The sequence below is a fragment of the Chelonia mydas genome, chromosome 1 (assembly GCF_015237465.2).
Source record: "Chelonia mydas isolate rCheMyd1 chromosome 1, rCheMyd1.pri.v2, whole genome shotgun sequence".
Taxonomy (NCBI): domain Eukaryota; kingdom Metazoa; phylum Chordata; order Testudines; family Cheloniidae; genus Chelonia; species Chelonia mydas.
Window position 1 is genome coordinate 142,717,282 of NC_057849.1, and position 72,089 is coordinate 142,789,370.

The following is a 72,089-nucleotide window of genomic DNA, read 5'->3' on the forward strand; positions in this document are numbered from 1 at the left end:
CAAGGCTGACTTCCCGAGGAAAAGGGCTAGGGACTTTCTCTCTTTTTTTGGTCATGAAAGCTAAGATAGTCCTTCATGAGACTGTATAGATTGGTTCTTTAACAAGGGACTCGTGATGCACTGTGAGATCCCTCCAGCTTCTCAGTGGGATCCCTGAAGCTTTAGTTGGCTATTTGGATATCTCTCATTATCTTGACAGCTGCTGATATGCAAAAGACAGAGTTAAGAGAAATGCAGTGCAATCACAGTATTTGTTTGATTCTATGTATCACTTTTTTGAATGCCCATGACACTTTCTAATCAGATTGATGAGATTTTTAGGTACACCAGAATGTCTCCCCATAAAGAGCCCTCTTTAGTTTTTGATCATTATCAGAATGAAATTATTGTAATGTGTCACATATAAATTAGTTGAGTGTTTTGGATTACGCTCTAATTTCAAAATGAAAACATCTCAATCGTATATTACCATATTACAGTGTGATATTTCAGATGGTACTAGGTATGAAACCCAGTCAAACCATATACAGTTGCTTATGGCAGCTAAAGTAGTAGTGACACTTATCTTAAGAAGAAAAGGAGTACTTGTGGCACCTTAGAGACTAACCAGTTTATTTGAGCATGAGCTTTCGTGAGCTACAGCTCACTTCATCGGATGCATAGCATATCGTATGCATCCGATGAAGTGAGCTGTAGCTCACGAAAGCTCATGCTCAAATAAACTGGTTAGTCTCTAAGGTGCCACAAGTACTCCTTTTCTTTTTACGAATACAGACTAACACGGCTGTTACTCTGAAACTTATCTTAAGTACATTCTCATATATATTTAGGTAAATATGTTCTGTTACATCCTCAGCTGAGATCCCTGATGGATGCTCACCAGGTTGCTGTGTTTGATAATTTTGGCCTTTATCTCTGTCTGTCTCAGTACTCCTCAGCTGTAAAATGGGGACAATGATACCACTTAATTTCACATAGGTTTTGTGAAGATAAATTCATTAGTGTCTGTGAAGCCATGAGACACTAAGGTAAGAGCACCAGAAACAGACAATGGAAGAAATTAATCATTTTAATTCAGTGTAAGGTTTGAATGATGTGTGATAAATAAGGCCTAGAGCCACAAACTGAATGAGGAGGGTAAACAGAAATATTGGAATCGCTAATCATTCACTGCATGAGGCAGGGGTCCTATGGAAAACATGCAACATGATCATATTATTAAAAACTGTATTTTAATGCATATGCACAAAAAGGCCACATTACAGATGCATGTGCAACCTTAATTCTGGTATTTCCTAACTTTTGAGTGCTTCACTTCACAACCTTGATTTTTTTTTTAACATAGATTTTTGGATGTAATATACATTTAACATCCATTGTAATAGTTTTGCAGCACATTTCTGAAGTGCCATTTTCCAGGTGAAATAATGTACATCTATTCTATCATCAGGTAAGAAACAATATGGTATTTTAGGAGCTATTTCTTAGTTGAACAAACTAGGTGGTCAGCAGTAATGTGGGCAAAATCTGCTCTTTATGGGTTTATTTTACCATCCCCACACAAAGTTACACAATTTCCTGGAGGGATTTGCACCATGGGCATGAAAGGGTGTTGCTAGTGGAATTCATGCCCCCACACATGGGCAGAAAAGCCACTTACTATCTGTTATTCCAACCTATGGACTGTATTTGTAGCTGCTGCTGCTCCATAACCACTACCTGGGCACCAGTTCTCAGAAAAGCAAATCCTGTGATCCCATCTCCAAACCCAGCCCTTACACTATTTGGGGTCTGTGCCAAGGGTGCAAGAACAGGCTATGCCCTTCCATTTTTTACCGGCTGTAAGGACAAGCAATGGGAGGAGGGGGTAGATATGAGCGAGCCGGGGGCAGGGTCTTGGGGAGAGGGATGGTGTGAGGGTGGAGGCTCGGGGAGAAGAGGCAGCATGGGGGCAGAGGCCTGGGAGGGAACGGGTGATGTGAGGGCGGGGTCTCAGGGAGAAGGGGTGGTGTCAGGGCAATGCCTTGGGGGGGGGGGGTGCGGAGCAGAGGGGAGGGGGCCATGGTTTGGGCACTTGTGCCTCCCACACACACTTTTAGAGTGCTTCCTCCAGTCCTGGTCAGTGCACTGTCCACATAGCTACATTCAGGATATGCAGATGTTCTTCTGCAAAGGACCAAATCCACAACTTGTATAAACTGTCACAGCTCAAATGAAGCCAATGGAGCTAGGACAACATACACTAGCTGAAGATCTAGCACCAAATTTCCTGTGTAGCTGCTCCATCTGCATTCAGCTGTCAACACTTCTGATGGGGAATGGTATTGTAACAGAATGGATATTTTCCTGACAAAAAGATCTCTTTTCATTGAGAATTTCAGGATTTTCATCCAAACGGAAAAATGAAATGGTTCAGGTTTTTGTTTTTCCAGTGAGCCCCCCTCCCAAAATTGACCTTTAAAAAAAAACAAAAAGGTTTTGTGGGAAAACAATTTCCCAACCAGCTCTACATCTCTGGCTTATTATGCTGTTTGTCCTTCACACCAGGAGTTTATTTCACCCTATTTGTATGGTTACTATCAATGAACTATAGTTTTCTGTGCTATGATATACATCTTTTTCCACATAAAAATCAAAGATCTTTGCTGCTGCAAATCTCATTCTCCTAGCCCATCACTTCGGTAATGTCACCACTCTCTTTGAATCCCTAAACTGGCTCCCCCTTCTCTATTGCATCCAATATAAACTGTATTCAATTTCAAGGCCCTTCATGGCATATCTCCACCCTTTCTATAATCTCTCATTTGCTAGTGAGCCGTCAATGCTCTCCTCCATACCAGCCTCTGTTTCCCACTTGTTAAATTTTCAAATAAGCACCTTCATGCTTTTCACCATGCTACCCGATGGCAGGAAACTTCACTACAGTTAGGCTCTTGGTGTGATGAGATCACTGCCTATCAAAATGAGACATATTGTCTTATTATTTCTTTGTACTCCCTGTCTATCTGCCTTTATCTATTTGTCATCTCTTGTCTTATACTTAAATTGTAGGCTTCTGGGGCAGGAACTGTCTTTTTATTCTGTGTTTGTACAATGCCTAGCACAATGGGGTCCTGGTTCATGACTAAAGTCCTAGGTGCGGGGATGATGATGATAATAATTAAGAAAGAGTTCAATATAACAAGGAAACATATTTTATTAATAGTACAAGCATTTTAAAGCTTTGCCAGAGTCTTTGAATTGAAGAAAGAGGATTGCATTTCACAAGAAATTAAGTGAATCATGGATTTTATTGAACATTTGTTTAAGAAATTGATTTAACCACTTCTGGTCAAGTTATAGGACACAGAATCAAATGTATTCAGTAAAGTGATCCTTCATTTGTGTAAACATTGTGCCAGTGTGAATGACTGTCCCATATAAGCACTTGTTGTTTTATTGGAGACTCCATAATTCTGATGTCAGAAAATAGCTGATAGTTAAATATAAAATGAATAAAAGCACTAATATTACACAGCAACTATCTATTTATTGTATTGTTAATGTAGGACTAGATACTGCTATTACATAGTCTTACCCAATGATTTTCTTAGCATACAAGCAGTATAAAGTCTTTGAAGAAATCATCTATTATTAATTTTGTGATGTGAGCCCTTTTTGGAGAAGGTGTTGCAAACAACAAGAGTTTGCTTTCTGCCTTGATCTCTCTATCAATAATCATTTTTGGGGGGCAGAGTTGCTTCCTTGGAAATGAACACTAGTGCTAGGGTTGAGATTTCTGAAAGTGAGGATTGCCTTCAGGCTGTTTATGACCACTGCTGTTCAAGGAGAGTAAATAAAGCAAGTTACACTTAGAAAATACCCACATTCCATGTAACTAAGTTCTCGTCCAACCATCAGCCAACCTGCAAGGACTTAACATTTGCTACTGCTCAACAGAAAGCAACATTATCTATCTTATTTAGGGTTTTATATAGCAACTCTCACCTAGGTAATTAAATGTTTATGGAAACATGTAGACTTGGGTAGAATTAAAAAAAATTAGAAATATAAAAACTGTTTTAGCCTGAGGAACTGATTAAATTAGAGATTATACTATAATTCACAACTGGAATATATTAGAGATGCAGGTGAGTGAAATGGTTAGGCTAAATCACATAGGGCCAGATGTGTGGGTTGTGGTGATGGTTGGGATGGAAAAATGTGTGTCTTTGACAGGAGGTCACAAGCATCATTCCCATCCTTGTTCACCTCTCCAGGAACCAGACATGGTCCTGATCCTTGTGCTCCCAGGATGTAAGAACTGGGGGGAATTTATGACCCATCCCAATGCTAGACTTCTCAGGGGAAGGCTCTGGCTCAACTTCTACACCATCTAGCTAACAGAAGCCAGTATGGAGGAGAGTACACACTGTACATCACTGAAGGGTGCCACAATGACTTCTTAAATCTGTATTCCTCAGCATTTCCTGAGACTTTCTGCTTGCTTCAGGCACCATAGCTCTCTGGGTACTAACACCAATTTGAAACTCATTCTTATCCTTTTACTATGAGCTCCATGATAAGAATCACTAGAACGTAAATTCTTCAGGGACAGATTCTTCCTGGGGGGAGATTTACAAGGCAGATGTGGGAGTTACACACCAAATTCCCATTGTCTTTCAATGGGAATCAGGCACCTAACTGAACTGAACCATTCAAAATGTCCCTCCTTACTGTCTCATGTTTTAAAGTGCCTTGCACATTCACAACAGCGTAAAAAGAGTAAAGAGGAAGAAGAAGAAAGAGAGAAAAGAAGAAATGTGGGAAAGACAAGAACCTGATATGCACAAAAATTGCACCAGTTTAACTAATGTGTAATGTTCAATTGATTTAATTAAAGCTGTGAAGTGCTGTCTGTAAACACATGTTGGTTTAAACCTTACTTACATTGACGGAGCAACCTAAACCAATATATGCCACATTAAAACCAAAGTATAGTGTCCACATACAATGGTCCTGGATTTAGTTACCTTGTCTTAAAATCACACCTTTAATTAAACTGGCGAATCTTCTGTATGTAGACAAGCCCTAAGGGAAGGAAAAGACAGTAGCTTTTCTGAAGTATCTTTCCCTTTATTTAACCTCAACTGAAATCTTCAGAGCCTAACTTCAAAGAGCTCAGTTAACATTTCTAAAAATTGTTTGCATTTTTGTCCACTGCTAAACCATCAGAAAACCTCCATTGACTTCAAATATACTGGCTCAGCCCCAGAACTACACCATTTCAGCTGTGATGAGGACCCCATCGGCACAGGAGTTGAGGTTGGGCAGGATCTGCCAATTAGTGAGCACAGATCTTAAAAAAATAATATTCTAGATTTGCATTAAGTTATGCTCTGTTCAGCGTGTATCACAACCCATCTAACTGCAGATTTTACAGTACTTTATATTATTAATTATTAATTTTAAAGCCACTTTGGGAAACTAAATCTCCTTGTAGAGAATGCATATTGGAATTTATAACAGGAATCTATGTCCGACATGTGGCTTTTGAACCAAGTGTTATGTTGTTGATGTGCATATGCACTAGTAAAAGATACTGTGCATTTTTGTCCACATGCAGGCAAATATCCCACTTAATAGTGAACATGAATATGTTAGAAAGCTTAAGTGGTATGAGTGAAGTCCAACTTTTAAAATACTGCTTTGAGCAAAATACAAAGGGATAGAATTTGACTGACCCCCTGGCATTTTACTAGGGTCAAGGGTGGCCAAAAGATCGTTCCCCTCTTTTGCATTGTACCATAGAGCAGGTGGCCGACCTTAGGGCCTGAATCCCTACTCCTTGAGTCTAATTATGCTGAGCATCTCCTGTGAAGAGATAAGTGACCTCATCACCCATTAACTTGGAGATGAAAGCACTCTGAACTTTGATGGATTCAACCCAATAAGTTTACAGGCTAGGAGATTCTAGAATGGCTGTCTCCATTCATCTCTTCAGAAGGAATACCAAGGTGTGAGGTTAAGCTGGCCCATGGTCACATCTTCTTCCTGCACTGATCCATAAAGTCCTTTGGGGACTTTGCTATTGCTTGTCTGTTTTATGAGGAAGGTTTTCAGCTAGTATGATTATGGGTGACAGTATAAAACCCTAAGATATAGATAGGCAGATAGTTCTCCCATTTCCCCCAGCTGAGACAGTTAGAATTCTTCCAATGACTCCTACTATTGAGGTCCTTCTTCTCACACACATCTGCTGTGGCTTAAGGGTGGTAAGATAGCCTAAAGTATGATCTGTTACCATGTAACTGAAGTCCTGCTCTTCACTATGAATTTTATATCTATTAGGTCAGTAATAACTGAAATAATACCTGACAAATATATTTTATAGTTATCAGGATAGGAAATAGAAAGTTTTGATATGCTGTTTTTCTAACAAGAGGTCTTTTCCCCCCCTGCAGGTTGTTGATTTCATACATTCCTAAAAACCTCATCTTATTTTGTGAAACATTTTTTGCTTACATTTGCATTTCATCGCCTGTGTCACTGCACATGATTTTCTGCTTATACTGCTTGGATAACATTATGTATCATCAAACTGAGTTAAATTGTTTTGCTACCCAGATGTCTGTGTATCCCTTACTACAGTATTTGTAAGATCAATGCAATTTACATTTTAATTTGATGTTTTTAAAGAAACTGATCTGAATGACTGAAACATTCTCTTACGGAAGAGACACTTCAATCACTTTTATGGTTTCAAAGAAATCAAAGGGTATTTAGAATAGGGTAAACTGAAAAGACCTTGTTTACCAGAAGGTCCATTGGTTTATCCAAAAGAGAGATAGACATTTATTTATTTCTGAAAACTGCAGATTCAGTGACACTGACACATTTTACAAATTCATTTTGATGTCACCAAATTGGAAACAAAACCACCATCTTTTATTCAAAATGATTCATATTGGAATTTCCTTTCATTTTATTTAAAATATTTAAAACATTAAAACATCCTGAAAATCAAAACAATGTCTTATTTTGAGTCAAACAAATCAGTTGTTTTACCCCAAAGGAATTTGTTTTTCCTTTACTATTTACCAAATATTTCATTTCCTGTTCAGCCCCCAACTTTTCTTCTCTATCAGTTTTTCATAATTGGCCAGACATCCAAAACATCCATTGATGACCCAAATTTAATCCCAAGCACTCTAAAACGATGGGAGTTACCATGTTTTCACATTATCCTTGATGTATTCAGGAATTATGTCTCAAAATGAAAGCGTGAGCCGCTGATGTAAAAAAATCAGTCTGTTCAGACATGACACCCGTAATATCACCAACAGCTTCTGCGCACCAACCAAACACCCTACCTGCCAGTAGGGGTAGGTAAAGCGGGTGCTAAGTTTGCCAAATGTAAGAGATATCTTCAATACTTCGTGGGCTAAATAATACAGATTGTCAGACAACTGTTATTCAACTTTCAGATATTCAGGAATGCACATGAGAAATAATGGTTAGAGAGACCATTCCAAATTTCATGAGAGCATTCTGAGCAATCACTGGCTGGAGTTAGACGCTCCAGTCCCATGTACTCAATAAAAATAACCCAGTTTAAACAAAGTTGTGAAATATGTTTTTGGCCAAAACATGGTATAATGTGTTTGTTCTTGCCAAGTGGACAAAAAAAAATGTGGTAGAGAACCTTTTTCAACCATGGTAGATACCATAGGTCTCTAACATAATTACTTTTTTTGGTCTACGTGGGCAAGAAGAAAACTGTTATATAATGCACTTGTGCTACACCATGTTTCATGACGTGATTTAAATATAACTGTTTATATCCATTGTAGATAGGGACTCAGTTATGTCACCCACTTTTCTTTAGTGATTTATTTGAAAGCCAACCTCAGTCCAGGCAGATATAGCCAATTATCATTATCCCACTACTATGAGGACAGTCTACCAAATAATGACACACTTGTTAAACACAGTACCTTTCTGTGTTTATCTGGTCCTATTCACAACTTGCATCTGACAGATTCAGGACTCTGAATCCAGGCTCTCTTGTTGTCCCTGGGAGCAGCATTTGCTGAGAGTCAGCTCAGCTGCTAAATTTGTTGGCTGCATTTCTTTTCCAATTATATATTTTAAAAAATCTTGCGATTCTGAGGGGTTGGGTTTTTTTTTTAAATAGTTCGAGTGTCAAAACAATTAGGAGCTGAAAGTTGAAGTTTGGCCTCATTGAGAAGAAGTGCCTTTGAGTATTCTAATGACAATTGGTTTTGATTTGATAGAGTTATGAGGGTTTGAAAATTGCACTTCTCAATGAGCACAGGGCTTTGAGTACATTTTTAGTTCTTTCACCCATCATTCTAAATCTCTGCTGTGCATAATGTGCGGCTAATATAGCTGCATAGTAAATAGTTGTATCTCCTTGTGTTCTTTGAGTGAGAAAGTATGCACCCTGGTCTATCATGGAAGTCTAATTTGCAACATCATTCATATTCATAGATTCCAAGGAAAGAAAGGACCATTTAGTCTGATCCCCCCATATAACACAGACCATACAACTTCCCCAAAATAATTCCTAGAGTATATCTTTTAGAAAAACATCCAATCTTGATTCCTGATTATGCATCACAGGATCACATGAGCCTCCAGTGTTAAGCTGTGGCCAAAGGAGCTAATGTTCAGCTGATTATCCACCACAATCACCAGATCTTTAATAGAGTCACTACTTCACAGGATAGTTTCCCCATCATATAAGTATAGCCTATATTCTTTGTTCCTAGATGTATACATTTACATTTAGCTGTATTAAAATTCATATTGTTTGATTGCACCTAGTTTACCACACCACCCAAATTGCTCTGAATCACTTACCTGTTCTCTTCATTATTTAGCCCTGCACCAATTTCTGTGTCACCTGCAAAGTTTATCACTGATGATTTTGTGTTTTCACCCAGGTCACTGATAAAAATGTTAAATAGCATAGAGCCAAGGGACAAATCCCTATGGGACCCCACTGGAAACAGATCCACTTGATGCTGATTCCCCATTTACAATTACATTCGGAGACCTTTCAGTTCGCCAGATTTTAATCCATTCAGTGTGCTATGTTAATGTTATAGTCTAATTTTTAATCAGAATGTTGTGCAGTGCCCAGACAAACACCTTAGAAAAGTCTAACTATATTACATCAACACTATTATCTTTATCAACCAAACTTGTAACCTCATCGAAAAAAGGTATCAAGTTAGACAGGATCTATTTTTCATAAACCCATATTAATTTTCATTTATTATATTACCTTTCTTTACTTCTTTATTAATCAAGTTCCATTATCAGCCACTCCGTTATCTTGCTCAGGATCAATGTCAGGCTGACAGGTGTACAACTACCAGGTCTTCCTGTTTACTCTTTTAAAACATTGGCATAACATTAGTCATTGACTTGTTTCTTCTTACCTTTCTACAATCTAGTAGACGTTTGTGCTGTTTACTTATGGCTGAGAGGCAGCAGGAGGGCAAACTTCTCCTGTCACATCTGTGGTATTCAGTGCATGTAGAGAGAGCAACATTTTAGAAGTGAGAGCCATCAAGCAAAGCTGCAAAGAGCATTTTGCCCTTACACAGGTACTGAACCATTCACATTTAATTATCATATTTATAGTAGTTCAACAACATTATGTACAGATGTTGGTATCATACTAAACATTTTAAGAATAAAAAGTGTTTTTCAGTGTTGCTCCAACCCTGCCTGTGTTAAGTATTGTTTTAATGAGTATCTCTGTGATTATGGAAAAGGCACATTCTGGTTTATAGTCTCAGTTTGACTCACATAAGCACAACTCCCCTTACTGCTAGGATTTTAATAAGTTGAAGAGAGAATACAGCCCTCCAGCTCTAAACATGAGATAAATACTTATTTTCCCATACTAAATGTAATAGTGAACGTTGCTACACAGAGGACATTTATGGAAAATTAATCCTATGTTTACAGGTACAGCATGTGCAGCAAAAATGTAAGCTTCCCCACATTGCACTATCAACCCTGATCCTCTCTAGGGGAAAGGAGCATAATTATTAAAGCTGGTTGAATTAAAAAAAAAAAACACACTGATTGACCAAAAATATTACCTGAAGAAAAAAAGAGGCAACATTTAGTTGAATAAACTATTAAGTAAGCCCCACTAATTAGTTTAGTTTGCTCATCGAATAATTGGCCTTTCTGGGGGTACAAGTGATTCCTGAATTTGATGTTGATTGTATTGGGCTATGAACATTGGTCCACCAACTCAGGAGCAGAGGGAAACAGAGGGTTTTTCCAATGGTGGTGACTTTGTGGTGGTGATCTAAAAGTGAAAGCATCAATATTGACTTTCCATTTTCCTGAATGACCCCGTCAAAGGTGTTTATGGGCAGAAAGGGATATTTCTCCTTTATGGGTAGTATATGTATGTGTCTGTTTTTATGTTAAGTTTATTTGCATATATTTGTAATATTAAATTGTTCTCTAGTATCTTATTTGAAAGTAGACATTGGTCTAAACAAATAATATCCCGTTTTACTAAGTACTGGAATAAAACTACAAAAACACACAAAAAAGTAGTCAATTCATTCTTTGAGTTCTGAAATGTAAAATAAAATGGAATTGTGTTTGTGTGTGATTAATGAATGTCAAATAGATTTTACAAGCTTCTGTAACGTTAAAATATATTGAATAATAGCTACAGAAAAATCAGTATTGAAAGTTCAATCAACTAATAATAAAACAATTGAATTCCATGCATCTGATTAATACTTTGGGACATATTTTCTCATGTATGCATGTATGTAACTTTCATTTGTGTTACTGATGGGGAAATGAGGCATAGAAAGGTTAAGTGACTTGCTCAACATCACACAGTAAAAAAGTGATGGGAACAGAACCCAGATATCCTGGGTCCCCTTCTTGTGTTCTAACCATCACAAAAAATTGTGTCCCTCTACAACCCAATCCTCAATGTCAAGAGTGTTGAACATTTACATTCAGATTATGAAATGTACAATAATATTGCATATCACCAGTAAGCATACATGGGTGTAATAGGTGACTTGTCCAGGTGCTGGAGTGTCTGGGGCTAGGCCAGCCCTCGCTAGGCCAGCATGAGCTCCACCAGGGTTGAATCAGGTGATCCCAGGGTAAAAGGAAGTAGGACGCTGCAGGGAGGAGGCTCCTATAGTGAGGGAACTGCAGAGTGAAGCTGCAGGGAAAGGGGGTCTTCTGCAGTGATCCTGAGGAAGAGACAGTTCCTTAGGAAGGAATGGACATGCTCAGCTTCAGTCTGGGTGGAAGATTGCTTGTTTGATTGATAACACTGTTAATTTACTTTAAGAAAAACAACCAGCAAGACACTAAGAAGGGCTATTCCTGAAAGAGACTGTGGAGTTTGTTGGAGGAGCCCTGCTGAAGGTCAGAGCACAGAAGAGGCACCCCTAGCCATGAGAGGGTGATTGGGTGGCAGCTGACCCTGTTATATTGGGCCATTAATCTTTTCCTGTACAAAATGTGAAATCCGTGGACATAGTACAAAATATAAGTTCAAAAAAGGTGAGGAGCCTGCCAGCCCTGAATGAAGATTCAGGTTTATAGAGCTCTTAAAATCTCAAAAAAAAATTGACAGTTATGGTTCAATTTTTTTAAAAAAAAATTAGAATTGTGATAACAAATTGACATCACGATGCTCTGGTAAGACTGAATAAAATATATATGTAAATGAATTAATTAACCACAAAACCTATGGATCAAAAAGGAAATTTGATGCCATAATGCAGTGACAGAGATGGTAATTACATTAAAGAAAGTTATTGCAAAACAACATTACTTTCACTGAAGCACATCCAAGCTCTTCGGGATCCAGGCTTTATCCAAAGACCTGTGTGACACTGCTGGCAGGAACCAAAAGCTCAGATAAACAGAGGACAGAGTGTACACTGATAAAGCCCTGAGAAAAATAAATTGGTGGATCATGATGCTAGTGACATTATAGTTTTAATTAAAAATGAGATAAATTGTAGACAGAAGGAACACTGGATAGATAAAAGAAATAAAATAGTTTTCTCCCCTCCCCCCCAACTCCCTTATTTAAGTTACAATTAAAGAACTGTATGTACTAGATGACCTCCTGACGTCCCTTCCAACCCTGATATTCTATGAACTGATACTAATTAGAGGATCTAGTACATAGGGTGAGCATTAAAGGACAAATCATGGTCTATTCGATCCTGTGAAAGTGGGATGGATGCTGTACAGTGCACCCACTGGTCCTAGGCGTCGTCCCTCAAGGCTCCAGCAGGAGAGAGAGGCCTTGAAAATGAAACTGCTACAATTACTGGAAAATGAATGGAAAGGAGGACACATCATAACAAACTTTTTACATCAATATTTAGGGTGGTTTTTTTGTATTATTTCACTATGGAACCCATCCTTAAAATAAATAAAATGATGGTTGTGACACTCAAAGCGTTAACCACAGAAAAATTAAAGTTTCCTTCTGGCCAGATATAATTTGAAAGGGTTCATGGAGTCATTGTACTTAATTCTAAAATTACCTCCCATCTGACACATTTTTCATTTTTAAAAAGTCTAATTGATTAGTAGTTCTAAATGGGTGCTACTGAATAAACCAAATCTGGAGACCAAAATATTTGGGATAAAATTACAATTTCCAAAAAAATGTGTTTTTCCCCCCAAAAAAACAAAAATCTTTCCCATACTCAAGACACCATGGCCTGTTATCTTCAAACTTTGAAATAATATTTCTTCAGGTTAGAGAACATACCTAAAGAGCAACATTGATGAGGAAGTCAGAGAAGGCTCAAACTGAAGATTAGATTTAAGAACTAGATAGAAGTTAATCTATGGATTTTACTGGCATGGCTATATAAACTTGTACATGTGCAACACTTCAGGGGCTGCAAAGCCAGTATTGGAATCTTAAATGAAAGATTTTAAGACAGGTAACTATAGCCTTCTTTAAATGTTATATGGATGTTTTAAAACTACTTCTACTGGTGTTTCAACGCTTCTGTTTAGGACACAATTGCCAAACACAGGTATAGTTCATAGAAGATTTTATTACATGTCAACTCTCCAGATTGCTGGAATCCATCAATTGAGCCCCGTTATTGGTATCTCCCATTGCAATCCATTGTGTATAGAGATACTGCTACAGTTTTATTAGAACTATCAGAGGAAAACTACGATTGCAAACTAACTCTTTGTTATATGGGAAAGAACAGGACACTCTTGATATCCTGTAAGTTTGTTCACACTCTGTACGTAAGCTGGACCATGTAATAAAAGCTGCATCCACTTCAAAGCAATAACTCTGGAGTATCAACAATACAAAATACCTTTGGGTAGTTCAGACTCAGTCCACATAAAACTCTGTGAAGGGCTGTCATAGCAAATCATTATGATAAGGTTAGCAGACCTAGCATTTTGCAATTTGCAATAAATTATTGTTCCAATGCACTCTATTTGGCATGGCGGGCTCTCTCTATAGGGCAGGTATTTAAAGATATATTTTCTCATCTTGCCATCTTCCCTGTACTGTTCAACTTGGAAGATGGTCTCAATTTAGAAACACTGGGGTATATCAAGACTGCCATAGACACCTCCTCAGCAGCAAAATCAATCCATATCAAGGATTTCCATAAAATGTTATTGTTTCTGGACTCGAATAAGATGATGCAGAATCCTAGAAACCAAGCTAATGCTGGGCACTTATGCCCCACTTCCTCCCTGTTGCCCCTTTCTCATCTCTTCCATACTTCCCTTATGTCTGTGTGTCACAAGGAAACGTGACATGTTACATCAATTTAACTTCAGTATCTGAAAAGATAATGGAGCAAATAATTAAGCAATCCATTTGCAAATGCCTTGAAGATAAGGTGATAAGTAAGAGTCTGCATGGATTTGTCAAGAACAAATCATGTCAAACCAACCTAATAGCTTTCTTTGGTAGAGTAACAAGCCTTGTGGATGCGGAGAAGAAGCAGATGTGGTATATCTTGACTTGAGTTAGACTTTTGATACTGTCTTACAAGACCGTCTCCTAAATAAACTAGGGAAATGCAACCTAGATGGAGCTACTATAAGGTGGGTGCATAACTAGTTGGAAAACCATGCCCAGAGAGTAGTTATCAGTGGTTCACAGTCAAGGTGGAAGGACATATTAGGTGGGGTCCCACAGGGATCAGTTCTGGGTCCGGTTCTGTTCAATGTCTTCATCAATTATTTAGATAATTGCATAGAGAGTACACTTATAAAGTTTGTGGATGATACCAAGCTGAGAGGAGTTGCAAGTGCTTTGGAAGATACTATTCACATTCAAAATGATCTGGACAAACTAGACAAATGGTCTGAACTAAACAGGATTAAGTTCAATAGGGACAAATGCAAAGTACTGCACGTAGGAAGGAACAATCAGTTGCACACATGTAAAATGGGAAATGACTTCCTAGGAAGTACTGTGCAAAAGGGATCTGGGGATCATAGGGGATCACAAACTAAATATGGTGTCAACAATGTAACCCTGTTGCAGAAAAAAGCAATCATCATTCTGGGATGTATTAGCAGGAGTGTCATAAGCAAGACACTTGAAGTAATTCTTCCGCTCTACTCTAGGCTGATTTGGCTTCAACTGGAGTAGGGTTTCCAGTTCTGGGTTCCACATTTCAGGAAAGAAGTGGACAAATAGAAGAAAGTCCAGAGAAGAGCAAGTAAACGTCCAGAAAACATGACCAATGAGGGAAGATTTTAAAAAATGGGTTTGTTTAGTCTGGAGAAGAGAGGACTGAGAGGGGACATGATAACAGTTTTCAAGTACATAAAAGGTTGTTACAAGGAGGTTGTTACAAGAATACAAAATTATTCTTCTTAATTTCTGAGGCTAGGACAAGAAGCAATGGGCTTAAATTGCAGCAAGCGTGGTTAAGGTTGGACATTAGGAAAATAAATTTCCTGTCAAGGTGGTTCGTTAACCACTGGAATAAACTGTGTAGGCGGGTTGTGGAATCTCCATCACTGGAGATTTTTAAGAGCAGGTTAGTCAAACACCTGTCAGGGTTGGTCGAGATAATACTTAGTCCTGCCAAGAGTGCAGGGGACTGCACTAGATGACCTCTCAAGGTCCCTTCCAGTCCTACAATTTTATGATTCATCAAGTGATTGCCCTTCTCAGAGACATCTCCTGTTGGTCTTTATTTGTCTCTCTGGGATGTACATTAGCTGCTATATGGTGCTTTTAGCCATGGTGCTCTGAGTCTGACTGATAGCTTTACTCCAAGTTTATATCAGTAGAATTTGTCCCTTGATCTCAGAAAAGGTCTCAATCTTTCCAAGAAGTACTTTTTGAATTTCAGATCTCTAAACACAACCCCATTATGTCCCTTTTTCTTACAGCTTCTCTCATCTGAATTTTTCCTTCAACTGACAGTAAATTTAAATCCCAGAAGAATTCTATGCTTACATCCTCGTGGTTTACTCTGGCATTTCATCAGCAGCCTCTTGTAGACAGATACAAGAATGTCCCCAGGTCAGGAAGACATACTGACTACTTTACCTGCCTCGAAACAAGTCCTTGCCATCATTATCTCAGATACCTACGCTTAGTACAAATTTCCTGGAAATCACTACTGCTAGGAATTGAACCCTAGTATCAGAATGCAGGCAGTGTTTCTGATCTGGTTTTAAAATGTTAAAAGCACAGTGTATCTGTATATTGACCTCATCTGAGTCATTTGGTCAATCCTGAATTATTTCTCTGTGCCTTTCCCCGTGATTTCTAATGACTGCTCCAGTATGTACCCCAGTAGACTACTAGTTGAAAAATGACAGCATTGAAGAATACTGCAATAGCCACAGCAGCAGCCACAGAAGCAGCAGCCACTGTCTTTCCATTGAGTGCTAGTCCCATGAATGAAGAATAGTGCGATTGGAAGCTAAATCTCATTGGTATGGATGGGATTTTTTTTTAGTAGAGTTTGAACAGCTTGCTAGAATTATTTCTTTTCTTCTTGGAAGAAATTGACGGAAGCAGAAAGGGAAACCAGGGTCTCAGTTCTAATATATATATATATAATTTGGTACAAGACCACTACAGTTTATATCATATAGTTCTGTACATGTCTGACAAACAAGTGCATTCAAACTATGGATATGGTTCTAAGTCTAGTTTTCTTGCACATTTTTACCCTGTCTATATATGTATTTGATTTACACAATTTTTGCCTACAATGTGTCTCGTTTTGGCTGTCTTAGATCCATGGTAGGCTTTCTTGTTTATTTACTGGACACAGATCTTCATAGTTACTGATGCTAAATCATATATATATGCATTTCAAATTCTGTTTCCCAAAAATCCTGTATATACAGGCTAAGAACAAAAAATACAATGTACCTGTGTACAGTGTTTATTCACATTGCTTATGTTCTATTTGTAACAGCTGAAATCTTAAATTCTATATAACTACACCATAACATGTACTGCGTTACAATAATGTTAGTAAATTACAGCATTTTGTGACAGATGATGTGCCTCTCACTTAAGAGAAAAGTGGATCTCAGGATGTCTTTTTGACTGACATCCCACAGCTTTGGTTGCATGTCTCAGCTGAAAAAAAACCACAGAGTGTGACATGCCTTTCATTTCAGTGACTGGCATGCCACACATCACACAATGCTGCTGCCCCCGCTCATATTTTGTATAGGTTATGTCCATTTAGTTGCATTCTGTTATTCATGATATTGTGAATTATTTATGTAAATTGAAGAATATTTCTAACATATTTGAGAAACCTGTATTGAATTACACTTGGACTACTTATTAAACAAAGAATACTACAAATAACTACCACTGATTTAAAAAAAAATGTATATACACATGTACAATATATGACTAATTCATTAGCTGGTTTATGGACCAAAAGTCCCAAAGAGTATCACACATTCATATGATCCTCCAGCATGCTGACATTTGCATTTGAATCTCTGAGCAAGCTGCAAATTGTGTAAAATCAGATATATCCCTATTAATTATATATCTGAAGAAACAAGTGTGTAATTTATTCCAGAAAGCGCATTAAATTCTTTTGTACTGCTGGTATGCAGAAGGGAGTATGTGTACCATTATTTATTGTTTATTTGGTTTCGCATCCATTAACCCATTAATGTACTATCTGGGTGCCATAAATTACTATGCCACAAAAGACACTATGTTGAGAACATTATGATTGTTTTAAGCACTATCATAGGGCTGGCAGGAAAACTTTGACCAAAAAAATACTGTGTTTGAAAAATGTTTGGTTTTTCACTCAGTTCTTATTGTCATTAATATTTTCTGACCAATGCTATATTTGATCGAAACATAGCAACAAAAGACACCCAACAAGTTTTGTTCCCCAATCTGCCACATTTTCCCCCAATTTTCGAATCAGCCTTACTCAAATGCAGAGACTTGACTCTACTCTCTTTTTGCATAGGCATTATAATAGACTCTACCCACAATTCCCTACACACACACACATCTCTTTATTCTACAATCTTAACTACACATGTGTATCTTCTAGTACAGTGGTTCCCAAACTGGGGTTCGTGAACCCCTGGGGGTTAGCAAAATGTTACAGGGGGGTCTTGGGAAAAAATTCCCTAATGGTGGACAGAGCTGTCCCTAGGGACCCAGGGGCCAGCAGCTTGGAACCCCTGGACTTCCAAGACCTAAGCAGATCAAAACAAGCATATCTATCACACTGAGGAGATTTAAACTTCAAGACTCCTTATAAGAAATGGAAAGGGAGGTGGATATTTTTTGCTGTTTTTAAAATTAAATAGGCAGCTAGTATTGTTTTTAAACTTATTGTGAAGAACAAGTTTAAGCTTTGTTGTAACGTGCGTTGTTTGCCTGGACTGCTCAAGACCTGAATGCTTGTGTAGGAGGAACTCTTTGAGTTGGCTTCTTAAATACCTTTATGCTGTTTCACATCTGATACTCCCTGATGAAACTTAGCAGCCTTGTCTTATAACAGGCTTATTCAAAGTGATACAAGCTATGACAGTGAGCTCTTGGAAGAGCATTGCCGTTTTCATAATGTAATAAAAATACTGTAATGATAAATAATAATAATAATAAATAGTGTGTAATAAGCATGTCATAAAAACATACTTTATATTTCCAAGATCACCTCTTTTATAATTTATACTCAAGTGAAGGAGAAAATGCCTGGAAATATTCATTTTTAGAGGGGGTTCGCAAGACTTGACATTTTAGTGAAAGGGATCAAAGGTTGTTTAAGTTTGGGAATCACTGTTCCAGTAGAGTGGACTACTACGTCTATACCAAATAAACAGATTCCAGAAAAGTCATGTATACACAAGCTGCTCAAGGAATGAGATAAGAGCTCTTTCAGATCTTGCTGCACAACACCTTACAAATGGACTTTTCAATGTTGTATAAGAAGATTATATCATATGATATCATGGCATATCGGAGCAATAGTTTAGTGTGGAGACTCTCTCTAGCCCTTTTTGCAGAATTCTAATTTTGGTTCGAAACATGTGAAGAGCTAAAATCAGAATCAATCCCTGTGAATGAAAAAAATTCGAAGTCTCTGGTCACTGAACTGGAGAATCGGAAAGCTCTCTCGCGCGCAGATAATTCAGTAAAAAAAGGCTATACTTCGTCGGAGATGAGAAAACGTGGCAAATAAAGGTCTGAGCTGCTTCAGGAAGTAAGGAGTCTTCTCGGCTGCAATGGGAGCTACGGCTGATCTGCTCGCTGCTCAAGCACATGCTCAGAACATTGCAAGTTAATTACTTGTAACAAGTAGTGGAACTAGCTGTAGGTTTGGACTACAGGATCCATACAGTCACACATCCTGTGATCCTTTCCTTGCCCCACCCCCATCCCTCTTAAATGCCCCCTGAATTCACCCTGCACAGTCCCACCTCAGAACTCCACAGCTGGAGAGGATCGCGGCTTAGCCACCACACTGCAGACAACTTTTTTTACAATAGGCTGTTGAGCATTGTCAGACTTTAACCTTCATTTTCCTTTCATGCCTACTCCTCAGCTTTTTAGAGTAGGTCATAAACAAATGCCACTGAAATACTGCTTTAAGCTGCTTAATTGTGAATTTTTTATGGGTCATGGTGTTTTTAAATCTGCCATAAGCAAAGACTTAAGAAAAATTCTCTTTAAAATGAATCATCTCTTTCTGCTCTTTCTATCTCAGTAATCAGTGAAAGAGCTAACCAGAGAGAAGGGAGGCGAAGGCAACTAAGGAGAAATAACAGACACAGAAATACTTTGCATGGCACAAAACCCCCACCTACAACTGAGAACACAAGGGACTTGCTCTTGGATCTTTTCCAAAATACAGAGGAGAGGTTACTGTAGTTCTGACAAAGAGAGGACTTTGAGACAGTCCTGTCAAGAAGCTAGAAAGAATTCTGAGGGTGCTGTTATGCACCTTCAATAATTTATTCTCCAAGGCAGAGACTTCATAAGAAAAAAAGTCCCTTGATACTACTAGGCACCTCCAGGATTTTTTGTTCCGTGGAAAGCCTGTGAGTGGCTTGAATGAAATCTCATCTTTTCAGCTGATTAAAACTTAACACTGAAGACATTTTACACCAGAATGACTCATTCAAAATTACCACTCAAAGTGGTGTTACAATATGAAAGATAGGTTTATTACCTTTATGTAATTAGTTCTTCAAGATTTTCTGCATTCAGCCTATGGAACAATTTTTCATTTACATATATCTAGTAAACCCATGCATTTATCCAGGATATCCAGTGTTTTTTTTTTTTTAAACCACAGCTCTTAATTATTAAATGTATTTATTTAAATATATTGGTATGCATATTAACCCTTCTTAATATTCTCCTCTCCACCCCTGTTGTATTATGCTTCTAAAGGTTGTGCAACAAGGAAATGATAGCAAAAGGGGAAAAAAAAGGGGTGGAGATTTCTTTTCATTTTATCAATTTATCATCAGTTCCAAAAAGCAGGTGTTTGGCAAGCATCTGTGATTTGTGAAGAGCATCACTGATTTCCACATTTCGCAGTATACAAAGCAAAATGTCATTATTTCACAATGTGAAAAAAGTCCTGTTCATAGGGAAGAGGTGGGTGTCCTGTTGTCCATGCCCAATACAGGTATGTTCTGTACTCGGTTTTTGCCTATTTATGTTGAGTAATATGATTTTACATAGACTGCAGTAAACTACTTTGCTTTATGCTAAGTATATGGTAGTATTCCAAATAAGAGTTTGCATTATAATCAGGGAATGTCAGGATTTGCCATTTTGTGATTTACAGCCCACTGGACCTTGCAAAGCTTTGAACAGTTGAATGAGTTCAAGGGTATCCTAGCTTATCTCATACCCATGCACCATTTTAACAATATTCAATAACTCACCAGTCATATAGGTTTAGTTACAGAGAAGATTTGCCTTAGGTTGGTTAAAATTTATGATTCCATATTCATTTTCCATGTATGAAATAAAGAAAACTATATTACATTAGTGTTCAATGTCTGTCTCTGATTTATACCTACAAAAAGGTTGGTGCTAATAGCGGGAAAGCTTTGTGAAAGGTGTCGGGGGCCTTATGGTCTCAAATGGTGGGATTACTGTTCCATGGGAATGGCACTGGACCTCCAGTGACCTTTGATCACCCCACTTTAATCATTCTCCCAGCAGGGATGAGAGAACTGGCCATATCAGCCTCTCTCTGAAACCTCTATGACACTGGATTCTGGTGGCACTTGACACCTAATGGATATATTTAGCCATGACAAATTCTTTAAAGTGCAAGGAAAGTCACATATGTATCCTAAAATCAAGCACATGTATGTGCTGCATGGTAAACTGTACCCATATTTTGGCTGTCAGCAACCCCATGCCCAAGTACCTGCAAAATCAATTGCCGAGACTAGAAATAATTAGTGGGGGAAGGGCTCTACAAGTGTAGTGTGTCATACAGGGTGAGCGAGTGTGCAGACCCTTTCCTGATGTCTTAGACACATCATGTTACATTCTTTGGAGTCCTTTTAAATGAGGGCCAGTAGAGCAGAATCTTCATGATGTTTCAAAGGGACCAAAGCAGGGAGGGGAAAATTCCACCCCATGCCTCCACTGTTGGCTGCAGCTTTATTAGAATTTGGCTCCGTATGTGTTACAAAATATAGGCATAGTAGAGTCTGTTAATAAGGAAAGAGTGACAGCCTCTAAACTCAGGATTTTATTGCCTTTGCCACTTTGTCATTCCTTAATATTGCATGTGGGTTTTTATATTTCATTACTCTTTTATTAATAATAGCGTAAGAAGCTTCAAGACAGAAAGACAAATAAAAGGAGAAAAGCAAGGAAATTGCTTGTGATACACAGTAATCCATAGTGTGTGTAGTAAAAATTCCACCTGTTATTGATGAAATACCCCGGGAAACCAGTCAATATCAAAATAGGTATATTTTAACTGGTATATAATATGACACCTACCTAAAGACAAATTATGGCTATACCATGTTTATCAATTATATATATTCTAAAAGTTTAAATGACTTGGAAACAAGTTTTGTACTAAGTTGGAGATAGGCAAAATTTTTCAGTCAAATAATAAATTAACCAAAAAATGCAGTTGGGGGGAATTAAACTATTTGCAAATTTGGGTCTGTTCAGTGAATAGTTTTGCCTGATTAAACTTTTTCAAATTTTTTGGCTAATTTTTTTGAAAAACCATTTGTTCTGACATGTTCAGAATGAACCTTTTCTACATCTCATTTGAAAATATCATTTTCAATCAATGTTTCATTTAAAGAATGTAATTTCAAAACAATGTTTGAAATGTTTCATCCAAAACTGATGACTTTTTTGTGCGGGAGGGCATTTTGGCAAGAAAAAAAAATCAGATCAAACAAACCAATTTTTTTTCAGATTTTTCTCTTTGTCAGCAGAAATTAGCAATCTATTATTCACTCAGCTCCAAGTATAGGCTAGGTAAATACATCTTTCTTATTACTGCTATCCTTATTCCTCCCCTCCACATTCTCCTGAAGCCCTCCCATTACCTTTGGTTGGCTCTGTCTGGACATTTGAAGCTGTGCGACCTAATTTAACCACAACTCAGCAGGCTTGTTACTTACACTGTCCAGCTTTATAACTTGGCTGAGTTACCTATGGGTATATTAACCCGAGAAATTAATAAACGTCTTTTATGCCAACGCCAGGTTTAAACTTTCACCCTTCATACATTTTCCTGCAAATTACGTTTTTTCACAGCTGGAAAAACACACGTTTAAGATCTCTCTTCACTTAGCAATGACTAAATAGTGTTTGCTTTTACTTTCGAGAAAAAAAAAATCTTTTAGCAGAATGCAAGCACTGGAATATCAGAAAGTTTGGAGTGTTTGGAAGAAAAAAAGCTGTGATAGTACGAGCTGTTTTGCCATCTTAGCTGTAATGAGCTTCCTTAAAAATGTGTCCAAGCTTGAAAGATTTTGCCATTTCTAGTAGAATTACTTATTAGTTAGCAAGACAATTTTGCTGTAAGTGGTAGATCTTTTCAAACTAGTAACATTTGTGAAGTTCACTCATTTCACTTATAGCTGACTAGACCAGCACCTACTATAATGTTACCTGTATGTTCACAGAGGAGGTGTTATTTAATACATGCTTATTTTTAAACATATCAAGAGACCCATTGAATTTAATGTTAAAATTATGCATGTGCCGGAGTACCTTCCTGAATCAGGTCCAAAATATCATGTACATCTGCAAGATGATGCAAGTTCTTTCTTTCCTAACAGCTGTTACCTCCATCGGCCTCTAAAATCTCTTTACTGGGAAAACAGAATTTTTATAAAGCAAGTCAGTCTTTGAAAAAGAGGCAAGTCTGATGGAATATTAACATCAAACTTAAAAGAGAAAGCCCAGTGTGAAAGTAAGCTTTTCAAGGACTGCACAATCCTATAAGCAAGGAGAGAAGTACTGCTCAGTGAGAATGGTGTTTACCTAAACCTCACTAACTCTTTTGTTCACATCTCTAGCATCTTCTAGCCATGGTGGAATTGATCTGCTTATTCAAAGAAATTTCATAAAACTATATTTAAGTTAAAAGTAAAGAATATGATGTTTCTCCTGCATTTATAGCATGAGGAAAATGTAGGGAAAATAAATCTTTCCCATGATAGACTCCTAGATAAAGATATATTGATTCATGATTTGAGACAAGTTATAAGCATTTAATGTATTTTTATTTTAGAATATTTTATGAAAAACAGTGGCCATTGTTCATTGCCTCAGTTATTATATTCCGGTGAAAGTCATTGGGAAATTGTCAATTCATAACCATTCCAAATTATGACATTGTTTAATTTTCTGCTAGGAAGAATAGGAAAAGGGCTTGTTTGCTCCAATAGTAATCACAGTATAAATTCAATAGGGAATTTGTCTACTGACGCTGCAAGCATACTACAAACTCATCAGCCAACAGAAAGGGAGCTAATAAAAATGCATTTCATTAGTTCAACACCCCTACAGCACAAAACAAGTAAACATTTTCTGTCTTTCAGACAGCAGCATCTAATGGATCCTTAAAATACACATGTTAACACTCTTGAATCCTCAAAGTTGCTAAGCACTTGGCAGCATGTTATTAGCTATATACCACCTGGAAGTGTTGCTCATCTGATTTCCTCCACCCACCCAACCAGTACAAACAGCCTTAGCAAGTGATAAGAATATTTTTTTTCCTATTGCCCTTTTGTAGCATCAATGCAGCAAGGAGATATGCATGTGAGTTATGAAAGGATAATGGGAAAAAATGATATAGTAATAAATGTCATGCTTTTAGTATTTCTTTTTCCATGACTTATTGTTATAGCTATGACTAAATGTTTATATTCTACAAGTGTATATTTATTTTTATTTCCTTTCTAAGCAGTTTATTTCCTCAGCATCTGGCAACTCCATCTCTTTGTCAATTTCTGCTAACAGATCAATATGTATTGTTTTTTTCTGTCGTTTAAACATTGTGAAGTTACCGCAATGGACACCAAAAACCTGCCAATGAAATAATGCCCCATATCAATGGGCCTAGCTTCTGGTATAGGGTAAGAATAGTAGGAGAGTAGATAGTTTTAGATTTCTATGCTTGCTATTTTGCTGTAAATTCTGAGATTATCACCATAAAAGATCTATAGAGACACAAAACTTCTGCATTTTTTTTTCCTCTTGCAAGGTACTTTAAAGGTAGCTTCATATGTTCTTCAAGCATTCAAGGTTGAGACTCAAAATGAAATTTGAGAATGTGTTATCCATAAGCATCAGTTGAAAATTGTTTGGCTATACAATAGGGATGTCGATTAATCGCAGTTAACTCACTCGATTAACTCAAAAAAATTAATCGCGATTAATCACAATTTTAATCGCACTGTTAAACAATAGAATACCAATATAAATTTATTAAATATTGTGGATGTTTTTCTACATTTTCATATATATTGTATTCTGTGTTGTAATTGAAATCAAAGTGTATATTATTTTTATTACAAATATTTGCACTGTAAAATAACAAAATAATAGTATTTTTTAATTCACTTTATACAAGTACTGCAGTGCAATCTCTTTGTCGTGAAAGTGAAACTTACAAATGTAGATTTTTTTGTTACATAACTGCACTCAAAAACAAAACAACATAAAACTTCAGAGCCTACAAGGCCACTCAGTCCTACTTCTTGTTCAGCCAATCACTAAGACAAACAAATTTGCTTATATTTACAGGAGATAATGCTGCTCTCTTCTTATTTACAATGTCTCCAGAATGAGAGAACAGGCATTTGCATGGCACTTTTGTAGCTGTCATTGCAAGGTATTTATGTGCCAGATATGCTAAACATGCTTTGGCCACCATTCCAGAGGCTATGCTTCCATGCTGATGACGCTTGTTAAAAAAATAATGCATTAATGAAATTTGTGACTGACCTTCCTGGGGTTCCCTGTTCTGTTTTACCTGCATTCTGCCATATATTTATTGTTATAGCAATCTTGGATGATGAGCCAGGACATGTTGTTCATTTTAAGAACACTTTCACTAGAGATTTAACAAAACACAAAGGTACCACTGTGAGATTTCTAAAGATAGCTACAGCACTTGATCCAAGGTTTAAGAAACTGAAGTGCCTTCCAAAATCTGAGAGGGACGAGGTGTGGAGCATGCTTTCAAAAATCTTAAAAGACCAACACTCCAATGCGGAAACTACAGAACACGAACCACCAAAAAAGAAAATCAACTTCTGCTGGTGGCATCTGACTCAGATAATGAAAACGAACATGCGTCGGTCCGCACTGCTTTGGATGGTTATCAAGCAGAACCCGTCATCAGCATGGACGCATGTCCTCTGGAATGGTGGTTGAAGTATGAAGGGACATGAATCTTTAGCACATCTGGCACGTAAATATCTTGCAACGCCAGCTACAACAGTGCCATTGGAATGCCCGCTCTCACTTTTAGGTGACATTGTAAACAAGAAACAGGCATCATTATCTCCTGCAAATGTGAACAGACTTGTTTGTCTGAGCAATTGGCTGAACAAGAAGTAGGACTGAGTGGACTTGCAAGCTCTAAAAATTTTACATTGTTTTATTTTTGAATGCAGTTTATTTTGTACATAATTCTACATTTGTAAATTGAACTTTCATGATAAAGAGATTGCACTACAGTATTTGTATTAGGTGAATTGAAAAAATACTGTTTCTTTTGTTTTTTTACAGCACAAATACTTGTAATCAAAAATATAAAAGGAGCACTGTACACTTTGTATAGCCTGTTGTAATTGAAATCAATATATTTGAAAATGTAGGAAACATCCAAAATATTTAAATAAATTATATTCTACTATTATTAAACAGTGTGATTAATCTTGATTAATTTTTTTTAATCACTTGACAACCCTCCTATACAACAATATGATGCTGCTGCAAAAAAGACTAATATCATTCTGGAGTGCATTAGATGAGGCTTTAGCTGGAGTACTGTGTCCAGTTCTGGGTGCCATATTTTAGGAAAGATGTAGACAAATTGGAAAGAGTGCAGAGGAGAGCAATAAGAAGAATAAAATAGTTAGAAAACTTGATTTATAAAAATAGGACATGTTTAGACCTATGATTCTATAAGCAAATAATTTTATTTCAGTTATAGATTTATTTGGCATCGTTACAAATAATAATCAGGCTTTAGTAATATGGGTGCTGGCAGCTTGGCACAATAACTTTTTTGTGTGTCTTTTTTTCCTTTAATTTTATTTCAGCTTAAATTCTTGTAAAGTGGTAGCTGAAACATACATTAATAATTAGCTGTAAAATCAAAGCTTTAGAAAATGCATTTTAAATGGGAAAGTCAAAAAGGCATTTGAAGTTGTTGCTTCAGTGCTCAGAATTTTCAAGGTAAAATGTGACCAGTAAAGTTATTTATATAATCAAGATATATCTAGTTAGGAAAATATAGTGACATATCCTTTATAGTCCAAAAATGCCAGTTTATTGGGCAATCACAAATTTGGTGCAAGATCCATTGCAGTCTTTTGAGCTACTTCAGTGGTGTAAGTATGGGGGAATCTCCAGATAGCATGAGGGAGCTTAGCTGGCTCTCTGCTTCCCCTCTCAAAACCTTTGACATAGGGGATATGTTGGGGAACACTGCTGCATGCTGTAAATCCCTGATCAATATGATCACCTCTTCAGGGCTGTTACCAGCCAGCAGAAGACAGAGAATCTTGAAGGCTGCTCTAACTTTCAGAAGGTACCGAACCAATCCCCATCAGTCCTGGGGATGGGCAGCACAGAGGTGGTGTGAAGCCACTTTGCTTCCTGCCTCCTCCTCAGGCCCTTCAATTAGAACATATTTTTGGACTCTAAGATCAAGGCAAGTCATCCATATGGAAGTCCCATTGAATTCTCAGGGCTTTTCTAAATGAACAGTTAGTATGCAGAAAGCTGGGGTGTAAGTCTACAGAGCACTAATATAGCATGAATTAATTGTCCATGTAGATACTGATAACTTGCACTAAAAATTCATAGACTCATAGCCTTTAAGGCCAGAATGGACTATCATGATCATCCAAGTCTGACCTCTTACATATTGATGGCCACAGAACCTCATCCACCCACTCTTGGAACAGGCTTATGACCTCTGGCTGTGTTACTGATATCCTCTAATCTTGATTTAAATACTACAAGTTACAGAGAATGTCACCATTTACTCTAGTTCAAACCAGCATGTGATTCATGCCCCAAGGTGCAGAAGATGGTGAAAACCTCCAGCATCTCTGCCAATCTGACCTGGGGAAAAATTCCCTCCTGGTCTCAAATATTCCTCTGATCATCCTAATAGCCTTTCCTGCACCTGTTCCAATATGAATTTATCATTCTTAAACATGGGACTCCATAATTGCACACCATGTTCGAGATGAGATGCACAATGGTAATAATACTTCCCTATCTCTACTGGAAATTCCTCATCTAATGCATCCTAGGATTTCATTAGCCTTTTCATGGCTGCATCACACTGGCAGCTCATCGTCATCCTCTGATTGATCAATACGCCCAAGCCATTCTCCTCCTCTGTTGCTTCCAACTGAAAGCCCCCGGCTTAAACAAAAACTGTAATTGTTAGTCCCTGAGTTCATGACCTTGCACTTTGCACTATTACATTTCTAATACTCCAGTTTTCAAGATTGTCCCAATTATCTCATATGATATTCCATTCCTCCTCCATATTGGCAAAACCTCCCAAGTTGTGTCATCAAGAAATTTTATTAGCACACTCTCACTTTTTGTGCTAAGTTCATTAATGAAAATGTTAAATAAGATTGATCCCAAGACTAATCCTTGAGGAACTCCACTAGAAAGCTCCCTCCGGCCTAACAATGCACCTTTCAGTATGGCACATTGTCATCTCCCATTTAACCAGTTCCTCACTCACCTTTCAATTCTTGTACTAATCCCCATCTCCAATTTAACTAATAATTTTCCATGTGGAACTGTATCAAATGCTTTACTGAAAACCAAGTACAGTAGGTCTACTGTATTTCCTTTGTCTAGACCCGTGGTTCCCAAACTTGTTCCGCCGCTTGTGCAGGGAAAGCCCCTGGCGGGCCGGGCCGGCTTGTTTACCTGCCGCGTCTGCAGGTTCAGCCGATCGCGGCTCCCAGTGGCCGCGGTTTGCTGCTCCAGGCCAATGGGAGCTGCTGGAAGCAGCGCGGGCCGAGGGACGTACTGGCTGCCACTTCCAGCAGCTCCCTTTGGCCTGGAGCAGCGAACCGCGGCCACTGGGAGCCGCGATCGGCTGAACCTGCAGACGTGGCAGGTAAACAAGCCGGCCTGGCCCTCCAGGGGCTTTCCCTGCACAAGCGGCGGAATAAGTTTGGGAACCACTGGTCTAGAAAATGGGTTCTCTTTTCCAAGAAAGATCACATTGGTCTGGCATGATCTACCTTTTTCAAACCATGTTGTATTTTATCCCAGTTGCCATTTACCTCTATATCCTGAACTACTTTCTCTTTCAAAATTTGCTCTAAGACCTTGCGTATAATTGAGGTCAAACTAAAGGTTCTGTAGTTTCTCAGATCTCTTTTTTCTTTTTTAAATGTAGATACTAATTTGCAATTCTCCAGTCACAGGGTTCAACTCTCAAGTTTACATATTCATTAAAAATCCTTACTATCGGGCTTGCAATTTCATGTGGCAGTATTCTTGGATGGAGATTATGGAGATTATCCAGGCCCTCCAGTTAGGTCCTATTAAACTGTCTGTGTTTGCCTTTCACCTCTGATGTGATATTTTCTACTTCCATATCCTTGTTCCCATTATCCACCCAGCTACTGCCCCAAAGCTGCTCATTACCCTTTTTAAAAACTGAGGCATTGATGTACTCCTGTTTGGGACATTTTAGTGACTGGTAGCAGGGTGCACAGGGACAGTTATTGCACCACAGTCTAGTGCACTATGGATTTACACCCTGCCTCACTTTAGACTAGCTGTTTGTTTAGATAAGCCCTCAGTGTCATGCATGCAGAGATTTCAGAATCAGTCCGTGAATTTCTGAATATGTCACCACTGTTTATCTTTGCAATTAAAAAAAAGACTAAATTCAAAAGACTCGGGGCCAGATTTTGATCTCAGTTAAATTAGTGTAAAATGTGGAGTAACTCCACTGTAGTTACTCTGGAATTACACCTGTCTAAGCGAGATCAGAATTGTTCCTAACGTTTATACATGTTTACTTTTCCCACCCTTTCAGTTGATTTTATATGAAAGTAATCATTTGGGGAATGACACACAAAAGAAAATCTGGGGGACCTTTTTCTCACTGCCTTGTACCTTCTTTGTGACAGCCACTTTGTTTAATGCGCTCCTGGAAGGTGCTCAGACACTATGGTGAGGAGTATGTTATAAGAGCCTACATGGAATAGAATAGTGATTTGTGCCTGTTTTTGATTTAGGAGCTATCTATGCCTACTTGGCACTCACTCAGAACAAATGTAAGCCTCAAAACAAAGTAGAAAGTGATAGGGAATCAAACTCTTGACATCCGATCATGAGTGGATTACAGGATATTGTATAAACACTGCATAAAAGATGCTGGATGATTCCAAACCATACTTTAGTAACATATTTCATATTTTCTTTAATGTAGTCATTACTGTTTGATGAGGCAAGCTCTTTGGTTGATATTGAAACAAACTTTTGGGGGGGAAAGTGATTCAGTAAGCTTAAGACTATTACCGCTTTAATAGCCACATTCCAGTCTCAGGAAAATGTTTTGCTTTCTCTGCAGTTTCAGCAGAGAGTTGGCACGCTTTCTTTTGCTTTGTAACGATAAAGGCAATGTTGACTTGCAGTATGATTGGCCTGATAAAAGCAACTCTTATTTATTATCTTTGGAATGCTTAAAGTGTTTTACACTGCAAAGCATCATGCTGTGAGATGCCAGTAGAATGATAACATACTTAGGCCACCTATCCTCCTACGATAACTACTAGTGGATAGTATAAATCTGTAGAGACCAGCTTTCAATACTGGGCCAGATCTTGCCCGCATTGAGGTCAAGGAACGACAAAACTCAGTGATTTCAATAGGAGCAGGATCAAACCCAAAATGTGCACCTGGTCAGTGCTTAATTTGTGCCAGTGCTGAGCACTAGCATCTCTAGGCTTGGCAGTTCATAGCCCTGGCACCTCTTGGGCTTGCTTCATGAGTTTTGAATGTAAAAAAATTGCTTGAATCCAGCATCTCTTTCATTACAAATTAAGCAGTGCACCTGGAAAATATTAACACTAGACTGTACATTTCACTTTTACTTGTAGTGGCTGTATGTTGACAGTTCAACCCAGAACAGCATGACTCAAAGTTCTGGAACGAACAATCCCAGGAAGGCTGCAGATACAGATTCAGCAGCTGTCATTTTGATTTATAAATAAATTTAGCCCTATGCAACAGGGTGGCCTGCCCATTTAAAGGCCAGAAGCAACTTGTCCCTTCCTGCCTGCACAGTGTTGAAAGGAAGCTAACACCTCCAGGATGCTGCTGGCCACCGACATAACCCAGCCGTCTCCTGTCCCCCGGCTATAGTTCAGGCATGAAGGGGTTAATCCCTAAGACTACATTGTGCACCACGGTCTAGGAAACCTGACTGCAGGGGCTTCAGCAAACCCGGCCAGAGAGGTGGCTCAGCAGTGGAGGGTGCTTTGGGGATAGAGCAGCCCCATGTTCCCCGCATGTAGAGGGTGATAAGCCCCTGCCTCTCTGCAGGGCTCAGGTGCGAACAGGCTGGAAGTCTCTTCCTCCCAACCCCCATGTCACTCCAGAGCTTAGCTGAGGGGCAGAGAGGCTTCTCAGTGCCAATGCTATGTGCAGCTTTGGGACATGCAGGGCTTGGTTCCTCTGGACAGCGCCCCGGGCCGGAGGGTCTTGGCACCAGCCCAGCCAGAGGGGGAAGGAAGGATCCTGCCAGCCAGGCTGTAGGTGAGTGGAACGCTCCGACCAGGGGCTCGTTCTCCGCACAGCACTGGGAGTGGGACATGCAGAGATTTCAGAATCAGGCCCTGAATTTCTGAATATGTCACCACTGTTTATCTTTGCAATTAAAAAAAGACTAAATTCAAAAGACTCGCGGCCAGATTTTGCACTGGGAGTGGGACATGCTCCGTGGCGGGGGGGTGGAGGAGGGGAATCTGGAGAAGCAGCAGGGCTGCGGTGGAGAGGGGACAAAGCAGGGAGAGGACAGTGACAGCGGGATCATGTAAAGGGCTGATGGATGGGCAGCAGAGGTGAAGCATAACTGGCCACCGCATGGCATCTGCCTACACTCACCAGCCACCACAGCTTGCAACATGCAGACAGCACCGGCCAGAAACAGGATGGGGGTTCGTGCCCTCTGGCCAAGAGCCAGCATGCAGTGGGGGCTGCACTGATAGACCAGCAGGGGAAGCAGCTGGCCCTGCATGCGTCATCGCCCCGCCACCAGCCTTGCACACCCACCCCCATAGTCGGCCACTGGACACCCTCCCACGCCGCTGGTGGGCAGGCAGCTGGCAAACAGGAATCCAGCCAGCAGTAGGACCCACCAGTTTGGGGGAAAACAGAAAATACAGGACAATTTGCCTGTTTCTAAGAAAAAGTTGGGACACCTGCAGGAGGGCTTAAATATGGGACTGTCCCTTTAAAAATGGGACATCTGATCACCTTCACCTTTGTCATCATCACAGGATGCTTTGGTATATAGAAGTGTCACAGGGTTCACTCACTGATAGTGGCACCTCCTGCTGGCTGTCCTAGGAATTAATTCTGCCAGGCATTGCACTTTCCCTCTGGTGGTGTCTTCCCCCCATGTTGTCTTGTCTTTGTCCCCTCTCACTCCAGGGACTGCAGTCTCTTCTTCATGGCTTGGCTCCCCTGGTATCTCCCTTCCAATCTCACTCCCTGTAGCCTCTGCTAATTTTGACACACTGGAGCTTAACGAGAATCTGCTGCTGTTTGGCCAGGTACCAATGTGCCTCCCACTGTCTCTGCTGGCTCTCCAGCACCTGCCGCAGCCTGACCTGAATCTGTGCCTGCTATTTTTCACCCTCCCTTCTGCAGGGATTCAAGAGTTCAGCCTGGCTGGGTATAAGTGCCCTCTGCAAACAAAGCTTCCATATACTGTGGCTCCATCATTTCTTTGCTTCAAGTGTCATTACTATAGTCTCTTTACTCCCTTTGTATCAGGGTAACCACCTTATGCATTTTTTTCCCCACACTCTCCCAACCTTCCATTGTACCAGGGACAGAGCTGTAGCTCACGAAAGCTTATGCTCAAATAAATTGGTTAGTCTCTAAGATGCCACAAGTACTCCTTTTCTTTTTGCGAATACAGACTAACACGGCTGTTACTCTGAAACCAGTTATGTACCTGTTTTCTCCACCATGTTCTCACAAGATGCACCACACATCTGACATCTGCTCCTGGTCACTCTGGGGATTAGCTCTTAAGGTCACTGCCCCCTTCTGTGGTTTGCTTGCCATTGCTTTTTCTCTCCCTGTGGTCTGTGGCCCCTCTCTCACTTGAGCCACAGCATTCTCTTTATAACTTAGCCTTTCAGCCAAGTCACTCAGTGTTCCCCCATTCCAGCGTAACAAAGCCCTTCTCCCTAGCACTTCTAGGCAGCCTTCCTTTCCATTGCCTCAGTGCCACTCCCTCAGTGGCTGGTAGGGGAACCCAGGCCTATCCTTTACTCAGAGTTCCAGTCTAAGGACCCTCAGCTCAACAGTTCTGAGCTTTCCTCTCTTAGCCCTCACTGCTCCTTCCCTTGTCTGCTTCCTACTACATATGGTTCCCCTTAACTCTCTGGGTGTACCAGCTCCAAAACCCTCCTCCCTCTTCCTAGGGAGTGACTGCTGCCTACAACCCTGTCTGTTGCTAGCTACCTGGCTTTATACAGGCCCTGCCTGTTCCTGCACAGCTGAACCTGCTTCCTAGCTCCTTTGCTTCCTGGGTCCTACTCCAGGTGCAGCCTGTGGAGTTAATTGGCCTGCCTGGCCATCTTAACCTCTTCCAATCCTGTGAGGGGTGGCCACCTCATCACAAGAAGGCATACAGCAAATGTGGTATGAATGAAGGAACATACAGTGCTAGTTTCAGAAGATTTATTTTGAGTTTGATCAATTATGGCATAATGATTCCTTGACAAAGTTATGTTGTGGATGTGCTGCAGATGAAAAAGAGTGTATCCATCCTTCAGCACCTGCAAAATCCAATGTGATGAATTATGTTTGGTCGTAAACAGCCTGGCAAATCTCGTGATTGTTTTCACACAGAGTCAAGTGTTTCTCACTGTGAGGAATTTTCTATCTGCTTCACAAATTAAATTTTTGGAATTAGGGCAATTTGTTGGCTTCCATGGTGGTAGAACTATTGTGGGGGGAGGAGGGGAATTGTTTCTGTTTGGGTTTGGCCAGTTCATCACAGAAATTCTGGGGGTACTTGAGGAACTTTGGGATATCATTTATAATTTGGATACACATCCTTCTTGCCCCTTAAAGTCATGTAGGGAGATATTGGATCCATTATTAGCAGAGATCAGCAATGCATCCCTGCAAAAGGGCAAGGTATTTAATCTCTTAAGAAAGAAATTGTTAGTGCCTCAGTGTCCTTAGATACCTGCTTGTGAAGACACATCAAGACCTCTTCAGAAATTTCAGGTGGAGCAGAATGTGGCAATTCATTTACTTAGTGGTGTTTATTGTTGGAAGCGCATTACACCATTGCTCCAGGGACACTGTAGTCTTATGCTTCATTTCTGGATGCAATTCAGAATATTGTTTTTGACCAACAAAAACTTTAATGGTTAGTATATCTTATATCCCTAGCCCAACTTTGGAAGTGAGTCTGAGTAAGCGAAGCAAACAAACAAAAACTTTAATGAATCAAGTTTGGTGTAACCTACTCTTTCTTCCGATCCACTCATTGGGCTGGGATCTCTTGATTTATATTAAGGCAATTTTACACGACTCTGGCAGTGTAATAGTGCTATATAGTAGGTATAAATTAAGATCAGTTGTAACTTCATTCTGAGAAACTTTAGACTTCAGTGCTGGGGGACACAGAATTCTCAGTATAGGACCATCATCTATGTAGCTTTCTTCTCCACTCTCCTCACAGAGTTTGAATTTCCTCATCTTCAGAGCATATTGTAAGGCCTATCTGCTTAGCCAGACATTTTCTGAAGGTCCTGTCAAGGTTCCTTCCCCACTTTGAACTCTAGGGTACAGATGTGGGGACCTGCATGAAAGACCCCCTAAACTTATTCTTACCCGCTTAGGTTAAAAACTTCCCCAAGGTACAAACTTTGCCTTGTCCTTGAACCCTATGCTGCCACCACCAAGCTTGTTAAACAAAGAACAGGGAAAGAGCCCACTTGGACACGTCTTCCCCAACAATATCCCCCCAAGCCCTACACCCCCTTTCCTGGGGAAGGCTTGATAAAAATCCTCACCAATTTGTACAGGTGAACACAGACCCAAACCCTTGGATCTTAAGAACAATGAAAAAGCAATCAGGTTCTTCAAAGAAGAATTTTAATTGAAGAAAAAGTAAAAGAATCACCTCTGTAAAATCAGGATGGTAAATACCTTACAGGGTAATCAGATTCAAAACTGATTCAAAACAGATTCAAAATCCCTCTAGGCAAAACCTTAAGTTACAAAAAGACATAAAAACAGGAATATACATTCCATTCAGCACAGCTTATTTTATCAGCAATTTAAACAAAACAGAATCTAATGCATACCTAGCTAGAATACTTACTAAGTTCTAAGACTCCATTCCTTTTCTGTTCCTGGAAAAAACAACACGCAGACAGAGAGAACTTTTGTTTCTCTTGCTCCTCCCCCCCACCCCCCAGCTTTGAAAGTATCTTGTCTCCTCATTGGTCATTTTGGTCAGCTGCCAGCAAGGTTATCCTAGCTTCTTAACCCTTTACAGGTGAAAGGGTTTTGCCTCTGGCCAGGAGGGATTTTAAAGATGTTTACCCTTCCCTTTATATTTATTACAGGTCCATTGAAGGTGCTCAGGAAATTCTTGAGTTAGGCAGGGGAGATCTTGTTTGTCTATGCTAATATTAGACTTGGACACATTTTTGTCATTCTAATGTCTTTTGTAAATGCGTATAGAGTTTGTTTATAAATAGCTCATTCCTGAATATCAGAAATGGTTTGACAGGTTGATGAAAGTTTGGGACAAGTCTTACTTATTTTGACCAAACTGGTTAACCAAACACAGAAATGTGGGATATACTGTAATATGGGACAGAGGGTCAAAGTGAGATAGAAAACGAAATAGTACTAAAGTAGGCTTACATTGATGGAGAATTATTTTTTAACCTGAACGGTGTCACAATTATGCAATATGAAACTCAATTTATTTTCAATAATTAAAGTATGATCAACCTGGGGTAGAAGCACACTTAAAATGAGAAATAAGGGACATTTCTTATAAGGAGGGACAAGTCAGAGATTTGTCACAAGGTCACTACAAGAAAAGACAATAGTTTGATAATTTTCTGTCTTTATTTCAATAATTATAATAGAGATAAACATAGCAAAGATTTGTTATGTAGGGAATACAACTTAAAATGAGCACTTGAAAGAACTCCTTACCATCCCAGCTGAATGGTTGGATCCTAATCATCTTAGTGAGAGCTCTGAGGTGTGAAGCTCATCCCACCATACAGCATGGAAGTGGCTTAATGAGGTGCCCAGGCCTCAGAACAAAATAGTTTCAGTTCTTGTGGAGTAGGTATTACATGTACTTTTTTTTTTTTTTTTTTTGCATTCTGTTTTCTAGACAGGTGTTACCTACTGACTCTAAAGAAATAAGATCCTGGGTTGTTGTTGTTGTTTTTAGAATAAATAGAAGAAAAACAAATAGAATAATGATTACCAAGTTGCTGTTTACTCTCCCTTCAGATGCCTGTATCTCCAACTTTAAAGCCATTCCAACACCCTTGAGGCAGAACAACAATTGACACTTCTGTGTCAGATTGGAAATTAAATTTATAAATGGAATGGTACTGTGCAGAAAAAATACTGAAAAAGCTAAGATGGCCAGATGGAAAAATGAGCCTGAACAAAAGACAGGAGGACTAAATCCCTTTAGAGCTGCATATACTTTTCTACTGTCTGATGATGGTGCATTCATGGAAAAATAAAGCCAGATTGTTTTGTTATCTTTTGACGTAATCATGGGTCTAGTAACTGCCCAAATCAAGTCCCTTTACATAATGTTGTTTTGTTTTCAGACTTAGGTGTAGATATAGATAAACTTGACACTGGAAAAGTAGCTAAAGAATATGGACAAGACTTTAGTTCAATAAGGTTAAGAGACTATCAAGCAAATGATTTTTTATTTTTGTAAAAAGAACAAACTCAGTTGCAACATGTTATTCAACAACTGTCTCATTTTCTGTTCACAAACTATTCATGAGTAAAACATAATTTTCTTAAGTGTTCATTTTTACACAATTATTTGCCTTATAATTTCTGGGAATAACTCATGGTTGTTGACAAGCAGTTTGTTCCAAATTTGACATTTTTAATTAAAAATCTGAGTAGTTTTCATTGGATACATAAATAAATTTCCATTTCACAACTGGAAAAGAATAAGCCATAGGTCCAGCCTTTCTATACACTCCAGTTAAGATTTATCACTATCTACTGAAAGGCATAGAAACGTAGAAGTGGAAGGGACCTCAAATTCATTATGCCCAACCCCTTGTGCAGAGGCAGGATCAAGTAAACCAAGACCATCCCTGACAGGTGATTGTCCAACCTGTTCTTAAAAACCTCTGATGACAGGTATTCCACCATCTCCCTTGGAAGCGTATTCCAGTGCTTAACTTCCCTTGTACTTAGAAAGTTTTTCCTTATGTCTAACCTAAATCTCCCTTGCTGCAGAGGAAGCCCATTACTTCTTGTCTCACCTTTGGTGGATCTGGAGAACAATTGACCAGTGTCCTCTTTGTAACAGCCCTTAACATATTTGAACACTATTCTCAGGTCCCCCCTCAGCCTTTTTTTCCCCCTCAAGACTAAACATGACCAGTTTTTTAAATCTTTCCTCAGAGGTCAGGTTTTCTAAACCTTTTATCATTTTTGTTGCTCTCCTCCGCACTCTCTCCAATTTGTCCACATTTTTCCTCAAGTGTGGTGCCCAGAATTGGTCACAGTATACCAGCTGAGGCCCTATCAGTGCCAAGTAGAGCAGGACAGTTGCTTCCCATGTCTTACATATGACACTCCTGTTAACACACATTAGAATATGAGTTTTTTTTCCAACTGTATCACATTGTTGACTAATATTCAATTTGTGATACTGTGTAATTCCCAGATCCTTTTCAGCAGTATTACCACCTGTCAAGGTTCCTTCCCCACTCTGAACTCTAGGGTACAGATGTGGGGACCTGCATGAAAGACCCCCTAAACTTATTCTTACCCGCTTAGGTTAAAAACTTCCCCAAGGTACAAACTTTGCCTTGTCCTTGAACCCTATGCTGCCACCACCAAGCTTGTTAAACAAAGAACAGGGAAAGAGCCCACTTGGACACGCCTTCCCCAACAATATCCCCCCAAGCCCTACACCCCCGTTCCTGGGGAAGGCTTGATAAAAATCCTCACCAATTTGTACAGGTGAACACAGACCCAAACCCTTGGATCTTAAGAACAATGAAAAAGCAATCAGGTTCTTCAAAGAAGAATTGTAATTAAAGAAAAAGTAAAAGAATCACCTCTGTAAAATCAGGATGGTAAATACCTTACAGGGTATTCAGATTCAAAACATAGAGAATCCCTCTAGGCAAAACCGTAAGTTACAAAAAGACATAAAAACAGGAATATACATTCCATTCAGCACAGCGTATTTTACCAGCCATTAAACAAAAGGAAATCTAACGCATTTCTAGCTAGATTACTTACTAACTTAACAGAGTTTCTGAGACGGCACCACACAGACAGACAGAGCCTTTGTCCCCCCGCCCCCTCCAGCTTCGAAAGTATCCTGTCTCCTCATTGGTCGTTTTGGTCAGGTGACAGCAAGGTTATCTTAGCTTCTTAACCCTTTTCAGGTGAAAGGGTTTTGCCTCTGGCCAGGAGGGATTTTATAGCACTGTATACAGAAAGATGGTTACCCTTCCCTTTATTTTTATGATACCACCTATCCAGTTATTCCCCATTTTGTGACTGTTTGATTTTTCCTTCTTAAGTGAAGTACTTTACACTTGTCTTTACTAAATTTCATCTTGTTGAATACAGATTAGTTCTCATTTTGTCAAGATCCTTTTGAATCCTCCAAAGTGCTTGCAAACCCTCCTAGCTTGGTGTCATCTGCAAATTTTATAAGTGTACTCTCCATTCCATTAGCCAAGTCATTAATAAAAATATTGAATAGTGGGGGGAGCCAGGACAGACCCCTGCAGGACCCTACTGGATATACCCTCCCAGTTAGACAGAAAAACATTGATAAATATTCTTTGAGTATGGTCTTTCAACCATTGTGCACCCATATTATAGTAATTCCAACCAAACAATATTTCCCTAGTTTGCTTATGAGAATGCCATGTGGGACCGTGTCAAAGGCCTTACTAAAATCAAGATATAACATGTCTACTGCTTCCCCCCCATTCACTCGGCCAGTAACCCTGTCAAAGAAGGAAATTAGCATGGTTTGTCATGATTTGTTCTTGACATCCATGCTGGCTATTCCTTATAGCCCTATTACCCTCTAGATGCTTACAAACTGATTGTTTAATAACTTGTGACAGTATCTTTCAAGGTATCTAAATTAGACTGACTGGTGTATACTTCCCCAGGTCTTCCCCCCCCGACCCCCCGCTTTAAGGATAGGTACTACATTTGCCCTTTTTCTGTCTTCTGGGTTTTCATTCATCCTTCAGCAATTCTCAAAGATAATTGGTAATGGTTCCAAGATTGCTTCAGCTAGTTTCTTAAGTACCCTAGGATGAATTTTGTCAGGCCCTGCTAACTTACTTTCCTAAATATTCTTTAACTTTTTTTTCCCCTGCTTTGGCTTGCATTTCTTCCTCCTTGCTTTTAATATTAATTGTGTTGAGCATGTGGTTGTCATTAACCTTTTTAGTGACAACTGAAGCAAAAGAGGCATTAAACACCTCCGATTTCTGTAGGTCATTAGCTCTCCTTCCCCACTTATTAGAGGACCTATATTTTTCCATACTCTTTCTTTTGCTTCTAAAGTATTTAAAGAACCTCCTCTTTTTGTGTTTTATGTCCATTGCTAGGTGTAATTCACTTTGTGCCTTAGACTTTCTGATTGTGTCATTTTGATCTGGCCTGTCCTCAGATCAGTTTGGGCAGCAGATAAGACTTTTGACTGTAGTACTTCAGATAAAGATGGTAGACTTCCAGTCAACTGCACCCTTCACTATTATGAAATATCACATTTGCTCTGTTTGATGCAAGACTTTTTCAAAAAAAGTTTTCTTTCCCAATTATTTTCAACAGATTTTTTTAAAGTATAATCTATACATGATTACACATTCGAGCACTGAGAACAAATGTTTTGAAGATAAAAAGAACAGCCTTCACTTGATCACAATATTTCTTAACTCACCTGGGTTCCTTTTAGGAGTTCTCTGAAACTGGTGTTGATTAAGATAAAACTGTTGATGAATTTGCCTCACAAAAGTTTTGAGATTGTTCTTTATTATTACTAATGCACATATCACGTATTGCAGAATCAGAATTTCAGAAGAGAGACCACGGAACTATACGCTGGAAACTGCAGAAGTAGACCCCAAAAGGTTCTCTTTCTCAGTCTTCAAGCCTGACTTTCAATCTTGTACTCAACTACACACTCTCATAGCAGGACAAAGACTTCACTTTTTGTGTGGGAGAGGGAGCTGTTTCATTTATCCTTTGATGCAACTTTATATACTTTAAATGATCAGTTAGTACTGAGGAGCCATTCATTTATGCATGATCTGTTCTGACAATTTCCTCACAGTTGACCTCTGATTTCCTCTTCCTGATTAAAATTTTAATAGATTCATTGTCTTGCTCATCACTGTAGTTTTCCTTAGAGCTATTACCCACTCAGCTGTTAGCTCCAATGATTCTTTGACTGGCCTTAAAATTCTGGAAATACTCAGAAATGTGAGTGGGTGCAAATAGTCTCCTCTATGACCCAAATATGACTAAAGATATATTTGCCCACTCATGGATTTTCAGTACAGGGACTGAGTTCAGGAAACTTGGTTGTGACACTATCTGGAAGAGGGGTAGCTGTGGACTAGCAAAATAGGATCCTGTTTCGTCAGTGGGGATCTTAAGTGCTATGATACCCATAACGAAGTGCTGTCTATTCAGCTGGTATTTTCAAGTGTCAGATGCTCCACCTGCAGACCGAAGTAGCTGGTCTAGCGGTACCATGGCATAATTAAATCAGAAGTTTCAAGTTAAGCCAATCACCTTCCAGCCACTCTTTTTACAACTAAAGCTCAATGAAATTTCAGATAAATATTATATTCACCCCAAATGAAGGTTTCACATCAACTGAAACTATTTATGAATTCATGCTGAATTCGGCAAATTGTTTCAGCATGAAAAAAGAAATTTTCAAAAAATTGACATTTTGACTTTTTTGAATGCAAATGTTTGGCTTTGTTTTTACTTTTTGAAATTACATTTTGCTTTGAAATTTTCCTAAACTTATTTATATTAAAAAAACAACAACCCACATTAAAACATGAAACTGAAATGAAACGTTTTGTTTTTAGTTGACTTAGATGGTTTCAGTTTATATGAAACAAACTTTTTTTCCCGATCAGTCAGTCGGGACTATTTGGGTGCTGCAGCAACTCCCGGCACCTGATCATGCTACATTTGTATCCCCTGAGGCTAGTGAGGGAAAGGAAAAGGAGGGCAACATTTGCCCATAGCTCAGAAAAAAGAGGAGACCTTCATACCCTGCTCACACTGTTTATGAGCAGACCTTCCTTTAACTCACAGACATGGGTTATCTGACAATATAGATTCACCCCACAAGCCATCGTACATTTGTTTGATCAGCTTAGGGACAACCTGGATCAAGTGATAAACAGCAGTCACGACTTTTTCAAGGTTTAGGCCCTTCCCAGTACCGTACTTATGTCTATGAACACAGCATAGCAGTGGGAAACCACTTTGTATGGGCCAGCACATGTTAGTCTGTTACATATGTGCTGTGTGAATCAGACAGGCACAGACAATACTCAAGAGGTTTATTCACAGCACCAGGAAGACTGACAAAACCGGGTCAAAAGTATGGTGCTACAGTGACCAATTATATACCTTTTTCTTATCACTTCATTTGCATTTATCTTGTACTTACAGAGACAAACATTGTTTCAGAAAGAGAGAACATTTAACATGATAATGACAGAAGCAGAACATATGCATACAACTATTTTGATTACATCAATTATCTATAACTACCTTAAGGCGAAGCGTTGGGGTGGGGGTGAGCGTTCACAGATATACGGAGAGCTGGGAGGGGGGGGGGGTAGGTTGTACTGTTCTTTCATACCGAGAGGCGGAGTTACTGGGCGGACATTTGACCATGTAAGTCTATCAAGTGTTTACAGCTGCCACTGTCCTTGGGCCTCTGATATTTCTGCTTGTTAGTTATGTGGGTTTCTGTCTCAGCTGCTAACTGAATTTTTAACTCTTGCCCAACAGCTGTATATAACTATAAAAGATACTGGCTAATTTCATACCATCCTTTAGGAATGCTGGCATTGAAGGAAGCTCTCCATGTACTGCTAGCATGTGCATATTACCCTTATGGGCCTCACCAGCACTGCACAAGTCAATTCAATAAATTCTCAAAGAGCTTTTCATTTCTTTCTGTCCGGTCTATGGTGTCCTAAACAAATTTTATAAACATAAATGGAGAATTATAAAGGAGGAAAACATTTAATCTTTCATTAACCCAGCCTGAGAAAAATATCTTTTGCCAGCTACCACTGATGTCAAAAGAGTGGGCCACCTACCAGATACAACAAGGGTTCCCTAATCTTTTCAGTATGTAGTATATTCTAGCTTCTGTTTTCCCTCAAATTGTTCGTTGCTCTCTGGCATCTGTGGTTGAAGTTCAGAAGTAATTATCATTAGCTCTTATCTCTCCCTCTTCATTGCATAACCTTCTGCTGTGTCCCCTGTTTTCCTGTTGATCCCCAGTCTCGTTATACTGTCACTTAAATGATTTCCCTTAATCAAACAACTTAAGTCTGTTGTTTTACTGACTGTGGAATAATACATTAAAGTCTGTTTGTTCATTTTGTTTTTAAGTCCTCTACCAGCACTGAATGCAGAGCTCTTAATATACACCATGATGCCAAGTAATTACTTGAAAATTACTGCCTGGGTTTGGACCAAATATTATATCTGCAATTTTCAGCAGTATTATTAAACAGGAAAGGGAAGCCCCTTCTCCCTACACTGCCTGAGACATTGGGGAAAGAGAAAATATTTTTGAAAACAGAGGTAAAAATAAAAAATGTTTCTTGTTTCTTACTGTGTGTGAATTTCTTCCCTAATAAATCCTCCTTTCTAAACTGCTCATAAAGCAACTGATTGATGTGTTGCATAGTGCAGAAAGGGCAGCAGTAGCACACCTGGTGGCTGTAAGTAGTGTTCTTATGTTCGATAGCTTCCAGGAGTATCATTCAGAAAGAAGCCTTCTGGAACTAATTGACTTCCTTTACAACAGAAACAGCACCGATGTTCCAGTCAGGTTATTTAGTCTTCTCTTACTTTTGTGACTGAAACTTAACACAGAGTCTACCACTAAAATGGGTACAATATTACCCTTCTACTAATTACATGTAATGTGGTGTTTGTGATGTTCCATATGCTTAGGGATCATGTGGTCTCTGAATACCACTGCAATATGATTGTCAAACAGAGGGCCACATTCTGTCACTCTTGTGCTGAATCATGCCTCTCTCCATTAGTAGTCCCATTTATTCCAATGGGATCACTCCTGGAGTATGGTCCCAATCAGTATGAGTGCAGGTGGATGAACCTAGCTTGGAAATTGTAAAGATTTTAATGGTGACCATTGCGAACACAAACATTAATCTTGTCACATAGAATTCCTGCTCTATAATATCTAGTGACTGTCATTCATAAATCAACCTCTTGTATTTGAAACAACTGGTTAAGTGGAGGAGGAGAAGGCAGGAAGAAAAAGAGTTCCTGGTGTTGAACAAAGCAATCACTACGGGCTAGATTCTGCCACCTTCCCCATAGTGAGTAATATCTTACTCCTCCAGTAGACCCACTGATCTCCAAGAACTACTCATAGAATAAGGCACTACTTACTGTGTGGAATGGTGGACAAACATGGCGCTGTCACTCTTCAACTAGCCACCAGTAGCATTTTGCATAGCATCTAACTGTAAACGTGCCAAGGTAGGCTGGAAGCTTGCCATAATTTACTCTTATTGCAAATGCAGGAAATAGCTTCAGACATATCCACTGTATGAAGGTGTAGCAAGTTAAACTATCAGATTAGTCAGTAATATCCTAATGCTTTTGCCACCAGCTGCAAGTGGTTTGTCAGATCAAATGCAAACTTCCTTTCCCTTCTCCCCCTTGTTATAAAAAGATGGTTTTCAAAGCTTTTTTCCTTCTAACATGGGATGCACAGCATCATATGCCTCTTCCAGCAACTCCTCCTCCACATTTTTAGTGTCACATACAAATTGTTCAAATCTGGCCTGACATCTGCTCTTAGTGTCCTGCACAGGCACCTGCAGAGGATGTTTTCTGTTATTTATGAAGCAAATCTGTCATTTAACAATGTGTTCATTGGAGAAGGAGGAAAAGACAATGGCTCTTTAGTGCTATTTTAGTAATATCCTTGGCTTTCTAAAATTGGAAGCCAGCAGGATATTGCAGAGGATGTACTAGTAGCAAATGGTGCCTAAAAGTATATGGGCAGATGACTAGACAATGGAGTCTTAATAAATTTGACTAATATGTTATTGCAAAAGTTATCCCAGGATTGGTCCACCTCTTTGAAGGTAGAAAAAATTGACATACCAAACATAGATGACTCTTTAATGTGATTTCTGAGTAAGTAACTGCATGTTTCCCTTTTGTTTTGTTTCCCCCATAGTATTTACCACACTAGATCCAGACCAATGGTCCATCTAGTCTGGTAACCCATCCCTGACAGTGGTCAGTACATGCTGCTTCAGAGGAAGATACAGAAACTTCTGTAATGGAAAATTATGGGGTAATTTATCCATGGGAAAAGTTTATGTTAAATCTAAGGTAGTCAGTGGGGTTAATCATGATGATTAATATCCCTGGGATACTTTCATACTGTTTTATGTTTCTGTGGATGTCCTTGTTATCCATGTAACTAATTCTCTTCTAGATCCTGCTAAAATCTTGGCCTCAGTGGTACATGGTAGCACGAGCAGCAATTTCTACAGGTTGATTAAGCATCATATAAGAAAGCATTTCCTTTTAAGAGTTTCAAACTTGTTGCCTTTCAGTTTCACTGAATATCTATTTCCTTTTGCAGTGTAGTATATGAAAATACCTTGTATATTTCATTCATTAATTTAAATGCCTCTGTCACACTTCATTTATGTGTCTTCTGTCACCTGTTTCTGGACCCTGTCTGTTTGTATTATGTCATATTTGAGATTGGGTGAACAGAATTAAGCACAATAATCCTTTTAAACATAAATGAATATAAGGGCATACTATTTTAATGTTATCTCTTATTTTATATCATATTATTTAGTTTGCTCTTTTGACCACTGCTGATCTTTGAGCAGAAGTTTTAATTAAGCTTTCCACAATGATGCCCTTGTATTTTTCTTAAAATGTTTCAGTTAATTTAAGACCCATCAATGTGCATTGCATTGCCTTTGTCTATAGCATTTCACCTGCCATCAGACTGCACACCTGCCTATTTAAGTCCCTCTGAAGTAGTCACAGCCTAGTGACTAGTCTTCTCTAGTATAGAGAATCTAAATAATCTAAATAATGTTTGTATCCTCTGCAAATTTTGCCACCTATCTGATCACCCTCTTCCCTAGATCAACAACACCAGTCCTTTTACAGTTCCTTGGAGAATCCTCTTCTCATGTGGAAAATTAGTCATGGATTCCCATCTTTCATCTTCTGTCTCTTACTTACTTTTTAATCCATGATAGAATTTTGGATGAAAGTATCCATTTAAGTCAATTGCAAAACTCAACCTCTTTATTGTTCACATAATGACTATGAGGGACTCTTGCTAATTTCCTTAACAGCCTCAATTGTTGTAACAGTGTTAAGTTTTCTATAATCCACACAAAACCTTATAGTCCCATTTCTTTTAGGAACCATAATGACTGGTGAGGCCCAGGGACTGTCAGACTTTTTAATTATCTCCGTTTCCAGCATACTATGTATTTTGGTAAGCTCTGTTAGCAGCAAGCTGTGGTTCTACAGTGCTAATTTTATGGACCATCTTATGCGTTAACTCTACTTGCTCAGCTCCTGTTCCTGGCAGCTGGGGCAGCAGTGGGACAGGAGTGGATGAGGTAGAGCCCCCCAGCTTCAAGGCATGCTTGGCCTCTGTCGCCAGCAGCAGAGCCAACCCAGCTGGCAGGGAGAGTTGCCAAATATGCAGGGAGGAGGCACAGGGAGAGAAGGACAAAGCCCCTCCCCGGCACATAAGGCATGAGTCGTCTGTGACTTTAACCTTCCTCCCACATAGGAAATCAAATGGGGCAAATCCTATGGACACTTGGGGTACCTTCTGATTAGCAAATAAAAGTATAGCATTTCATCCATCACTTGCCCTCTTGTTTGCATAGATTTTACTGTCCCATTGAATCTTGCAACTAAATCGTTTGTCTCTGGGAGATATGGGGCAGATAGCTGTTTTGTCCACAGTTTACTAAATAACTGGGTCACAAAAATTGACCCCAAATCTGATAAGATCTCTTTTGGAAAACCTGCCCAGCTGAATACAGTATAGTGAATACAGTACAGAGTGCTACAGCTCCTGTTTCAGCCTCTATATTAGACACAGCAACTGCCTCTGGTTATCTGGGGGTGAAGTCCACTTCTATCAATATATTTCTTTCCTCTCTAGGTTGGATGTGGCATTAGAACAACAACAGTGGCTACCCTGACAATTACTCCCTGATTATTGCTAAGGGATGCAGGGGAGCCTTGTGGTGCCCTCATTCTGAGGATTTGGGGAAAAAATCACCTTTAACCTCTTGCATGTCCATTTTGATCCCAAATGACCATCATGGGCTAACAACATTAACTCCCCATGATGCTTAGCAGACACAAAGTTTCCCCAGGACTTCTGTTTTTTCCTACTGGGGCCACTCTATACATTCTTCCCTCTTCTAGAAAAACCTTCCCTTTTCCCAGAGACTACCCATGCCTGCCGATAATGGGTCGGGAGGGGAGAGCGAAGGCAGCTGGCTTCAACAGATGTTACTGAGCATGCCCAGTCCACGTGAGCATGCTCAATACAAGCCAAGCAAAAAATCTGGGTGAGGGGGCATGTGACCCCCCACATAACCCCTCCCCATGTGTTGCCTCTGCCTTTCCCCTTATTTGGGGTTTACTGAGGATGATTTCCCCTATGCTTTCTAGGGAGGGATCTGTTTCCTGCTCTTCTGTACATTCTTGGCTGCTGCCAGCACTAAGCATGATCTCAGTTAACAGGATTGACTTCTCCCCTCCAGGCCCCAAGAGACACATTGGAATCCTGTGCTGAATAGGGGCATGGAGACATCACTTCTGTCTTCTACCCCTCCTCCCCTCAGCTGCCTCTCCATCCTCAAAGTTCATTTTTCAGCTACATATTGTTTGTTGCTGCAGTATACAATACTGGCAGCTTTGGACACAGAAAATGTATCATTATCAATTAACACATCTGCTGGAATGCTCTATCCAGTACACCAACATTTAAAGCACCTTTTAAACTTTCACATTCCAAATGTATTTGAGCTATGGGCATTTTTCTAGTACAAGGAGTTTTACATTTTCCCCAGGGAATATATCATTTCCCGAACATGACTTTTCTGACCAGACAAATCCGGGTGTCGGTATCTCTCCAACCTTGGAAACTTTAATCAACTTGTTAACAACCTCCAATGGCTAAGACCTTACAAAATTCACCATGGCACCTTCAGACATCCTCATAGGTTCCAAGTCTAAAGTGGTTGCATTATCCTGGGCTGACTTGGGTTTGTATTTGGATTCCCCTTGCTTAGGGTAATTTATTTTCATGGGTTCACTGGAGCATTTTTGTGGATCATTCTCCTGTGACAGAGGTCTGTAACTATGATTTTCAGATGGGGATAGGTTCTGGGGTGGTGGGTACCTGGATTCCGCACTGTCCTCCCTTTTCCAAAGGATAAAACGGGCCCCCTCCTTTACATCAAGCTTCTATTCTTTTCTCAACAAAATATTTATTCAGTACAGACACACAAATCCTTAAATATCATCTGTACATACATCACTCAACAATTATGCGGTTTAGGATGACATAAGAAACGATTAGACACCTCACTTGACCCTCTTTGGATAAATACTATGAAAACAGTGTGTTGGGTGTAGTGAGTCTGTCAGGCCTTTCAGGAATTACTGTTACAGAACAATGATCCTTTTACCAGTTGACATTCAATGGTCACACATGTACTAACACAAAGCTCATTGGTCTGCAATTCCTGGGATCATCCCCTAATGCATTCTTTAAAGATATGCGAACATTTGCAGACGTGCAACGTAGTTGCTGCTTGATAGATTACAGTTTTTAGAAGCTCAGACTTCATGAAACTTCATAACTCTTATCTTAGTATTTTATACTGCTGCCCATCACCATATTATCTCCAAGTCTCGCATGCAAAGTCATTAGCAAAAGAGAATTCCCTAGAAGACATCACAAAGACTCGTCTCCCTTTTAAGTATAAAACCTCTGCTTGGGACTTGGGGTGTTCATTGTTGTTCATCAGTTTGTTTGTTTGGTTGATTATTTATTTTTGTTTGGTTGGTTTGGGGAGTGTTGGGGGTGCACGGGTAGCAGGGATGTCAATGCTGCTGTGCTACACTCTGAATGGAGCATAGCGCTCTTGCTAAGGTGGAGCGGCATTTAGATAAACTCGTAAATAAATCCCATTCATTCCTAGTGACTTGTTGCTCTTAAGTGTGTCAGTTTGATACAGCACCCCCTCTTGATTTCTCAAGTTCCTTGTTATTACCTGAATAGAAAGGGTCTGGGATAGGTTTCTTCCCCAGCATCCTCTCTAGTAGTGAATACTGATGCAAAAAAGTCATTTAACTTCAGTGTAAAATCCAATGCTTATTTCATCCTCTTGCAGTCTAGCGGACCCAGTAATTCTCTTGCAGGCTTCCTACTTCTGATATAATTAAACAGTTTCTTATTATTTGTTTTAATGTCTCTAGCCAGCTATTTGCTATTCAAATTGCTTCTTCTGCTTCCCAGTTTTCATCTTACATTTTTTTCCTGCCCCAGTTCATGTTCCTTCCTAGTGGTTTCACTTGGGCTATATTTTCCATTTATTTGAAGGATATCTATTTGTCTCAATTACCTCATTTAACAAACCTTTTGTTTAGGGGAATACATGCCTTCTGTGACTTCATTTTATATCTGCACATCTTAAAGAGCCTCTATTTTAATCCTAACAATTTAAATTGCCTTATGTTTCACTGCAGGTTCTTTTTTGACTGACTTTCTCATTTAGTTTTAAATTCCCCTTTCTAAAGTTTTGTGTCACTGTTAGTTTTTGGTGTGTTTCTTCTCCATAGGAAATAGAACGTAATTATACAGTGGTCACTATTTCTCGATGACTCAAATATAGTCTTAACCTAACTCCTAAGTGGTATTTAGAACTAAGTCAAGAATCATAGAATATCAGGGTTGGAAGGGACCTCAGGGGGGCATCTAGTCCAACCCCCTGCTCAAAGCAGGACCAATCCCCAGTTTTTGCCCCAGATCCCTAAATGACCCCCTCAAGGATTGAACTCACAGGCCTGGGTTTAGCAGGCCAGTGCTCAAACACGAACAGCATGCCTTACTCTTCCAAGAATTAGTCACTTAAGATGTTGAGAAACTGCTTCTCTAAATATGACACTGGACCGTCTAGCACAGTATCCCATACAAGGCAAAGTGCAAGCCTCACATCTGGATGAAGCAAGGCAAGTAGGGACTAATTATGCAGGGTTCAATGCAAAGGACAGGAAAGGTAAACCTGAATAAAAAATGGTGACCTTTAAAAGAACATGACAATTTGAAAAACAAAACAAAAACAACCCCAACACCTACCTTATGCCCACTTAAAGAAAATTTTGCAATTCCGTGCATTATCCTTATGTTTCTAGCCAGGAGTCCTGGCTGTGATAATGACCAGTCATGGGTGCATTAGAGAGAGCTGCAAAATCTTCTTGTAATCAACAATTTTAGAACAAAATTGTTATTGTGGAAGTTTTTGCCTAACCCCAGGCAGCTACTGTTTGGTTTATGCCCTGAATCATGAAGAATGATATCATTTAGATATTTTTATTTTAGATATTTTAACTGCAAACCATATTCTTATTATTCACATACATATCTTGCTCTTTTTGGAATCCTAGTAAGGATTTTGCCTCAGAAATATCTTCTGGTGATGGCTTCCATAGGTCAATTACACAAGGAGTGACCTTTTATCAGATGCAAATGTGTTGCCTTTTCATTTCATTCATGTTCTTCTATTTCTAGTTGTTGTTTCCGCCCCCCCAGTTTTCCAATTTTATTGGCACTTAGATATTTCTTGGAAGACAAAGTCCATCAATAAGTCCTTTACCATTTCCCTCCTTCAGAATGATACCTAGGCAGTGTACTATTGCTACAGCTGAACTAGAGTCCATGGCAACAGCTTTCTGTTCAGCCCAGACAATAAAGTAATGCTTAAACTCAGATTTTTTTTCAATCTTATCTTTAACACGTATGTTCAATAGTACCACACTTCCTGCAGAATTTTGTCAGGACCTGATCCTGCAGTACTTACCAGGGGGCTGAAGGTGCTCAGCCCCTCATAGGAGTTTTCAGCATTTCATAGGTTCAGAGCCTTAATTTCATATTCCAAGTATCCTGGTGGACTGAATTTCAATGGTGTTGAAACACCCACACTTTCTCTGTAATTTTAGGGCAGGAAGTGGTCAGCCCCTCTGAAAATCAGGCCATAGATGGGTAACCCCAAAGGGGTTTCTAATCCAAATGAATGAGTCCTTAAATTCTATGGAGTGGTGTTTGATAATTTGAGCACTCCTTTATTAATTTGTGAAATCAAAACTTTGCACAGGGATTTCACAAGCATATGCAGTTTTGACCAAAGCTTCCTCTTACCACTTTTATGACCTGTGTTATGACTGTGATTCACCTGTAACTTTCATAACATGGATTGTGCAAGGGTCCCAACTGGAAAAAACAACAATTCAACAAAGATGCTATGTACCATCTAAGCCTATCTATGTCCCTTAAGTTTTTGTCTTGGACCCTTTAAAAATATTACCAGACTACATCAGTAGATGATACCTTCATCATCAAAGGTCAGAAATGTTAACTATAACCTATAATTTGTTCTGACACTGGCTATAGAACCATTTTTCTTGCCTAAATTTCTTTATGTCTACATGTCTCTCTAATTCAGTGAAACACGGCAATAATGCTAACAATCAGATCTTAGTCCCACAATGTCCGAAGGGTTGCATTAACTTAATGATGGATTGGAATGGCTCATACATGATTCAGCTTTCCATTCATTCTCTGTTGTTTCAAACTGTAGGATTGCTGGGGGGAGTGGGGGTGGGAAGGGGGAAAGGGCAGTGTCAGAAGGTTAGTAATTTACTTAGCCAGCCTTTCTTAGACTTTAGCATGGCCCTGTGCTACTGGAAGAACTGGAAACCAAGCCCCACAGTGTGACTTACTCAAGGCAAAAGGAAAAACAAAATAAGCAGTAAATCCTGGGCTTTGAGTCCTGCTCCCCTTGTTCCCTCAAGGTTAAGGTAGAGAGCAAGAGTAAAAGGAAAACAACAGTTTTAAAATAAAACTATGACCTTGTCCTAAATATCTTACCACACTATCTTATTCTAGATTCTGAATGTATTTATATACAAAATTGTGTACTGAATCCATGAAATAGGGAGAATAATTCTTACCTTTCCATACATGCTATAACTATACAAGGTGCCTTCTTCAGTTTGGAGTTGCCCACAGACCAGGGCAGTACAACTCGCACAAACCTCGGTCTCTCTATCTTATATACAGCCCACCACAGAATCTAGTGGGAATAATGAAAGAGTCTCACAGGACATAAATTGAGAAGGAATGTATATGATTGGAAACATAATAACATAAGAATAGCCATACTGGATCAGACCAATTGTCCATCTAACCCAGTATCCTGTCTTCCAACAGCGGTCAATGCCAGGAATGAACAGAACAGGTAATCATCAAGTGATCCATCCCCTGTCATCCACTCCCAGATTCTAGGAAACAGGGGCTAGGGACTCTCAAAGCATGGTGTTGCATCCCTGCCCTTCCTGGTTAATAGCCATTGACCTATCCTCCAGGAACTTATCTAGCTCTTTTTTCTAACCCAGTTATAGTTTGGCCTTCACAACCCCTGGCAAGGCGTTCCACAGATTGACTGATTATTGTGTGAAGAAGGACTTCCTTTTGTTTGTTTTAAACCTGTTGCCTATTAGTTTCATTGGGTGACCCCCTGATTCTTGTATTATGTGAAGGAATAAATAAACTTCCTTATTCATACCAGTCAAGATTTTATAGACCTCTATCATATCCCCTCTTAAGTCATCTCTTTTCCAAGCTGAAAAGTCCCAGTCTTTTTAATCTCTCCTCATACAGAAGCTGTTTCAGAACCCTCATCATTTGTGCTGCCATTCTTTGTTCCATTTTCAATTCCAGTATATCTTTTTTGAGATTAGGCAACCAGATCTGCATGAAATATTCAAGGGCATACCATGGATTTATGTAGCGGCATTCTGATATTTTCTGTCTTCTTATCTATCCCTTTCCTAATGGTTTCTAACATTCTGTTTGCTTTTTTGACTGCCACTGCACATTGAGCAGATGTTTTCAGATAACGATCCACAATGACGCCAAGATCTCTTTCTTGAGTGGTTACAGCTAATTAAACCCCTTCATTTTGTATGAATAGTTAGGATTGCTTTCCAATGTGCATTACTTTGCATTTATCAACATTGTATTTCATCTGCCATTTTGTTGCCCAGTATTTTGAGATCCTTTAGTAACTCTTTGCAGTGTGCTTTGTATTCAACTATCTTGAGTAATTTTGTATTGTCTGAAAATTTTGTCACCTCACTAAAGGGATGAGTTGACAAGAAAGGAGATTAGCAAGAGAGAGAGAGAGAGAGAGATTTAAAAAGAAGATGAGAGAGATGGTAAACAGAATAACTGCTAGAGAGGATGGTTTTGTGGTCTAAGAACTTAATTCTTCAAGGACCCCATTTGAGTAGCACCTAAACATATACTTAGCTTGAAGTGATTGAGTAGCCACATTGACTTCACCAGTACTGCATATATGCTTAAAGTTATGCATTTGTATAAACCCTTCACAAGATGAGAACCAGAGTTCTTCATATCCTGGAGGCTTGACCACTAAATAATGTTGGAAATATGTATTCTTCCTACATTCATGGGGACAAATCTACGGAGGACTGGCTTCTTTTAATAAAGTTGTAATTTTTGCACAAATTTCATGGAATTTTCTCCTGTACTCCTTTAGCAATATTCATATTCCCAGTGAACAAGCAGTTTACATAAATAGTTACCGAACCTATGTGCGCACCTCCAGAGAAGAATATCCCATTTTCAAAGACTTATAAGGGTGAAGAAAGAACAAGAAGAAGGTGTTCAATTTGAAAGTGATTCAGTATTTTATAGACATGTGACAGATTTTTTGAAAGAACAAATATTTTAAGTAAATTACCAACATTTTGCTACTTTCATACAAGCCTTACCATAGTTATCAGAGCTGAATTGGTGACAGTAATGTGCTTTTAGATGTATTTTATTGATATTAAAAAATCTAAACTAGAGCTAACGTGTGACATGCTCTGAAAACATCGCTATATATTCTGCAAAAATATTCTAGTTATTTTACAAAGTGATTAAGCTGCTATCATTTGTTATAGTTGCTTTTGGATCTTAAAGATCTTACTGACTCAAATGGAAAAGAATATTTTAAATTATATTGTATATCACTACTTTTTGTGCATAATTTTTTTCATCTTTTGCCTCTCATAATATTCTGTTTATAAATGGACCAGAGTACCCAGGAATGCTGCTGAGATGGGCTTACTGCCCTCAGCAACCATTAAGCTTCACATATACAGAAAGGCAAGGTTTACAAGAATCATTCATCTATCCCTTACACACACAAATCTCTAACAATAACTCTTCACAAAATTCTTTTATTACTAAGAACGGCTTTTATTTGATTATGTTGAGGCAGAATCCCTAGAAAACTTATATAACGGCTATATATATATATATATATATATATATATACACTCACACTGAATATATTATTCTGAAAATCCTTGTCTTCTCTTTTGCATTTTGCACATTTATTTATACTTGCCAAGAAGCTTATCAAAGTACCCACTACAGAAGAAACCAAATGTACTTGGGTCTACCCCATGCTAATTAAGGAATTAATAGTGCTGTATGGTATTAATTGTGCTCACACTTGCATTAAGGATCATGTAGAGCCACACAGGCTCATCTTAAGGAACATGGGCAGGCAGAGCTCCCCAGCATGCAGGGACAGCGTGCCACCTGCTACTTCTCTCTATGGGATGCAGCATGCTCTCCCTGAGAGCTGGTCCCATTCTGCCTACTCCTTTCCAGTTTTCCCATCCTTGGAAGCACTGAGCATCACCACAGACAGAGCAGTCCCTGTGTTCCCCTGAGCACCAAGACTGCAGTTTTGCCTGGCCCTTTTATGGATCATGCAATAGGGGCAACTACTTTGCTCTCCAAATTTAATTTAATTTAATTTAATGTAAATAAAAATAAACAAAGAAACATACTTTCAACCTTGGATTTTTCCTTGGTTTTTTTTTCCCCCAGTAGGACACCTCTGTTCCTGCCTCCAGTTCCCCCTACCTTGAAGAAAAACTCTATCACTTCTTTTACAGCTGGATTCAAACAAAGGGGCTAGATCATCACCTAATATATAAATCCCATAGCTCCACTAAAGTCAATGGAGTTTTGCCCACTTGCACTACCCGCACTTATGTCTCCCCTGAACTGGAAAGACTGAATTGGCAAAAAATCTGGGCATTATGGCCAGGGTGGCTTTGTGCATCTGAATTAATCAGTCTCTGAAGTGGCAGCTCCAGGAATTGTTGTTATTCTTGCTATTTGGCTGCTACTTGAGCTTTCTGCTCTTTCATAAATTTCAGCTAGGCCAGTTGTTGCTGGGCTGCTGGGCTTTAGCTTGAGATTGTTGCAGTTGTTTCAGCTGTTCCATTGTCCATGCCAGGACCTCTTTCCCATCTCTCTACGCAGAGGATATTTGATACCATGTCTAACATCACATGTAAAGCAAGTACAGCTTGTAGATTGAAGATTTTTAAGGCCAGAAGGGATTATTATGATCAACAAGTGTGACTTGCATTGGAACAGGCCCAGAATTTCATACAGTATTTGCGGCATCCAGCAATAACTTGTTGAATTATAGGACAGCCAATCTTGCTTTCAAATGATGGAGAGTCCACCACTCCCCTTCTCACCCACACAAACTAGGTATGGTCCAACTGTTAACATAAAAAACAACAAAAAACATAAACATCAACTGTTTTCTGAGCTTAGATGTGCCTAGACACTCAGATACTGCAACCCTTCCTCACTCTTGTATTGGAGCTAATAGGACCTACCTGACCTGACATCAGAATTGGTCAGCAAAAATAACTCGCTCTCTATTCAGGGTCTAGCACCATACAACAGAATGAGTCATCAAAAAAGGACTCCTTCATTCATTTGCTGGACCCTAGATTCCACCTTTCTGTTGCAGTACTTTCCCTTCAGAATAGGGTAGTAGAATCTGGATATCAATAGTGCTGTGAGGTGGAACTCTCAAACACATCACATCTGAAAGGCAAAACTGAAGCTGATAACCTTATCATGCTTTTATATATCTGTGAAACTTGCTAGGAAAAACCAGTGTGAAATTATTTCCATTTCATCTATCAATGTGCCAAGTCAACACAGATGTTCTGTTCCGGCGGCTGTGGTTGAATGTACATCCAAATGAAAAATAATAATGCTATTTTCATCTTACACAGTGGAAAAGAAACTTCTGTCATATCAAGTGTTTGTATTAAAGTATATGTGTCTGTGTACTCCCTAAGCAATTTAGAATGAGAGCCAAGGTTTAATAGAACTTACACATGTAATAAAGTTAGCAGGTATTAGGAAAAATAGCCATTTCTTAGAGGCAATCCTTCCTACTTAATTCCTTCTCAGGTTTTAGATGCATTATTGCAAGTCCATACTTTCTCTGCTGGTTCTGCATGCTTAATTGTAAGTTTCTTCATGTCTTGCTACTTTACATTGCTTCTTGTTACCTTACATCAGATAATGAAGGAACTACATCAGATGATGTCATGGTATTATATGCATAAAGCTCCATGTAACGTAGTCTTGATGTTCTAGGCTGTGTTCTCTAGGTCTTGTTATCTTACATTGTACTGTTTCTCTCAGTGGTTTTATCCTTGTATTCAGGCTAATTTCTGTGCTGCATTATTCAGTTTCAGGGAATTGATAAAGGCATGGAAAATTATAACTAGTCCACTTTACAAGGGACAAATGTACAGGTCTCGTAGTAGAGGTTTCATTCTCTCATGCCATGGATTAAACCATATCACTAGGTGACCAGCTAGTTTCTGATCGACTGATTTCTAGTTTGCCTCCAGATGATAAACTGCCTCTAATTGCTAAAGTTTGTTTGGAGCTTTCTTCTATATCATATTAATGTCTGGGAGAACAAATGCTAATTCTTCTCCGCTATAGTTTTGGCCATAGTCCCTCAGTATGGAACTGATCACTGGATCCATGCCCTTCCTGGGTCCATTACTGTTGGAGATTGTTAATGATGCTCTTAGAGAGGGAAGACGGTTGCTTTGAAGGATACACTGGTGCAGCCTTTGGATAAGAAACAATCATTTGACATTGCCCGGTATCCTGTCATGTTTTCCACCTGTGAGTAAGACAGTTGAGAAGGCTGTGAAGAGACAACTCTCATAATATCTAGAAACTTATGAGCTCCTGGCTTTTGTCAATTTGGGTAGAGTTTGGCACATAATTATACCGTTTGATACTCTTCTTGCAGATGAAAATTGAATATCCACAGATATATTATCCAGTCTATCAGTTGCCTTTGGTACCATTTAATATCAGGAGTCATCGATGGTCGCTGAACTCCAGTGGAAGTAGATAGTTTCCTTAATGTGGCTTCCTTCTGTTCCTTTGGCAGGACTGCAGAGGGAAATTGTAGACAACAGTTCCACTTCTCCAAAGGCTCTCGTGAGTGGGATGCTTCAGGGTACCATATCATCAACCTTTCTTTCAACATGTTTATGGTGTGTTAGGAGTGCCAGTGAAAAAGCATGGGTGTGCATGGCTGTCAGTATGTGGATGGCACTCAGCTTTATGTCTCTATTTCATCTGATCTGAATGATGTGGTCAAACACTTCACACAATGTCTGGCTGGGATTGAGGCACAGGGGAAGGCACAATGCCTCAAGTTCAATCCAGCCAAAACATACGGCAGAGATACTCATGGTGTCTTTGGTTAAGGATGTTTGTTCACCACTGACCACCAAAATTCATGGTGTTTGATCTCAGGTTGCAGTGAGGTTATACCACAGAAATAACTAGGAATGTGCTAGACCAGGAGTTTTCAACTTTTTCTGTCAGATGTAGAGCTTGTTTCTGCTTTCCATGTCTTTTTGTTTTCAATTCTACAGAATTTCTAAAGAAACTAAAGCTCGTGTTAGGTCTCACATTGTGAGAGCACATGACAGCAGAGCTAGTTGGTTTCCACATGGAGTTTAAGGTGTTTTTGACCTATAAAGTGCTAAATGTCTTGGGCTCTGACTACCTGAGACACCACATCTCTGCAAGTGTGACCTTGCCACGGCTGCAGTCAGTGAAAGGGCTCTACCTGCACCTGTTCAGTAGACAAGAAAGGAGTTGCCAGCAGTGCACTTTCTATGAGGGCCCCTTGGATCTGGAACTGACCTTCCTCTGCTTGGTCTGACATAGCCTGAATCTGTTGAACTCTGCTTTATAATTTGAAGGCCATATGTATGGCTGGGCTTTAGGAGAGGCCTGGAGCTATGGGTGTGAATGGCAGGAGCTAGAGGTACAAATTGCTGATTTGAATTACTAGGTGGTTAGTTTAATTGTATTGAGTGTTGCCTTTATTTCACTGATGGGTGATTATTCCTGTAAGGATTTTTTTGTTGTTCTTATAGCACCCACAGCAGATAGGCATCATTAAATTATTTAAATCAATATTAATACATTGTGTTATCTACCCAGGCAGATGTACACCTGGCCAACATGAGCCACAGATTTTGTTTCCTCCAGGTTTGATTTCTGCAACTCCAAATGGTTCAGAATATGCCAGCCCACCATTTAAAGAATGCATGTCACTGTGGACTTAATCCAGTATCCAGTGAAGTAAATGGAAACCTTTCTATTTACTACAGTTGGCATTAGATTAAACCCAGAAGCATATCATGCCAGTGCTCTGCTCAGTATCGTCCTGTCTCTAGTTTGTTCCATCTCTTATATTATTGTTCCATCTCTAAATATGTGGGTGGGGGAAGCAGATGATTATTATGCATTGTATACAGTTTTATGGATAAATGAAATTGCAAGGAGAATCCAATTTTAGGGTGCATCTCTTTTATTTCAAACCCTAAACTCCTTGCCCTCAGGTCAGAAGATACACTGGGCATGAATCTATTATTTTATAAATCGAGATTTGAGGTGTACCATATTTCCACAGAAAGCAAAATTGAACAAAACAGTTAAGTAGCCCACAAAAATGAGAGAAACAAAATTGCATCTTTTATCAATAAGACACTTTTCAGAGAATTTAATTAGCTAATCTGGTACCTTTCAGTATTTTCATTTTCATGTATTATGTCTTTTAAAAATGTTATTCTTTGCCCAGTTAATCATAATAGGTTTAAAGACTAAACAGGATGATTTTCTTTTATGTAAACTGTTTCTGGTTTGTTTAAAAATAAACAACCACCGGAAAAAAACCCTAATCGGATATATATGGATTATTAGTGCAGAAAAGCGTTGGAAATTCCCAGATCTTCACATCTTCAAGTGAAAAAATGGAGACCACTAAATTTCCTATATTTCTTTGTTCTACATTTGGATCCCAAATAGCCATATTAACTAAACTCAAGAGAGCATAGCAGTGCTGCAGACATGGGGATTCCTGCTAATACCATGCAATGATTCAACGCCACCTTCGAGCTCAGCAATGCGTTAGTTATTTCCTCCCAAGTGGGCAACCTCGCAAAGGGTGACACCCTTACCGGGTATACTGACATTTGGAAGTTCACTTCTAATTCGAGCTGAGAAAAGCCTGCGATAATCAGCAGCACTGGGAACTGAAGCATTCTTTCTTGACTCTAACAAAACCTTCAATACTTTCATTTTTAACACAATTAAGAGCCCCAAGGACAACAACAGACTGGAAGGGAAGGATAATACAACCAGGAAAAGTGGAATTCTCCACAGTTTTATCTGTAGCATGAACCTGTTTTTTAGGTGCCTGATGGTAACCTAAAAGAAAGGTATGTTTTTATACAAACGGGGGGAAACTACATCTGAAGCAGTAAATGTAATCATTTCTTTAAAAAAGGATTAATTTACTAATTGCTTTGGAGGAAAATTTGAAAGAAATCAATATATGTCTATAAGGCTGGCTGAAGTGTCGGTATTGTTCTCTCTGAATTCATTTTGCTCCTTTCAATTTCCCTGCATCTGTGTAGGTGTATAGACAATTGGTTCACAAAAGCTCTGTGTTTACTGAGGTGTGCATACTGTGAATCACCTTTTCTCTCAAGACCCTAGCATTTTATTGTATAGTCATAATTTATAAAATGCAAAGAGCTACGTGTTCCCCTCTGTTAAACCTGCCAGTTTTCAATGGCAACCATTGTACAAAGATTTAAAAACAATAGTTTTTTAATAAGGAGCAAGGTGGCACAGCAAATTTAATGCTTCCCCCCCGCCCCCTCAGGAAACCTAGGTTCAATTCTGGATTTGATCTAAAAAAAAATGCAGGTGGTCTCAATTTTATCCCTTCAATGTCCCTACCACAAACACTACACATACAACCGTTTACAGGCTGAACGTGCAATATGTGGATTTCCCCATAAACTGTACTCTGTGCTTCAAATGAGAGGAGTTTTGCAGAAAGTTAAAATGAACGTGAAACATCTGGCAGAGGCTGTAAGATGCTATGGGCTACAGTGCTACCAATACCCAAGTTTACAGATCCATTTTCAGCAGACACAATTACACGGATGTTAAAATGTCTGCAAAAGATAAGCATTTAGATGAAAAAAACATCTGGCTTAAATTTACCCCACGCAAATCTAAGTTAATGCTGTAGGTAGGGGGAAATGCCTTGAGAGGTAACTGAGATATTGATCTCAAAGGCACCCACACTCTGATCATCAAGTGAAGTCTCAGGGATCTACTGAAATCATCACTGATCCTCAATGTTGAGATAGCAACAGTTGGCAGAAAAACCATCTTCCATTGCTGGCTAGCAAGGAGATTATTCCTTTTGTATTAGGATTCAGTCACAGTATTCCTTTTATTAGTCGCTCAATTCAGAATTGAAAGTGAAGGCAAGAAGTCATCTCCATAATTAAGCTACATGCCGTCACACATACAATAATGAGGGTAAGTTGCTAAAAACACATCACACCAGTGCCCCGTGCCCTTCATTGGCTTCCCATCACATTTCCTATCCAGATCATGGTCCTGATCTTTAAAACCTTCATTAAAAAAGGCCTGGCTTTCTCTAGGTCACTCCTCTTTTCCTGACCCTCTCAGTTAGCTGTGTTCCTCAGGAATACCGACGCTATTAGTAAGCATTTGGGAGCAGGATTCTTAACATTCTTAGTAAAGGATCTTTGACTCTGAAGTTCCTTACTGGAGGAGACTGGAAGAATCCAGTTTCTGAACACTGTACAAAACTCAACCTTTCATCAGCCAGGCAAAAAAATAAAATAAAAAAAAATCACTTTTAACAGAAGGGTAACACAATCAGCGTGGATTTGCACTGTGGAGAAAGCCTGTCTGAATCCTGTACTTGTGGCCAAGCATTCTGGCCTATGACCCAGTCAGTCTGTATCTTTGTAGGAATGGGGACAGGGTGATCTCAATGGAGGGGTTTTGACCTACCTGGGCCAACAGAGCCTGAGTTTATCAATCTTCAGGGCATCCTACAAGGCCTGTCTGTTCCACCAGGTTTTTATCTGGTGGCTGTGGGATAGGCTAGCACTTGACCTTGTTAACATGTTTTACAAATGCATAAAGATTTTCCAGATCTTTTCAAAGCCCTCATAATGACAACTCTGTTTTTCACAGTGAGACATTCTTTTTTCAGGGGCAAACGCAAGTTTTGTGTTTCCGGTATATTTAATGCAAACTCCAGTTGTCCAAGTGGGGCCAGACTGTGACCCATTCTGTACTTCCACACAAGGAAGGAAGGGGACACTTTACACCTCCACATTCCCCTGTGCTGGCTATCCATAATATGGATTAGCGTATGTGGGAGGAGAGCACACTGCACAGGGCTGCTACTTCCTCCCACTCCTGTATCTATAGGCAGGACGAGGTGGAGAGTGAGCTGTATGACCCCTCCAAGGTGCCAACCAGTGCAGCTACACTAGGGAATGTACATTGCCCCAAGCTCATTCCTGGTGTAGGCTACTTCTGCCCCGATCAGGAAGAAACCAGAAGGCAATTTAGTTTATAATTATTAGGTACTGGGAGTATTTACAAAAAGCGGATCAAACTTTTTGGTACCTTTGAGGGTAGCAGATGTTTTATTGCCCTGAAATCACATAATGAATGCATTACTTTTATTTTTTTTTAAATCTTTCAATTAGGGATTGTTTTGGATTTCTACAGTACATTAAATATTTTGTAATTCCATAAAAAATAAATTCTACATCAGAATGAGTTATTAACTTGTTTCCAAACTACAAGCTGCTAAGAAATGTAAGCATTTAGAGGATAAAAGGAGAGATTAACTATTAATGTAATGTGTCTGTAATATTTGACACCCTACTTAGCATGACCATTATCTGCTACTGCCTACAAAATTTATTCTTCATGCTCCCACTGTATTGCCAGAATGCCATATGGCCATGCTTGTTTTTCTTCAAATAATTTTTACATAAACAGCTGGTGAACTGTTTTCATTGTAACACAGCACATATTTTCTGAGACAGTTAGGAAGGGCTGATGTAACTCTAGTTGCTGTCATGCTTTTCATGTCAGTGTTGCAAGGAAACTCATATGTATTATTCAAAAACTGGAAGATTAGTCTACTTTTCTCTTTATGGACTATTGAGTGAAAGAACTCCATGTGTAACTGTCTCTTTCAAACTTTATAGACAAGTCCTTTAAATAAGACTCAATGATTAATAATGATTAACCTTATATGAAGCAGTCAAATTATAAATGGTTGTAAAGGCAGGATTTTTTTCCTTGTAATCCATTGGTAATTAAATGTGGTAGGGTTCAAAAGTCTGACCCCTTTTATATTATCCAGGGAAAATATATCCTGAGTTTACTGTACTGAAGTTAAGGGAGTTATTTCAGATTTACACAATGGCATTGTTGTTTCATTTGCAGTTTTTTTCATAGGTACTTTGTAATGGGTAAGATAGTGTTTTTGAAACATATTCTCCAGCTGAATCCCCTAGGCTCTTTTCAAGGGCCCAGTGAAGTCAATTGGAGTCTTTCCGTTTACTTTAATGGAGTTCAGCTCAGGATCTGTGTGAATATAAATGTTCCCAGTGAAGTCAGTGGGCTTACTCAGTAAGTTCTGCAGCATTGTGCCTCTTCCTTGTAAATGAAGATGATGTATATTATAGCTCTTTCACACACACACACAAAAGATATTTTCTATGAGGGAGAAAGGAATATACAGTGAGACCCAAAATGCCACTTTTAAGAATTTAGGCATTCCTCGTAAGTTTAATTGTTTAGAGATAATATTAGAAATTGTGAAGTAATTTTACAGTCATTTTGCTGAGGATGAAGACAGCCACTTGCCTAAGAAACGCAGAAACCTATTGAAAGAGGAAAACATTTTCTAGCCTTCAGAGATTTATGTGAAGTTGTAGATCGATGATTTAGGACTTGTAGTAAATAAGCCAAACTTTACAAATTTAGGGCCTTACTTATATCATCAGTACCTTAGTTCAGAAGTAGTTCTATTGACTTCAATGGGGCTACTTGTGTACCTGAGTAAGGGTGGCAGAATCAGGCTTTAAGATTTACTTTCGAAGCTGGGATTCTCTGCCTTTTTCTGGGGGCCTACATCTCTAGATTGGATTAATAAAATGGCAAGTAATCATGGCACCCCCTAATTCTCCAGGGAATCCCACTGACGTTTTACAGACCCAGCTACTGACCTGCCCTCTTAATTGGCCAAACTGGGTGCATCCATTCTGGCACATGGGAGCTAGATGTGCTTCATATATAGGGTCCAGATGCTACCCTGTGACAAGCGTATTCAGGTACCTAAAAATGTAGATAGGCACCTAGTGGGATTTTCAAAGCACTTAAGCAAGTTAGGCACCTAATTCCCATTGATTTAGGTGCTTTTAGAAATCCTATCTGCACCTTTAGGCCCACAAAGACTACCGCAGAATCTTGCTGTTTATTCTTGAGTCAGTAGTTTATGCTATAAGGCTTTCATGGATTGAAATATTCTAAAGGAAGCAAATCAGTTTTCATCCACCATCTGTGATGCAGTGAAGGTCATTGTGACACAATGGAAAAATATTATTTTTCATAAGCGTGGTGGAAGAGTCATTCAATAGCTGATGAACCTTCCTTTACAAATCATATGTCCAGGGAAAAAGAGAGAGGAATGTGAACACAGATTCCTCTATCAGAATCCAGGCAGCTATAAGGCAGAGAGAGGAACAGCACAGTGCACCTGTCACCCTGTGCCTGGGACTAAAAAATGGTCAGAACCAGGCCCTAAGGCTATATCTATAGTGTAATTAAACAGCCCCTTAGCCCAAGCCCCTTAGCCGGAGTCAGCTGACATGGGCTAGCTGCAGGTGTTTAATCTAAGTGTAGACTAACTGGCCCAGCTCTCCCAGCCACCTGGGCTATTGAGCCAGAGCAGAAACTCTGAGAGATGGACCCATCCCTGAGGATCATAGAGACCCTTACCAGCAGGACCTGTGGCAACAGTAGGTCAGAGAGATGCCCATATAGGACCCTCTAATCAAGGTGTCTACTCACATGGGCAAGTGTTTGCAAGACCAAAGCATAACCGGGGGTGGGGAGGATGCCAGTTGCTCATACAACACACATTTTTTCCCTGTTTCCTTTACTGTGGCAGTACATTGTTGTAACTGTTCAGTGTAATTATTTTGGCTCATAAAACTGAATTTATTTTGTAATATATTAGCCTAGTTTGTTCTTTTGTTTCCAAATGACTTAGTGTACATTTGCCATATTTTCTTACTATTATTGTTCAGTAACACTGTTCTAATGCAGCCGTAATGATTGTGATAGACCACTTTGCATTGTTAAAATTGCCTTTTATTATGACTGTAATTGTTTGAGCCTGGCACATAGATCTTGTAGTTTATCTCATATTTATGCAGAACTGGTATTAGTTAATGTTTGCTGCAGCACACCAGCTCTGAAAGACTTGCTCACCAGAGATCAAGACTCTGGCAAACAGTTCATTATAGTTATAATAATAACATAATAATCAATGAACCTATAATGTATTTTTTTTTAAATTACTGGAAAACAATAGCAGTAAATGATTACTGAGGCAGCCTGAAAAACTGCGCAACCTGAAATATTCTCTAAAAATTGAATGCTAGACCAGATCACATGCTTGGAACCAGATATAACAATTTATTTTGAAATGTAAGGAATCCTTGAGTAGCTGCTAAATATAGCTGAGTTACTATGTTATAATGGCTATGATATGTCTGTGCCTTTTAGTTGTTGCTGAGTAACATAGAACTTCATTCTGCAGTGTTGAGGATCAGAACTTACCCAAATAAATAATAAATAATAATAATAATAATAATAAAAAGATTTTAAAAAAGACCTGCTGTGTGAACTAAAGGGAAACTACCTTTATTGGTCACTTCACAACTTCAGTACTAGAGGAGCATCACTGTAAATAGATCTGTGAAAATTTGCTTTAAATGTTCTGTTCCTACACACATGAGACAATTCCATCATGTTACAAAAAGCCATGTTAACTAAAGTAAATAATTTGAGATATTATCCAGAAAGCTTACTGCATAGGTGCTTTGCCAAATATATAGCATCTAAATAGGTCACTGAAACACCAACCAATTCTCATCACATGGTCACTTGCCCACATTTAATTCCAGCGCCAAAGAAAAACACAATCTCCTGGTGAATTACAGAATCTGAAGTCAGGGTAAAGGTTGAGGGTCTACGTTTTGATCTCATACACATTAGTTTACACTAGTTTTTTCATCTTCATTAGAGTTTACTGCTCATTAACAATGTTGCTAATAATATCAGAATCTGGGTCTAAGTAACAGATCCTCGTTTAAAGGAAGAGGAATATCGGATTTTTTTAAAACGTCCATTATGTGTGCTAGGGTATTTGAAATATTTTCTTCATAAATAAACACCTTTAAAATCCCTCCTGGCCAGAGGAAAAACCCTTTCACCTGTAAAGGGTTAAGAAGCTAGGATAACCTCACTGGCACCTGATCAAAATGACCAATGAGGAGACAAGATACTTTCAAAAGCTGGAAGGGGGGGAGAAACAAAGGCTCTCTGTCTGTGTGATGCTTTTGCCGGGAACAGAAAGAAATGGAGTCTTAGAATTTAGTAAGTAATCTAGCTAGATATGCGTTAGATTCTGTTTGTTTAAATGGCTGAGAAAATAAGCTGTGCTGAATGGAATGGATATTCCTGTTTTTGTGTCTTTTTGTAACTTAAGGTTTTGACTAGAGGGATTCTCTATGTTTTGAATCTAATTACCCTGTACGGTATTTACCATCCTGATTTTACAGAGGTGATTCTTTTACTTTTTCTTCTATTAAAATTCTTCATTTAAGAACCTGATTGTTTTTTCATTGTTCTTAAGATCCAAGGATTTGGGTCTGTGTTCATCTATGCAAATTGGTGAGGATTTTTAATCAAGCCTTCCCCAGGAAAGGGGGTGTAGAGTTTGGGGAGGATTTTGGGGGGAAAGACATTTCGAAGCAGGCTCTTTCCCGGTAATATATCTGTTAGACGCCTGGTGGTGGCAGCAATAAAGTCCAAGGAAAAAAGGAAAATAGTTTGTACCTTGGGGAAGTTTTAACCTAAGCTGGTAAAAATAAGCTTAGGAGGTTTTCATGCAGGTCCCCACATCTGTACCCCAGAGTTCAGAGTGGGGAAGGAACCTTGACACTCCCCCAAATAGATCTTATTTAAGTACATTTCAGATTGTCATATTTCATACATTTCCTAACAGCATAATTAACATCTGCTGCTTACTCATTATTTTTGTTGTTGGTATATATATATATATATATATATATATATATATATATATATATATATATATATATACACACACACACACCTGCCTATTGCAATTAAGACATTGCTTTCTCAGTCAAAAGAATATGGGATTGTGTTAAAGGTCACTATATCTTTTTTGAAAGTTTAGCAAGTTTGTAATTTTTCCTTCTTAGCATCACCATAACAGATTATGGATATCTGGTTCATGAGAGAGGTATAGGTCTTCTAAAAGGCTGGGTCATAAGTCAACATCTCTATGTATCTGACAGGTATCTCTCTAGTATACTTATTTTTAAGGTGACTATCACTGCAGTATCAAAGCACCGTACTCCAATTACAGCTATGGTAGTATTTCCCCAGTGTTTCCCATTGTGTCTCTTATTCCTGGTGTGCTGGGTGGATAGATACCTGGCAAAATAATAGTGCTAACTGGAGCTCATATTGTTGCCTATAACACTCTTTCATTATCAACACCCTTAATTTATTGGCTGATATTCACGTGGTAAATATTTCATACAGGTCTGTGGCTTGGGCTCTGTCTCCTTAAGTCATGTGATGAGGTCAGAATCTGCCTATTTAAGTATTTATATAGTAAGTAATTTTTTAATCCTTGAGGTTGGGAAGAAGCATTTCAAAACACAACCCAAGGTTCTTCTACCTAAGTTAGCAGATGGCCTGAAACAATAACTGTGGGGCGGGGGGTGGGAGGGTGGGTTGCATCTCCATATATAATTCTATTTTATATTTATTTCTGTTTTCTACAACTTTAGAAGCTTAAAACATAGATAGAAAGACTAGGACTTGGGAAAGCTCAGGTTGAAAAAATCTCCCAGGATTTCATTAAAAAAACCTAAAAATAATCACTTCGTGTACTCTGCAAAGGAAAATCAGACCCAATTATTTCAATTTATGTTTGTCTATCTGATGTTAATTTTTTTTTATATTACTAATAATGTTGCCTCACAAGCACTTCAATCTGTGCTTGTTTTACTTACAACATATGCCCTGGTATCTGAAAGATACTTAAGACATAACAAATGTTATTATATGAACTGAAGTTCTACCAAAGTATTAGCTGTTAGGAAACTGGGTTTTTAAAATCCTTATCAATGTTAATTTCAAATTAACTCACACTAACAAGGTCACATTACTCTATTTTTGAAATCTAAATAAAATTCATATATCTAATATATTGAGAATCACACACAGTAGCTTCTAAACTTTGCAGGAGTGGAGGCATAGTAAGACATTAACATGACAGTGTGAGCCAGCTCTGAGACTAGCTATCCATAACACAGCACAACCACACACACACACACACACTGACCCTGACCTGTAGCCTCCATCCACAGCACTGTGACTTATGCACCATTCTCTATAGATGCACATAAATACACCAGTCCTAAAGGATTCCTGAAGCACACAGGCAACTGTTGGAGATATAATCAACTTTCAATTATCCTGGCATTTCAGTTAACTGTAGTTCAGTCACCAGTTTTGACCTGGGTGTCTGCCTGCGTCCTTTTTAGCTAATGCAGTGGTGGCCAACCTGAGCGAGAAGGAGAAGGAGCCAGAATTTACCAATGTGCATCACCAAAGAGCCACAGTAACACATCAGCAGCCCCCTGTCAGCTCTCCGCCCCAACCCCCAGTGTCTCCAACCCGCCAGTAGCACTGCCGATCAGCACCCAACCCTCCATCCCTGTGCCTCCCGCCACGATCAGCTGTTTTGTGGTGTGGAGGAGGCTCGGGGTGCAGGGGAGGAGGAGCAAGGGCACAGCAGACTCAGGGGAAGGGCCTTGGGGCAAGAAGTGGAGTGGGGCTGGGGCCTGGGGCAGAGCCGGGGCTTGAGCAGTGAGCACCCTGCAGCACATTGGAAAGTTGGCACCTGTAGCTCCAGCCCCAGAGTTGGCGCCTATGCAAAGAGCCACTAAATTAACCTCTAAAGATCCGCATGTGGATTCGGAGCCACAGGTTGGCCACTCCTGAGCTAATGCAATCATACACAAATCACACACCACAGTCACTAGACCCATAGTGTGTGGACACCTAGATAGGGTTCAGGCACCTGTCTAGCCAAGCACACTTTCCTTGCTCTGACCACACCATCTGCTGCATCTGAGGAGAAGAGCCACCTCCCCCACTGGATGTGGGCTTTGTGATGACTCTGTGTGTAAGTCCATAGTACAGAGGTGTTCACTGCTCTTAGGCACATAAATTCGTCTGCTTCTCAAAGAGGTTGTGGGTAGCTGAGATTTTTTTTTTATCTACAACTTCTGTGAAATGGGCCAGTGCTGATGAAGACTGACAAGTCATCCCTTTAGCCCTGTCTCCCTTTCCTCCTCTTCAATCTCCTAATCCTCTTCTATTTCTTTAGTTATCACCTCTATCTCCCTTCTTCTCTATTCTACTCTCGTTTCCTCCTGGATCAATGACCTGCCTCCTTCACAAAGAAGGGCAGTTAAAAGTCAATGGCTAGACTCTGATCTCGTTTACGGTACTTTCACTCCGGAGTAACTCCATTTAACGGGGTGTAGAGCAGTGTAGCACAGATTATTATCTAGTCTAATGCAATCAGCCTTTTCATTGGTATTTCATGTTTAAAGGGAGAAGGGGCTCACAAGAGCCAAGCACCTCTATTTTTTTCTCAGCTGGAAGTAATCATTGATACCCTCCTATTACATTACATAATTTTTGTCACAACATGGTTGGAGCAAGAAAGAAAGAGTTTAGGAGACTGAAACACAAGGTTAAAAAGCAATAGCAGTTCAAATGAAAAATAGAAAGGGAGGGTGAACAATGTCCCCATGGAATAAAAAACAGAGTAAAAAACTGTAAGATCTCAGTGCTGTTGGTTCAGGTGGATGGCAGCTTTTAGTAATGTTAAGAAGTGGGAGCATACATATCATTTAAGATTTATTTCTGATGCTAATCCGACCAAAAGAGAAAAAAAAAAGAATGTAGAACCAGATTCTGATTATTTCCCAGGTGTAAATCCAGAATAACTCCATACTTCTCAGGGTAGTTACTCTAGATATTCAGTGTTGTAAATACTTAAGATCAAAAGTCTCATTTACACTTCCTAAGTCTTAGCTCATATCTCTTCTACAAACTGAATTGTAAAACTGAATTGAATTTATCTGCTTTTACAGCCACAACAGAAAGAAACACTAGCTGCCTGGAATATTCTCTCCATTGGCAGAAATCATAGCATCCATCATAAAAATATGCAGAACTTCATCTTTCACATAAAGCATGTTATTAATGAGCTAGTTATAAAATAATCCCCTAAGTAAACCAACTATGACCACAAGCTCTAAATGTTCCAGAAATCAAATATCCATTGCCATTATTTAGCAGTTTGACCAATCTGTGCCATTTCTTTTCCAGCACATAATAAATATTATGTCTATAAACATTCCACTGCAATTCAAAATGACTTATTTTAATGTTATATAGCCACATGTTCAGCATACTGGCCTAGTTCAGCAATTGAGATCAGCAGATGCACTCTCACTAGAAGCACGCAAACACCCTGATGGTGGTGGGAGGAGCCATAAATGTACTTAGAGAGACGCAGGATCCCAGAGGTGAACAAGGAAGACATGCTGCCAATGCATTATCAGTAGAAGGCCTTCAGTTCTGGAACTGACTTCCTTTGTTGGTTGACAGTGCATACATTTGCTAACCTTCCAAACGTGGTAGATGGCTCTTATGTCTATTCCATCTTTGTCCTGAAGAGTGGGGAAAATCCATTCGGGTTTGTCAACTGGTGTGGGTCTTTTAGTTAAGCTTTTTGCTACACTGTATTTGTCAATGAATGTGTTCACTAGAAGCCAGAGGCAGACCAAGGGCAGAGTAGGCCCATTACTCAGTGAAGAGGGAAAGACAATAGCAGAAAAAACAGCAATGGACAAAATGTTAAATGCCTTTTTTTGTTTCAGTGTTCATCGAAAAGTTAGCAATGATTGGATGATTAACATAACAAATATCAGTGTAAAAGGTAGGATCTGAGGCTAAAATAAGGAAAGAACAACTTAAGAATTACTTAGACAAGTTAGATGTCTTCAAATCATCAGGGACAGATGAAATACATTGAAGAATACTTAAGGAACTGCCTGAAGTGATCTCTGAGCCATTAGCAATGATCTTTGAGAACTCATGGAGGATGGGAGAGGTCGCAGAGGATTGGAAAAGGAAAAATATAGTACCGAGCTGTAAAAATGGAATAATAACAATGTGGGACATAATAGACCAGTCAGTTTAACTTTGGTTCCCAGGAAGAAAATGGAAAAAAATGTCAAATAATCCATTTATAAGCACATAGAAGATAATAAGATGATAAGTAACAATTAACATGGATTTGTCAGGTATAAACTATGTCAAACTAACCTAATATCCTTCTATGATAGGGTAACAAACCATGTGAATAAAGGTCTAGAAAATGTGACCTATGAGGAAAGATACATGGTAAATAGCCCAATGGCCTGTGATGGGATGTTAGATGGGGTGGGATCTGAGTTACTACAGTTACTTTCCTGGGTGTCTGGCTGGTGAATCTTGCCCATATGCTCAGGGTTTAGCTGATCGCCATATTTGGGGTCGGGAAGGAATTTTCCTCCAGGGCAGATTGGAAGAGGCCCTGGAGGTTTTTCGCCTTCCTCTGTAGCATGGGGCACGGGTCACTTGCTGGAGGATTCTCTGCTCCTTGAAGTCTTTAAACCACGATTTGAGGACTTCAATAGCTCAGACATAGGTGAGAGGTTTTTCACAGGAGTGGGTGGGTGAGATTCTGTGGCCTGCGTTGTGCAGGGGGTCAGACTAGATGATCATAATGATCCCTTCTGACTTTAATATCTATGAATCTATGAATTGAAAAAACTGTTTAGCCTGGAGAAGAGAAGACTGAGCAGGGACATGATAACAGTCTTCAAGTGCATAAAAGATTGTTTTAAAGAGGAAGGTAATAAATTGTTCTCCTTATCCACTGAGTTCAGAACAAGACGTAATGGGCTTTAACTGCAGCAAGGGAGATTTAGATTGGACATTAATAAAAACTTTCTAACTGTAAGGGTAGTTAAGCACTGGAACAAATTATCTAGGGAGGTTGTGGAATCTCCATCATTGGAGGCTTTTAAGAATAGGTTAGACAAACAACTGTCAAGAGTGGTCTAGAAAATACTTAGTTCTGCCTCAGTCTAGGGGATTGGACTAGATAACCTACTGAGATCCCTTCCAGTCCTACTTTTCTATGATTCTATTCATCTGGATGTATGGGCACTGATTTGAAAACAATTACAAGTACTTTAGATACCATATAGTTATCTATGGTGTGTAGCTTAGGTACAGGGTCATTTGACAGAAGGATGGGAGAGCCAATGTTTATAAAATAACACAACATCTATTTTGCATAAGTAATGAACCCAACTAATGAACTTGAGCATGTTTACTTGTTTCCCATGCTATTTTTATTTCCATGTATTTCTGTAATTCCCAGTTCCTGCTCAGTTCATAAGTGTTAAAATATATTAAGAAAACCAAAACAAATTCAGAAGCACCATAAAAAATCCTCCGCTTGAAATATTTGCTGACCAGTAGTCCAATAAAATAATCATATGAGCAGCCTTTACTCACCTGGTCAGCCTATGGAAGGCATTACTTGTGTATGGATTTGCAGGACCTGTCCCTAATTGTAGACTCAAACATATATGGACAATTTCCCGTAAATTGTGAAAATTTGAGAAATCTATCTATACAACTTATGGATTGTGGTTGATATTATGAAGTAATTTTGAAGTCAGCTCTCTTTCCAAGGCTGGGAAGGCGACTACAAGGTTACAGTTCTCAGGAGAGAGTGTTAGGGTCAGCACTTAAAGAGTGTGCCTAGGGACCCCAAGGCTAGGACAGTTCCTGGGCTTTGTTCAGTCTTTGGAGGCGTAAAAATCCCAGGGATCCAGAGTCTGGAATTTCTGCTCATGGAAGTCTGGTGGGCATCCAGAGGTTCACCCATCACTACCAGCAACATAATTTTTGAATTAGATCCCTCCATAGGGTCAG

The 72,089-nt window shown here is 39.2% G+C and overlaps 1 long non-coding RNA gene across 1 annotated transcript; it reads right to left on the bottom strand.

The window, feature by feature from the left end:
• Positions 1-33,206: 33,206 nt before the first annotated feature.
• Positions 33,207-35,082, bottom strand: LOC122462131. Its single transcript, XR_006284505.1, has 3 exons — positions 34,875-35,082; positions 33,729-33,867; positions 33,207-33,312 (listed from the first exon to the last, which is right to left on the bottom strand). It is a non-coding gene; the product is annotated as an uncharacterized LOC122462131 (long non-coding RNA).
• Positions 35,083-72,089: the final 37,007 nt, after the last annotated feature.